We start from the raw sequence: 68,526 nt of genomic DNA on the forward strand, positions 1-68,526 counted from the left end.
ACCGGATCAGACGGTCGGACCGAAAAAACCAGGAAACAGTTAGGTAATCGGTTTCGGTTAATTCCCAAAACCAGATTTTTTTCATAAACCGTTGATTTTGGTCAGCAAACCGCTGACCTGAGCGATTAACCAGTCAAACCGTTTGAATGATTTTGATCGTTTTTTATTTTTTAAATTTTTGTTTATTTTTTTATCAGAATGAACCGACCATTTGATTCAAATGGTCAAACCATTTGACCCAGTAATCGGACCCTGACCAGTTCGATCTCCAAATTGGTTTTAAAAACCATGCACAAAAATGCTGGAACTGAACTTACTTGGTCTAGTTTTATTTGAAAAATATTAGCCCAAGTAAACTCATGTACCAAAAATAAAAAGAAAACGAATGGGATCTTGAAGAAAATGTCTATGTATCCTCTTACTTGAACAAGAAAGAGAGACAAAGAAACATTTGGGTCGGGACTTTTCTTAGACATGGTTCCCACTTCCACTAACATATTTTCTTTCTTTAAGAAATTATTCTAGAATGTTCTAATTATTTTGTCAAAACATCACAAATGACCAGTTATCAGCCATATTTTGGTATATTGGGTTCAGTAATTCGGTTCGAATTTGGGTTGGGTGGATGGACCCGGGTTATGATTCATGTTGCCGGTTTACCGACTCCAGCTTGGCACCCCTGGTATCTACCAGGACCATTCCTGGCCTTACTAGGAAAGGATTCTGGGTGACTCTGTAATTAGAACAACTTCTGGGGTTATATTGAGTGCAAGTGGGGAAGGCTTACATCACGAGTGGGACATAAAAGGCACATGCCATTTAATCTTCAACTTAACGCAACAAAGTGGACTCCGCATCGGGTCGCATTCCATCGGGTATCGAAGATTCCTGATGCCGTAACCTAATTTACTAAGCCGCCCTCGCCGATGTGATAGAATTACGTCGAAAACAAAGCAAAATTCGATTAATTTTTTCTTTTTTTAACAAGTCGGAATTTGGAGAATAAAGCGTGGAATATTCAACCAAGTCTGTCGCATTTGCAACGTCATCTTCCACGTGGCCAACAACAAATCGGTTACTTGAAAACTTCCTTTAAACCAGTCGTCGGTTTGGGTCAACCAAGGAATTTTCTTCTTTTTTTACCAAATTAATCAATTTGTCTAGCTAAAATAAATTAGCTTTTAGCCATCTGATCGATGGAATTTCTGTAGATTAATTAATTCTGAAATTCAAACTCCAACTATGAGAGACAAGTTTAGTGTAATTTCCAAGTAATGAGATACAGAGCAGACTTTTGTCCCGTTAAAAATTATTAAACCTAGAATATCTTTTCTTCCCACGTTTCATTTGACACGTGGCAACTATTCTAATAGGACGTGGATCTGAATAATATAACCGGAAGAGCTTTCTTTACTTCTTAGATGACTAGGAAAGAGGTTTCTTAGATGGTTCATGGAGACCCTACCCAATTAGCCACGTGGAAGGATGGCATCAGTAATTTTTCGCAATTAGATAGACATGAGTGGTTACACGTGGCAAATTATTTTTTATGGCTTAATAATAGTCAGGGCGTGTGATACGCAATCATTCGCCTCGCCACACCTTGAAGACACGTAACAGCAGCAGCTTCCAACGCATTCCTGCGTGTAAGAGTAAAATTGGAAAAATGAGACAAAAACGTGTTATAGGACTGGTGTAATATAAAAGTAAAACGAGGGGTAGTTTCGTAATGACGACATTATATATATAAAAGAAGCATCGATCTCCACCGATCATCTACTGATCTTCTGTTGTTTTTTTCTCTTCGAAGGACATCTTTCTCCATTTTCTCTCGGCCGCCATTAATGGATGCCGAAGAAGTGCTGAGCCTCTTCGATTCTTACTGGTTTGATCATCAAATATTGACCAAGAAACCGCCTTCGTCACCTCCTGTAATAGACCCAGTTCCTGAAATCCAGAAAGAAGCTCCAGAGCTGGAAATTTCTCACCCCCCGACGCTCCATGTTCGATATTCAAGCGACCAGCTGAGCTCCAAAGCAAGCTTCAAATCCGAGACTCTCTCTCCAAATTCGGTCCTTCCCACGCCGAAGCTGGAAACAATTCTCTCAGGCAAAGACGCCACAGAAGTTGCAGAAGAAATTACGAGGCACGAAGAGGCTGAGAAGCCCACAAAGAAGGCGACGGGTAGGAGAAGAAAAAGAGGCAGCAGCAAGAGCTTATCAGAGCTGGAATTTGAAGAGCTTAAAGGGTTCATGGATCTGGGTTTTATTTTCTCTGAAGCAGATAAAGATTCGAGCTTGGTCTCTATCATTCCTGGGTTGCAAAGGATGGGAAAGAAAGGTAGTGACGAAGAACAAACAATTGACGAATCTACAATCCCAAGACCTTACTTATCTGAAGCTTGGGCTGTTCTAGACCGAAGAAAGGAACGAAACCCATTAACTAATTGGAGAATTCCTTCTGCGCGTAACGAAATCGACATGAAAGATCATCTCAGGTTCTGGGCTCATACAGTTGCATCCACTGTTAGATGATGAAAAGATCTGGCTTAGAATCCTTCTCCCCGCCCCCTTTCTCCTAGTTTAATTCTTTCTTTGATTTTCGTGGGATAGCTTAATTTGCTTCTTCCTTTTCGTATATGGCTTCTGTAAATGTAAATAAAAAGAGAAATTTTATCAGGTTTTGATGATTTGATCTGGTCTAGATCTCGTTCTCCTCATCAAACATAAACAGTTACAAGCTGAACTGTCTCAGAAAATGTCAACTGTCAATGGGTTTTGTTGACTGCTAACCATTTCCCATTTCCGATTGGTCCCATTCTACGAGGCCAAGTAAAATGGCCAATGGAGATTTTAGGCAATATAGGGTGCTGCTTTTGGAAATTGGGTGAGTTTGATAACCGACACTTCGGCTGTGCTTCACAAAGCTTTTGGCTTTTATTGAGCCCTGTGGATTAATAAACTATTACTGTCAAAAGTAATTCTGACTCTGAGTAGCCAACTGGATACTAATTTTTCTCAGTTAAAAGAATCAAATCAAACAAATGAAAAGAAACAAAGATAAGAACTTTAAGACATGATTAAAGTAAAAGGACTTCTGTAAACAAAGTCATTTGATAAGAGCTCTCAAATGTCTCATCTGCTTGATACTGGGGATTGATATGGGGTGGGATCCACACGGGGTGGGTCTGGATGTGTAATCAAAGTTGAAAACAATGGAGCTTTATGGGGTTAATCAGGAACAGTTGATATGCTTAAATGATGATGCAGTTACACAGAATTATTACCTCCTATGAGATCTCCCTTTTTCACCCATAATTCATGGTAAAAAGTTCATCTGCAACTGCAAGTGATACTTGTAGCAGAACTCTTTTTTCTAATGAGAAGGTATTTGAAATCGTGGTTTAATTCTGTTCATTAATTGAGTCAAAGATTGCTGCAAAAACCACTTGTGAGTTTCTGAAACAATGGGAAACAAGTTTCTGAATTCTGAAGTAGGCTGTTTTTTTGTTCCATCTGCTTAATGGCCCTGGCATTTCGTACCCACCCATTTTCATGGTGCAAGCAAACATTTCAGGGGCATAAAAAATAGAAACAAAATGCAGTATTTCAGTCATCGACAAGGCAATTAAGTGGCAAACGTCATACCCAATTAAGGGTGTCATCTCAAAAGTTGACATCTCTGTGAATGATGAGCTCTTTCCAGGCCTGTCTAGCACAAATTTTCTACTTCTACTCACAGAAAAAGAAATCTAAAGCAATTAGAACCCAGAAGATGGTGTAACTTAATGCAGTTGACTGTTAAGAGGTTCCTCAATCCTCAATTATAATTGGAGCCTAATTGTCTCAACTGGGGTCACTTCACTTGGGAAAGTGGTCCAATCAAAGCATTTGAAAGCTGAAGCCAGTCATTTTTAATTGTTATATTATATATATTTGGGAGTTCAAATTCAAGGAGGGTGGCCCATTATAAAGTCTCACAGACAAGCTCCTCGTAAAAAGGCTTACAGTTGGAACCCATTCCACAGTCCTCTAACAAACACTGAAACATTGAACTGAAACCCAAATATAATTAAACTGACAACTCACACCAAGTTACCAACTTGACCAGTGGGACTAAGTACAGAATCCGAATACTGGTTGAGTGGTGGGCTAGCTGTTAATGAAGTTGAGCACTTTTCATCAAATTCCAAAAAAAAAAATTAAGTCCTCTAATTAAAAGCATTCTTTCAGCTCAGGGTATGCTTCTGCAATGCTGTTTATGAATCTGATTCCATCCCTTCAATTTTAGTTGTTTTGTTTCTTTTATTCAGTGTTAATTATCAGACTCGGATCAGTCAGACTATTCGAACCACAACAAACCACAGCCCAAATGGTTCATGAGATGCCTGATTTTATTTTTCATATCTTTTACATGCACGAATCTGACAGTCGGAACCAGACGATCAGACTTTTTGACTCGTGACCCAGTGGCCAAAAACGAGTCATTCTTTCCTAGTTGCAAATTGAAACAAGTGTGAGGGAGTACCTTACTGGCTACTGCCCTTACGAAATTACCACATCACCTACATCAATCTGAGCTGTTACCATCTACTACCTGCGTTAGTGCATTGATTCATACAGACTGATCCAGTCTGATCACCGATCACAAGACAATTGCAGAAGGAGAGAATGACTCGGAAAGCGAAAACCAGAAGGGAAAAAATGCCCTTCTTTGTCAGTGGTGCATGTGCATTCACTACCCAACATTGATAAGAGCGCCCCTCCTGAAAACCAAACGAGTTTCTTTCAAATCCCCATCCATGATTCATTCACAGAAGCTTTAAATGAGACAGTTGCATGTAAATTCATAACTTTGAATCAAAGATCTCAACTCTCAAACGGTCATAAAGCAAAGCAGCCCATGATACCTTTTCTCCAGGAGAGAAGCAAAAAAAATTGTAAAAGGCGAATGATTATTAATAAAAGCCACCGCATCTGTACCCAACTCAGAAAGAGCTAGGTTTTGCATTCCAACTCCAAGCTTGCAGCCGCTGTGCCATCAAGCTGCTTTTGCAGCAAAGCCAGCAACTTGGCAATGAGTCCCTCCCTTCTGGGGTCTCACTCCATGGGTCCATCTTTCTTCCGAAGTTGAGTGCAAATAACTCCTCCATGTTTCAGGTTTTAGCTGGATTAGTTAGTGAGTGACAACTGACAACTCTGCTATAACTAGTTGCTGGTTGAAACTTATATATTAATGGTTTTCTTTTCTGCTCATTCATTTGTCTTCCATGACAAGAAGATCGACTCCCCAAAACCAAATTTGTCTTTGTTACTGAATACTGCTCTTTTGCAGGGTTCCTTGAGAGAAGAAAAAAAAAATAGTTCTGTTACTAAATTAATTGCAATCAGCTCTCATGCCACCATCAATGGAAATTGACAACAAGTGTGGGTGGGCTTTCAGTGTCGATTGAGTTATTAGACCTACCAGAAAGATTGGCATTACTTAGTCATGCTCGGCCAGTCCAGACTCAGAGAGTCCACCTTATGTAGGTTCCAGGAATTTGACGGTAGCCTAATGCCGTAAGAACCTGTTTGGACCTACCTGAACTTGCCTATAAAATATCAATATCTAAAAGAGAACAGAGGCATTGAAACTCTCTCTCTCTCTCGTGACCCTTCTTTCTTTAATCTTTTAATTCCCTTTCTAACAAGTCGAATCCTCCGTTCTTCTTCTTATGGATAAGTATGCCTTTGGATGAGCTCAGAAGAATCACTGTGGCTGAACAAATTCAGTCCAAATCCAATCACGAGTTGCAGGCATCCTTATCACACATCCAACTCACTACACTGAGAGTTACAAGTTACAACAATCAACGTACGATACATATTACCTTAGCTTCAGGTTTCACCAGAGGTCCCCTGTTTGATGTCTACTGATGACTGTATGGCCACATTGAAGCATCTGTTTGTATAGTTACCTACAACGAAAAAAAGTACACTTAAATAAAATCAAGGGCAAATTCTGGATTAGTACCCTGTAATTTGGGTTTAGTGCCACTTTTCTCTCCGGACTTTCAACGTGATAATTTAGTATCCAAACTTTTAAAACGTGCCAATTTAATAGTTACCGTTAAACAGTCATTAACCAGCAGTTAAGTGGCATTTGAAAAAACAAATACCTTTCGAGTGTCATCTAATTTTCTTTATGAACCATCCAAATGTTGACCGAAAAATGTATAGTCCCAAATCCTTGCCTCTTCTATTCAAAAAAGTTTGGGTCAATTTTCTTGAATAGAAGAGAAAAGGATTTGAGACTGTTCATTTTTTGTCAACGTTTGGATGGTTAATGAAAAAAATAGATGACACTCGAAGGGTATTTGTGTCTTTTCAAAAGCCACTTAACGATTGGTTAACAATAGGTACTGGATTAACACATTTTAAAAGTCCGGGCATTGAATTAGCGCATCTTAAATTCAAGGAACAAAGCGGCACTAGGCCCAAAGTACAGGGTACTAATCAGAATTTTCCCTAAAATCAAATGTGAATGTTAGAGTTAGAAGAGAGAGAGAGAGAGAGAGAGAGAGAGAGAGAGAGAGAGAAGACAGCCAAATGGTGGGTGTGACACCTTGTGTCAGTCGACACCCTAAAAGATATATTTATATTAAAATGTAAAAGGACAAATCTACCATTTATGTACAAGAGAAAGATAGTACAAAGAATAGATACACAACAAAGAAAAGTAAAAGTACAAAAATAACCCTATAGCTAGATTTCACAGTCTCTACACTCCCCCTCAAACCGATGCCTAGGAATAAGCATCAGTTTGTCCATGAGAAATGATGCCGAGCCCATGTCCATGCTTTAGTCAACAAGTCTACTAGTTGGATCCCAGAGGAGACATGAGGAAGAAATATGGCACCCTCAAGAAGGAGTTCGCAGATGAAGTGGCAATCAACTTCTATGTGTTTAGTGCGCTCATGGAAGACAGGGTTGGATGAAATTTTTATTGCATTGATATTGTCTTCATAGAGAGGGACAGACAATGATGGCTCATTTAGTATTTCAAATAGAAGAGCCCGAAGCCATATGATCTCACTACACATGAAAGACATAGCCCTGCATTCAACTTCAGTGGAAGATTTGGGCACAATAGCTTGTTTCTTGCACTTCCATGAGATAAAAGAGTTGCCTAAGAAAACACACCAACCAGTAGTGGACCGTCGAGTGTCAAGTCATCCAGCCCAATCAACATCCACATAGGCCATAAGACGAATAGGGGATGAGGAAGAGAAATTTATCCCATATGATAGTGTGCCTCGCACATATCTAATGATCTGATGAACTACATATAAATGTGGTTATCTTGGAGAAGACATGAACTGGCTTACTATCTGAACTGCATAAGATATGTCTAGCCAAGTCATGGTGAGATAGGTTAAACTACCCACTAGCTGACAATAAAAGTTGGGATCTTCAAAAGGAGAATCATCTTCTTTGCTGAGTTTCAGGTTCAATTCAGGGGAGTATCCACAATCTTAGAATCACTAAGATTTGGCAGTTTAACAAGAACAACCGCATACTTCTGTTGATTAACAAAGTAGCCATAAGAATTTCTGCTCACTTCAAGTCCCAAGACATATGTCAAAGGCCCCAAGTCCTTCATCTTGAAGGACTCACTGAGTAACTGTTGTAGCCTAAAATTCCTTCTGTGTCATCCCCTGTAATGAGTACATCATTAACATAAAGGAGTAATATCGTTACTCCTTGCTTCCTCCTTAAGATGAATAAGGAATAATCAGAAGGACTCTGGGTAAAGCCAACATCAGTGATGACGGATCTGAACTTCTCAAAGCCCTAGGAGTTTGCTTCAGGCCATAAAGAGACTTCTTCAAATGACAAACAAGCTGCGAGTCTGTACAGTATCTCGAAGGGGGCTTCATATAGACTGTCTCTTTCAACTCCCCATGAAGAAAAGCATTCTTGACATCCATCTGATGGATTGCCCACTGTTTGGCTGCAGATATAGCCATTAGGAGTCGTACAATGGTCATTTTAGCTACAGGAGCAAAGATCTCCTCAAAGTCTATCTCATATTCCTATTTGTAGACCTGTGCAACAAGTCTATCTTTATATCCGTCTATGCTTTCATCAGATTTCAGTTTCACAGAATAAACCCACTGACTTCCTATGAGAGATGTCTTAGGTGGAACTTGGATCAGGTCTCATGTGTCATTCTCAAGAAGGGCTCGAATCTCAAAATCCATAGCATCTTTCCAGTGTGGTTCTGCTACAGTCTGTTGGTAAGGTCTGTGAATGTATGTGGTAGATAAAACAGCAGAAAAGAAGCTATGGCTTGGTGAATAACCATAACGATTATGTGGACGAGAAAATCTAGTGAAATGACGTAAAGTGGGTTTAGGAGGAAGGTCAGGTACACTTACTGAGGTAGCTAGAGTGACCAGATCAGCAACTAGAGGTAAAGCAAATGGGGAATGGAGACTAAAGAAGGTTGTTGCTTCCTGAAAGTTGAACTTAATAGGAAGAACATTCATCCTTTCTAATGCCATTGGAAGACAAAAGGCAACTACACACACTTCCAGAAACCAAAAGAAGTTCGAACCAGAGAAGGAAGAGAAGAGTACCTTTCTGCTGATATCCAAAAAATGCAACTGCATAGTTCTACCGAACTGAAAAGTGGATCATAACCCCTCAAAGATGAAACCAATCCAAACCAAACCAAAGAGATTCAGTAGATCTGCTCTAGGCAACACTAGATCTAAAATTTCAGGCTGATCCGATGTCTCTATAGGGAGATTTGAGAAGAAAAGTGAATCCGATGGCGCAACAGTCTAGAAAACAGTTTTGTAGCCGATCCAGGAAGAGAATTAAAAAAGACACTCAAGAACTTCCAAATACTGCTAGGGAGTTCTTGAATCAGTAGTAGCCAAGATGTTATGCGAAGTTCAGGTTGTGACCTGCTCTGATACCATGTCAGAGTCAGTTCGAAAGTCAAGAGAGAGAGAGAGAGAGAAGACAGCCGAATGGTGGGTGTGACACCTTATGTCAGTCAACCCCCTAAAACATATATTTATATTACAAATGTAAAAGGAAAAATCTACCCTTAATGTACAGGAGAAAGATATTACAAAAAATAGATACACAACAAAGAAGAGTAAAAGTACAAAAATAGCCCTATAGCTAGATTTCACAGTCACTACAACGAAATCAAAGCCTTATCGAAAGGCCCTGTTCTTAACAAATTAACGAGGGTTCATCGCTTTACGCCAGAGTTTGGGTGCATAGAGGCTAAAATTAATGCATATAGATGGTCTCACAAACATAAATAAGTTCTTCAAAGAAGCCTTATTTGTACCATCTCCTTCATGCAAATCCTAAAGAAGCATGTAACCCAAAACTTGATGAGTCCTTCTGAATACTACTAATTAAATAGTGCCTAGTGCAACTCTTTGAATGATGAATAGCAGTGTCTTCAAAAGCAAACCGGACCAGAAAAATTGGAAACCACCTAACTGGTTCCGTTTTACTCCAAAACTGTTTTTTAGCCAAAAACCATTAGTTTGATTAGCGAACTCTGACCTAAGCAATTACAAATAAACCCAAAACTTAGGCTTTTATGCTTATTTCCCGATAACATGAATAAGTATTACTTATTTACTTATTAGTGTGATCTCGGACCAAAATAAGTACTTATTTAAATAAATATTTATTTTTAAACACTCCCAAACTTAACCTAAATCTCTTAATAGGCCTGCAACCACTCCCATTATGGGTGGAACTTGGGCACAATTCAAATTCAGCGAAACCCAAGTGAGTGCAAGTGAGATAAAATTTGTCAAGAGCACTGTCAATGTTTTGCTGTCCACATGCACTCAGACGGCATAGCCCTTTTGCTTTCATGCATAAGCTACTGGCCAAACAATAAAACAAAGGTGATGGTTAGTCATGGATTTGTCTCTACTCTCTTTTTGTGTTGTGCAGAGGCATCATTCTAGGACTGATGGAACCAGAAGAAAATAGAAAAGATCATACAAAAAAACATAATAGGATTTATGTGGTTAAACAATATAACTAAGTCAACATGCAGGAATCAACCCAAATATTAAAAGCACCAAAATGAAACTTTCTCCCCAAAACTATACTCTCTCCAAAGCAACACCTTCACAAATAAATTAATACTTTCCCAAAAAAGCCAAAACAAGACTCCCTGACTCAAAATGTGGCTTATGTACCAAAAAACCGGAACACAAAATGTACCGTTTAGAACTCAAACCCTTGAAAGTATCCGTGGCATTGCCCCTATTTAAGAAACTACCAAAACAATAAATCCACCATTATTTGTCTTGGAATAAAACTCTCTCTCTCTCTCTCGGGCAAAGGGCACGGAGACACATTAAGCATTAATATAGTGGGTGTTTGGCACCGATGTCGTTTTTTGAGAAAATGGCGTTACGTAACTTCTATCTCAGAGAAAACAGTGTTTTAAATAATACTCTCTTGTTTAGTACCGTTTTTTCAGAAAAATATTATTCCAAATCATGTCTTGGAAATCGGGAAAGTGTGGCCAAGAGAAATGCCAAATTCAAAGTTTTCTGAGAAAATGGCGCATTGCTGCCAACGGTGTAATGATTTGGCATCAATGTGGCATCATCATGGACGTTGGATATGAGATCGGATCTTCTGTTCACATAGGGCACCTCGCACTTACATCTTACCATGCATTGGAAACATCTCCTGAACTTATAAGTTACTAGCAAGGACCCGTGCAATGCACGGGAAATGAAAGATTTAATAATTTTATTTTTCATTCAATGTTGATTTATAAAAAATAATTATTGTTAATTGAATATAAACAAATATATTTTAATAAACTTAGTTTTATTAATAATTTGTATTCTTTTTATTATTTTTAAATGAAATTTTGATTAATTTTAAATAAATAAAAATAATTATAAAATCTAACATTTTTATTAATTCCACTAATAATTAACAATTATATAGGAATGGCAACGGGGTGGGTTCAGGGCAGGGCACCCCATCCCTTTCCTTTCCCCATAGTCAAGACACTCTACCCCATCCCGGCCCCGTCCCCAATGTCACGTGGGTTCAGGGCAAAGTAACCACTCCTCAATGTCGGGCGAATTCAGGGGCAAGGCAGCGCACTTCTCATCAAGGATGGAGAATCCTCGAATTTCCCTACCCCGTCCCCAGTATTGGGGGGGTTCATTTTCTAACATTATAATATTTTGTTCCCCCATTTTATTTGGTTACTGATGGAGGATGATTTGACCCGACCTTTGAAATGATGACATGTGGACTTGGCTCATCACGGGCAACAACTCAGCATCATAGCCTGATCATGGCTAAGTAATGAGCCCATAGAGCAACTCGTTATATCATAGTTCGTTGTAAGAGGAGCTCGCTACAACACAAGCTCCGGGTCCCCCCGAGCTACCCCGAAGGGGATACTCCAAGATTGCTTCAGCTCGCGAGCTAGGGAAACCAGCTCGCTCTAGCCCTTCAGCGAATAAGTCACCCCAGAGAACAACCTTAGTAAGGGTAACCCCGAAGTATTCCTAAGCTCGCTACTAAGTAGCTCGCGAATGAGCAACACGAACGTTTCTCAGGAAGCTTCTACCTGACAAACTGTACCGATCAAACCGCGCCACGTCTCTTGACTGACGGCGCAGTCCCTGTCCTTTCGACAGCTTGCACCCACGTTTCTCAGCAAGCGGAGGCATGCCTGCCCCTTTAAGACGTGTCACTCATCCAAGCAAGAGGTACGTTGCAATGATTACCTGCGCAGTCCTGGCAAGTAACGGCTGTGGTAGGGGCCCAGTGGCGGTTACGCCCGATTTGACAATAATTCCCCTATAAAAGCCCTTGAGGCAAGGAAGAAGGGGATTCCTCTCATACTTTTGAATACTTCCACACTCTCATATTCTCCACCTGAGTCTTTACTTGCTCGCGAGCTAATCTCTCGAGCACAATGATAAAGCGCGACCTACACTCTTAGCTTTCGCACTCTTCTTTCTCCTTCCCCAACATTCTGACTTAAGCTTCGGAGTATTCCCACCGGGTAAATCCCCGGGAATCCTTCTTTTTCATCTTCTCAGGTGCCGTCCGTTGTCAACAAGGAGCCGGTCAGCAACCAATTAGGAGTGCCCGGATCGTGCGCCGTCTGTGGGAAACACTTCTAAAAGCCTCCCTCCAAGTTTTACAGCACTTTTCTCCCAAAAACTTAGCATTCTTCATGGCTTCTTCCAGCAATGCCGGACGTGGCAACAACCAGAACGCTAGTGGGGAGCAGCCCCTGCTTCCCACTGTCTGCATTGGACAGTTTACCGTCCCCCTCACTGTGGACGGAGTCCCCAGTCTGAATGTGCCTCTTATAGTGGCACCCACCATTGCTCTGCTCCCTTCTACTATAGGAGTAACCTTTACTGAACCCTCGGTTGTGCCCCCAACGGCCAACCTGAACCAACTAGAGGACTTAGTGCAAAGCATGCGGGCCATGCAGGCTCAAATGTAACAGTTCCAATAGTTTCAACTCTACCAACAACAGGTGTGGCACCAAGTTTCCCAGTACCAGTACTAGCAACAGTTTCCCTCTCTGCCTCAGGCCCAGATGTCGGTTCCACCTCGGCACCCACCCGCGAAGCAGGACAAACCAACCCGCCAGAGTGAGCGGCCTCGTCGGGAAGAAGCCTCCCAGGTCCAAGATCCAGCCAAGAGCCGTGCCTCTTCCCATGGCAAGAAAGAGAGGCCGGCTGCCATATCGGCACCCACCTCGCAGCCTGTGGGCGGGTCAGGGGCCTCTCACCCAACAAAGCCCGTGTCACCACAACCTTCGTAGTTCGAGCTCCCGTTAGAAGACAACCCGTTCGAGGTCCTAGTAGCGGGCTATAGACAGGGCCCTTCGGTCCAGAGTCGTCACCAGCAGTCCGAGCCTATTGAGCTCGGCAACACCGAGGTATCGAGCACCAACGCTGAACCGGCAAAGCAGCAGCGAAGGCGCCGACGAGCTCGCCGAACTGCTTCCAGGGCTTCTCCCGAGCTCAAAGGAAAGGAGGAGGTGTGCTCGGCTGAAGTGAAAGCCACCCCCCTCCTCTCGGTTTCTTCCCCGTTATCTCTAGAACTCCTTGTTGTCCCCATGCCAAAGGATTTCAAGCACCCTCCTCTAGACAAGTATGATGGGTCTTTCGATCCAAATGACCATGTGGACACCTTCTAGTCCCAGATGCACCTGGCACGGGCTAGCGAGTCTTGCATGTGTGTGGCCTTTTCCACTACCTTCAAAGGAGTGGCCCACACCTGGTACTGGAACCTCGCACCAAGATCAATAAGAAGTTGGGCGCAGTTCGTGCAGGTCTTCACCTCCCACTTCGTCCCCAGCAAGAGATGCCTGCGAACTCAAGAAAGCTTCCTCGGCATAGTGCAAAAGGAAGGGGAGTCCATCTGGAGCTACATCAAGCGGTTCAATGACGCTTGCTTGCAAATACCCGACCTGGATCCCGCGGTACGCCTCACTGCAGCCAAGCGAGGTATCACCCATAAGAAGTTCAAGTGGCACGTAGTGGTAAACCAACCCAAAACCGTAACCGAGTTCCTTAAGCTCGCAGATAGGTTTATTGGGACTGAGGAGGAGATCAACCAGAAGGGCGAACAAGCCCCAGAAAAAAGAAAGAGGGAACCAGAACCTCCGTCCCAGGGAGACAGCAGGAAGAAGAAGGACATAGCTCGGGGGGCGAGGCCAATTCAACCCTCCCGAGCCCCAGCAGCAGACAAGGACTGCACGCCCCTCAATACAAAATGGACTGAGATCCTCATGGCGATCAAGGATGCCCCGTATGTGAAGTGGCCACCTCGGCTGAAGGCCGACCCTAGGACCCGGAACAAAAATTTGTATTGTAGTTTTCATAAAGATCACGGTCATAGTACCGAGAGTTGTAAAAACCTCCATGATGAGATAGAAGAGCTCATCCGTTGTAGATATTTACGAAATTTTGTACAAAATAATAATAGTAATAATAATAATAAAGCAGGTCGACAGGGGGAGCAAGGAAGAGACGCCCCCAAATCTAGGCGACAAGCGGAGCAACCGCAGAAGCAGCCCCCCGAAGAAAGACTAGTTCGGGGGATCATCCACGTCATAGTCGGAGGATCGATTGTGGTGGGTTGCACTTCAGCAGTAGCTCGCGCATCAGCTCGTGAATCCAGCAGGGAAGAGCAGAACCCTCCAAAATGGCCAAGGACAGAAGACCCCATCTTCTTCACAGAGGACGATGGGCACGGAGTCCACTACCCCAATGACGACCCCTCGTCATAAAGATTAGGGTCAACGACTTCGAAGTCAAGCGAGTCCTCGTTGATTCAGGCAGTTCGGCGGATATCCTCTTCAAAGCGGCCTTCAACAAAGTCCAGCTTCAAGAGAGCGACCTAAAGCCCACAAACACTCCTCTGGTCGGCTTCAGCGGAGAGGAAGTTCGGCCCCTAGGAAGAGTAACAGTACCTGTGGAAGTCGGCACCTGGCCTAGCATTGTAAGGCTCAACCATGACTTCTTGGTAGTCGCAACCCCCTCCCCATACAACACCATAGTAGGTCGGCCGATTACCCATGCCTTATGGGTTGTGGTGTCCACCTACTACTTGGCCATGAAATTCCCCACGGACTTCGGCATCGGGGTAGCACGGGGTGACCAGCTTGAGTCTCGCAAGTACTATGTTGCCGCCCTTAAGGGAAAAGGTAAGGTGGCCGACGGCCTCGAGCTGGAGCGACCTGCAGAGCAGTGCGAGGAACGAGCTGCGCCCACGGAGGAGACTATCTCCATTGCGATCTCGGCAGAGGACCCTACCCGAATGCTTCAGATCGGCGCTTCCATCAAGGAGCCCTTGCGGTCCGAACTGGTACGCTTTTTACTTAAGAATATAGATGTTTTTACTTGGTCCGCGGCAGAAATGCCCGGTATAGACCCCGACATTATAACTCATAATCTTAATATTGATCATGTAGTTAGGTCTGTTAAGCAAAAGAAACACAACCTAGCCCCAGAGCGGTGGAGGGCAGTCGACGAGGAGGTCAGGAAGCTCCTTGCAGCCGATTTTATCAGGGAAGTCCATTACACGAGCTGGGTGGCCAACCCCGTTCTGGTGAAAAAGGCTAACGATAAATGGTGCATGTGCGTCGACTACACCGACCTGAACCGAGCTTGCCCAAAGGACTGCTTCCCACTCCCTAGGATTGACCGCCTAGTGGACGCGACCTTGGGGCATGAGTTGCTGGGCTTTTTAGACGCCTACTCGGGCTACAATCAGATCAGGATGGACCCAGCAGACGAGGAGAAAACTACCTTCATAACCGAGCTCGGCCTGTACTGTTACAAGGTCATGCCCTTCGGGTTAAAAAATGTCGGGGCGACCTTCCAAAGACTTGTAAATAAACTGTTTGATCCATTAATTGGCCAAAAAGTGGAGTGTTATGTAGATGACATGGTCGTCAAAGCCCAACTTTTCTTGTGATTTAATACAAGACTTGAACTTAGTTTTTGAAATTCTGCATAAATTTAGTATGAAGTTGAACTCGAATAAGTGTGTCTTTGGAGTCGCTTCAGGTAAATTCTTTAGGGTATATTGTGAACTGGCGTGGCATCGAGGCCAACCCGGACAAGATAAAGGCCATCTTAGATATGAGACCACCTTGGAAAGTGAAGGAGGTTCAGAGGTTGAACGGCAGGATAGCCACTCTGAGCCGCTTCATGTCCAAATCGACAGACCGCTGCCTGCCTTTCTTTAAGGCAATGAAAAGCAAAGGGTTCGAATTGACCCAAGATTGTCAGCTCACGTTTGACGAGCTCAAAAGGTACCTCGCCAGTATTCCGGTTTTAACCCAACCCGAAGAGGGCGACGTTTTAGAGCTGTACCTCTCGGCCAACGACGAAGTGGTCAGCTCGGTACTAATAAAGGAAGTAGATCGGGTCCAATGGCCTATCTACTACATTAGTAAAGTGTTGCAGGGAGCAGAGACAAGATATCCAGAGATAGAAAAATTGGCCTACGCACTGGTTATCATGGCCCAAAAGCTCCGCCCGTACTTCCAATCCCATACTGTTGTCGTCCTCACCAACAAACTTCTGAGGCAAGTCTTACTCAAGCCCAAGGTCTCCGGTCGACTGACGAAGTGGTCCGTTGAGCTCAGCGAGTACGATCTCCAATATAAGCCGCGAACTGCGATCAAAGCCCAAGCCTTAGCAGATTTTGTTGCAGAATGCACTTTCGGCTCCGAAGTCCCCAGGCCTGTTGAGCACGAGGCCCCCAACTCGGGCAAGCCCGAAGCTCCCAGGCCGGTCGAGTATGAGCACCGTGAGGTTGCAGCCAGTATGGAATCTCTCCTAGTTAGGCCGAGCGCGAACTGGGATGAGGAGCCCTGGATCCTTCACGTAGATGGCTCCTCGAACCAGTAGGGCAACGGAGCCAGAATAGTCCTACATGGCCCAAGCGGCACAAAGTTGGAGTACGCACTACGCTTCGAGTTCGCGGCATCCAACAATGAAGCAGAGTACGAAGCATTGATAGTTGGGCTAGCTCTAGCCAAAGAAATGAAAGCCAAACACATTATCATCTACAATAACTATCAGCTCGTGGTCAATCAGGTCACAGGAGAATACGGCTCTTAAAGCGTTGATAGTTGGGCTAGCTCTAGCCAAAGAAATGAAAGCCAAACACATTATCATCTACAATAACTATCAGCTCGTGGTCAATCAGGTCACAGGAGAATACGAAGCTCTTAAACTGACCATGATTGCTTACTTAGCAAAAGTACAGGACGCCCTGCTCAACTTCCAGTCAAACTTCATCAAGCAAATCCCAAGGTCAGAGAACGTTGAGGCCGACACCCGGTCCCAGTTGGCCAGCACCAGTGATAACACCATGAGGACCGTGTACATAGAGGACCTGCCTCGGCCTAGCATTCTCGGGGCGGGGGGGCAGAGGAAGTTGCTCCCGTTGTTCAAGCAGAGCTGACCTGGATCGACCTGCTCCCGAGCTTCCTGCTACACGGGACCCTCCCTGTGGACCGCAATGCCACCAGAAGGATAGAGCGTTAGGCGACCAAATACGTCATAATAGACGAACGATTGTATCGAAGATCCTACACACTCCCCTACCTGCGCTGCCTGCGACCTTCCGAAGCCGAGCTTGTACTCCCCGACACTCATGAAGGCCTATGCGGCGGACACTTGGGGGGCAGGGACCTCGCCCAAAAAACACTACAACAAGGGTACTACTGGCCAACAATGAAAGCAGATGCCACCGAACTCGTCAGAAAATGCGACAAGTGCCAGAAGCACGCCAACATCCATCACCAGCCCACTGCAGACCTCAAATACCTCACCAGCCCGTGGCCTTTTGCACAGTGGGGTATCGACATACTTGGGTCGTTCCCACCAGCGACAGGCTAGAGGAAGTTCCTAGTGGTAGCAGTGGATTATTTCACCAAGTGGGTAGAAGCTGAACCTCTTGTAACAATTACAGCCCGAAACGTCCAGAACTTCTTTTGGAAGAACATAGTGTGTCGCTTTGGTTTACCTCGGGTGCTAATCTCTAACAACGACAAGCAGTTCAAGGACATAAAATTCCAAAACTGGTGCCAAGACATGGGGATACAACAGAACTTCACTTCGGTCGCACACCCTCAAGCGAACGGTCAAGCAGAGGTTACGAACAGAGCTATTCTTCGTGAACTGAAAGCGCGCCTAGATCGAGCTAAAGGACTATGGGCAGACGAGCTACCCAACGTTTTATGGGCCTATCAAACCACAAAGAAGATCGCCACAGGAGAAACTCCATTCAACCTCACCTATGGCACCAAAGCAGTCATCCCAGTTGAAATCGAGATTCCCTCGTTACGACTAGAAGCCAACGACGTTAAGGCAAATGAAGATGAGCTACGTACCAACCTCGACCTACTCGACGAAGTAAGGGACCTCGCATATATTAGGACTGCAACTTACCAACAAAGAGTAGCCCGATACTATAACGCCAGGGTCAAGAAGCGGAACCTCCGCGTTGGTGACCTGGTCCTTCGGAAAGTTATGGTACCTGAGCTCGGCGTTGGCAAGCTCAGACCGAATTGGGAAGAGCCTTACCAAGTGAAATGATTTCTCGAGGAAGGAACATACGAGTTCGATACCCTCGAAGGGAAACAAGTACCTCGGGCATGGAATATTGTCAACTTAAGGCGATATTAGCTATAACTAGTGAGTAGACCATGAGTCACTCCTAGAGCTTAAGGGCCAAAATGCCGAGCTTACACGACCTCGGCGCGATGAGACCCAATCACCTCTATGGCATGGGCGAACTACTGAGTAGACCATGAGTCACTCCCGGAGCCTAAGGCAAAAATGTCGAGCCAACACGACCTCGGCGCAACAAGACCCAACCGCCTCCACGGCATGGGCAAACTTCAAGGGCAGACTATGTCACCCCCTCAGCCTAAGGGCTAAAACACCAAGCTAACAAAGACCTTAGCATCAGGAAAGACTTAGCCGCTTCAGTAACGAAGGCAAAGTATGGAATATCAAAGGCGTAGTTAGCTCGGGTTTAAACCCCATGGAGCATGGCTCGTCTCGGCACATTGGCTAAACCAAAGTATAGGCAACAAACGTGTAGTTTGGGCATACATTGTGACCACTCTGTGGTATACTATAGAGATGCCTTAAGCATAATTTCCGAAAGGTCTTATTTTGGGCATATAGCCCTAACAACTCGAAGTGATGAGATCGCTTTATCAAAAATAAAAAGAGCACACCTTACTTGGAAGAAAAGGGAAATTTCATTATTGTCTCAATAAAAAAAAACAAACAAACAACAAAGTAGCAACCAAGCTAAAAAGCTCAAAAAAGTGATAGAAAATAAAAGGGCACAACCACCCAGCAAAAGATTCTTTCAAGACCGTGTATGGCGGTGTTTACCTGCCAACAAGAGATTGGAGTCAAAGGATAACAAAAAAGGAAGGAAAGATGAAGGAGAAGAGAAGGACCACTTACTACCATACAGTGAGAGGCGGCAAGATCCCCAGGCTCCATTGCCCCCGACTTAGAAACCTCTTCGTTGCAGATCGCTCTCCGGCTCCTCCGATGAGCCACAACGAAGTCATTTACGCCCTCCCAGTTCCCCACTGGGAGCCGCGGATAGGGAAACGACCGAGAAGGACCCGAGGGGACTACCCCTTGTTGCGGGAGCTCGCCCTCCTCGAGGCTAGCCCCGTTGGCACCTCCTTCGGATGGGGGTGGCGGAACTTCGGGCGACGGAGAGGTGAAGCCTGGCTAAGCAGACCCGAACTCGGTACCCCTAGAGGGGGGAGTCTGGTCAGGGCGCGACCTCTTCACTTTGCGCCTTTGGTTGCTTGAAAGAAGACGGCGCGAGTCAACACCAGACATGATGGCTGCCAAGAAGAAACCATAAGGTATTAGTTCGATAAGAACAAAGTATATGTATATACACAATATTGTGACAAGGTACTACGCGACCTAAAGAGGCAACCTACCTGGGCTCAGGCCGGCATGCATGAGCTTCTCCTCGGTCAAGTAGTCCAAACAGAGGATTCCTACTGATGCCCAGGACAACATCATTTTTGGAGTTTCAGAGTCCAGCTCGACCGCGGAGTCCTAGATGGTGCCCCTCCAAGAAGTAGGGAAGGGCCACCCCTCGGGGTTGCGGATCAAAAAATAATCCCGCTTCCAGGCGGGAATTTTATTCGGTAGCTCATATAAGAGCTTGTAGCCACGACGGGGGGAGAGGTAGTAAAGATGCCTCTCCGGTGGAGCCCCGGGGGTGGCATTCTTTATACAGAGAATAGCAGAAAAGATGTCAAGGTCCAAAGGAAGACAATATTCATAGCACAAGGATATAGTCCCAACCATGTTCCGAATGGTGTTGGGATGAAGCTGATAGTAACGTTAAAATGGTTTAGCACCTCCTCTATCAAGGGGTGTAGGGGGAGACGCAGGCCAGCCTCGAGCTGCTCTTGGTACATGACTATCTCGTTGGGGTCGTGCTCCCACGGGAAGTTGCCAGTGGGAAGGCAGTAGACAAGGTTCCTAGGGAGGTGAAAATAGCTTATTAGAGACCTAAGTCTCCCTGCTGTCATAGAGGAAGGGTCGAAAGTATCAGGTTCCCTTCCCCGAGAAGTGGAGGCTCCGTCACCGAAGGCTTGCCGATCCCCGGGACATGTTCCCAAGCTCCCCCCGAGCCCGAGGGAGCATCATCATCCTAGCAACCGCATGGGTGGTGAGTATGGTGTGGGTACCCAGACATGGTTGACAGTAATCGAGATTCACCGGAAAAGACGAGACAAAGTAAACTGAGGAACTCGAGTAGACTTGACAGATGTGCGACCTCAGAATCCGAGACAACAAGATGGCGTGAGGGGAAGTGAGACCCAGAGGGCCTTCCTATTTATAGTCTCTGCGCCTCCGAATCAACGGCCCGGATTAAGACAAATCTGACGGTTCGCAGGTGTGCTGACCGCACGCCTTCTGAAACCGAAAAGCGAATGTTTGCACGTCTCCCATGATTGAGGTAACGACGGTTGCACGACATCCAGAGTTAAGAGCCACCTCAGCATGTTTTAGGAATAAGAAAGGTCAGAAAATCTCCCGATTCCCGCGAGCGCATTTAATGTGAGCAGTCAATCAAGTTTGAATTTTGGTCAAATCAGTCCATCATACTTCACGAACTCCTTGCGCTAAGGCAACACTCTTAGCTCGAGGAGTGGGGGGCAATTGATGGAGGATGATTTGACCCGACCTTTGAAATGATGACACGTGGATTAGACTCAGCACGGGCAACAACTCAGCATCATAGCCTGATCATGGCTAAGTAACGAGCCCATAGAGCAGCTCGGTATATCATAGTTCGCTGTAAGAGGAGCTCGCTACAACACAAGCTTCGGGTCCCCCCGAGCTACCTCGAAGGGGATACTCCAAGATTGCTTCAGCTCGTGAGCTAGGGAAACCAGCTCGCTCCAGCCCTTAAGTGAATAAGTCACCCCAGAGAATAGCCTTAGTAAGGGTAACCCCGAAGTATTCGTAAGCTCGCTACGAAGTAGCTCGCGAATGAGCAGCACGAACGTTTCTCAAGAAGCTTCTACCTGACAAACCATGACGATCAAACTGCGCCACGTCTCTTGACTGACGGCGCAGTCCCTGTCCTTTCGACAGTCTACATCCACGTCTCTCAGCAGGCGGAGGCGTGCCTGCCCCTTTAAGACGTGTCACTCATCCGAGCAAGAGGTACGTTGCAACGATCACCTGCGTAGTCCTAGCAGGTAATGGCTGCGGCAGGGGCCCAGTGGCGGTTACGCCCGATTTGACAATAACTCCCCTATAAAAGCCCTTGAGGCAAGGGAGAAGGGGATTCCTCTCAGACTTTTGAATACTTCCGCACTCTCATATTCTCAACTTGAGTCTTTACTTGCTCGCGAGCTAATCTCTCGAGCACAGTGATAAAGCGCGACCTACACTCTTAGCTTTCGCACTCTTCTTTCTCCTTCCCCAACGTTCTGACTTAAGCTTCGGAGTATTCCCACCGGGTAAATCCCCAGGAATCCTTCTTTTCCATCTTCTCAGGTGCCGTCCGTTGTCAACAAGGAGCCAGTCAGCAGCCAGCTAGGAGTGCCCGGATCGTGCCGCATCAGTTACTAATTATAATAATAACAATAACTAAAATTTTATACTTTTTGGTAATTGTTAAATATAATTCTCAATTTTATAAAATTAGTTAAAGAGTTTTCAATTTCTATAAAATGTTGTTAATGAGTTAATTAATAACAATATTTATTAATTTTTGATAATTTACTAACCATACTAATAAGAATATTTAATTTTTAACCATATTTATTAACTTTTGGTAATAACACTATTTAATACTCATTGAATATGGGTGGGATTAAATATTAATATGAATATTTTAAATGAGGGAGAATGGATATAGATTGGGGGGATGCATTTTAGAAATTGATTAGGGCAAGAGTGGGGCAACATGATACTTTCCTATTGGTTTAAATGAGATACCTTAGGAGAGAGATTATAGGAATATTTTTAGATAGTTGGGTGACATGACTTAACGGGAGTGGAAAGGGGAGAGGAGAGAAAGTCAAAGAGAATGCAGGGTGGGGATAATGGAGCAAGGAGAGGCATGGTGACGGGAACCCATATTTTGTTAAGCGAAAATTAAACAATAGACCCAAATTGATACAACCCGAGTTGGTGGGTTTTCACCAGTGGCCAATTGGTTTTGAGTGACAATCTACAGACTTGATCAGATTGATTTGGTTGGCGAAATAGCTTGCAACTGAACTGAATCTATCATTGAACACTCCTAATTTCAACTAAATTTATAGTCTAATCTCTAATAAATAACAATAGTTTAATCTCCAATAGTTATTGAAATTTATAGAAAATGCACACAATCATTGAAAATAAGTTTATAATGAAAATATAATAGATATATAATAAAGATACAATAATTACAAAAATATAATAAATAATGAAAATATACTAAATTAGTCAATAAATAGTGAAATCTTAAATAATATTTTAATCTTTAATAAGTATTAATTTATAAATTATAAAAAATATATAATTACTAAAAATAAATTTATAACAAAAATACAATAAAAACGATAAATTAAATTTTAAAAGTTAAATAATAGTTGTTTAATCTCCAGTAATTATTGATATATTTCTATTAAATAACAAAAATAAAAATAAATTTATAAAAAATACAATAAATATGATAAATTAAATTTCAAAAGTTAAATCATAGTTGCTTAATATCCAATAATTATTGATATATTTCTATTAAATAAGTAAAATAAAAATACATTTGTAAATAATTATTGAAAGCATATTTATTAAAAAATAGTAAATAATTACTGAAAATAAAATAAATATTAAATATAGTATATATAAATATATAATGAATATACACTTTTATTGTAAAAACATTACTAATAAATATAGTTTTTTTGATAGTTATTTTCTATAATTATTAATTGATATAAGTGAAATTAGTTATTTACATTATTATTTAGTTATTGAAATAATATTGTTATTTAAATTCTTAAAAAATTAATTATTTATTTATTGAATTTAATAATCCATAAATTTATAATTGTACTATTATTACATAATTCGTTATTAATTTTGTATAATATTAAATTATTATTAATAAGAATATTATGAATTCTATTATAATTATTTGTCTACTTTTAAGATTTTTTTAAATTTATTACATAATTTTGTTATTTTAACTATTTAAAATTTTGTCCTGTTAAATATTTTGTTATTGAAATACTTTAATAATATGTAAAATGTTTTAAATTTTTTATTATTTGAATTTTATTTATTTTAATGTTATTACATAATATTAAATATTTTGTTATATTATTTAGCCTTTTTAATGTTTTTATTTAAGATTTTTAGTTATTGAAATATTTAAATAATGTTTTATTTTCTAATGTTAATTTTTTTATTATTTGAATAACATTTAAATTGAATAATTCATAAAATTATAATTTGAAGCAAGGAGAGGGTTGCTGACATGGAAGGACCATATATAATATAGATCATTGTTGAAAATGTTGCTGCCAACACTGATACCAAACAAAAATAGTGTTGTTTTCTCATCAGAAAACGCTTATGCGGCAGCACCGGTTCCACATAAAAAATAAGCATCGTTTTTTAAGAAAATATTGCTTACAACTCCACATGCCCCACATCGTTTTTATGAGAAAACGATACAATGTTCCCAACACCGATGCCTAACACCTACATAGTGAAGGGAGTTATCAATTATAACACTTTTTCAGATTTCAATCATCATCATCATCATCATCATCATTTAAGCTTTATCCGGAATATGGAGCAGGGAACGGATTAGCTGAACTTGATAGTTGTGTTTCGGGCTGTGGGATCAATCGTAATGTCACACGCCAGATAGAAAGTGCATATGGCCCACAACTTATGACTGGCATGGGGCGTTATGACTGATCCTACAGCCTGAAACACAGCTATCAAGTTCAACTAACCCGTTCTATGTTCCACCATTTCATTTTGCTCAGTCCCATATCTATTTTTCAGTCCCTCATTTTATTTTTTATATCAAATCCAATGTAATGAAAATCATGAACCATAAGATTTGCAACAATTATAATTGAATCCACTCCTAGGTTCTTTATAATTAGGTCATTTCTATTTCTATCCTTTTTATTTGTCCTATTCATGCATTTTAACATTTGCATTTCTATCAAATTTATTTTATTTTTAATATTTCTTGATTATTCAACACTCTACCCCATATACAATGTTACCATCCTTATATTATATAAAATTTTTTATTTAGCTCAAGTATCATTCTCTTATCAATAAGATTTAGAGCTATCAATGGGTCGTGTCTGATATGGAATAGGGTGTGCCAATCCCATTCTAATTATTAATCAGTTCTATAAGATAGACCTAGAACCAAACCAATTATTAGTTGTGGTAATCAAGAACCTAATTATACTTGACATATATAATTAGTTATAACTATAACAACTTAAAAGTTCATTTTTTTTATATAATATGACCTTAATAAAGATAACAATAAAATAGTAAACTATTTATATGTTGATAAAAAAAAGTGTTTTATTTATTTTACTTTTTTAATGATTAAATTCAATTTTTTATAAATGTCACTTAAATATTTAAAATAATTAAATATCAGTAAATATATAAAATTAGGCTATACTCATAATTAAATTAATCTATACTTAACTTTTTTAGTCATTAACTAAATTAATCTAAGCCCAAATTCTGGGTTTAAGACTTTGGATTAGGCTTGGATTAATCCTTATCCTGAGCCAACCGACCTAAGTTGCATGCATTGTAACATTCGTAATTGGACTAGATCAAAGTCACCAAACCAAGTGCACCATGCATGCATTATTTTTAGGTTTTTTTAACTACCTTTAGATAATATTGAAGCTAAAGGAACTATGAGGGATGGGCCACCCACATTGTGTAGCTTGATGAACCAAAAAATTAAAAATGTCGGGCTAAATTTTGATAATGTATTGGCAGTTTTTAAGATTTTTTGGCCTATCCCAACCCGCACCTTAAGTGTAATAATATGTGTATAGGCTTATAGGATTGCATGTGTTAATTATAAAACTATGATTTTTTTACAAATTAAAATTTTTATTTAATTATAGTCTAATATAAAAAAGTATATATATATATATATATATATATATATAATATTTCTATATCTATTAATATAAAATTTGTTATCTAAATATTATATAAAAATATTTACCATATATGCATATAACTTCCAAGTTGAGCTTATTAGGGTTATTTATCTTGGGTCCTATCCGCTAAAGCCATCATTGGACTCCAAAAGTTTGATACCTAATTAGATTTCGAATCTGATTATCCCTAATAATGTGTGGGCTTGGTGCATATCTCAGGTAGACCGAACTCAAAAGAAAATAATTACTTGAGCATGAAAATTTATAGATCTAATTGGGTTAGGTTAAGTTATAAACGATTTGTTACTTTTTATTATTAATTTCAATTATCCTACCAATACTATTTTTTATTAGTTACTAAATAAAACCTTGGGGTGAGCATTCAGTTTATTCAGTTAAAAATCAAATTCAATAAACCAAAATTTTAAAAACTGAACTAAAAAATAGAAAATCAAATTTTTTTATTCGATTTTTGTTTATTTCGATTAAAACTGAATTTTAATAATATATACTCTATTATATATATTATAACATATAATATATATTATATATTATGAAATCAAATTTAATTCTATTATATTATATCTTACATATTATATATCATATATTACATATAATAATAAAAAGTTTGGTTAATTTGGTTAACTGAATTTCCAATTCTAATAACTAAAACCGAAAATTGATTTGACCAAAAAAAAAACAAACAAAAAAAAACATAAACCAAAATTCAGTTTTATCAAATGGTGCTCACCCCTAATAAAACCTATTAAAATTTAATTATCCTATAAATAATTTATACTTGGGCTTGGTGTAGATCTGAGCTAAACCTAACTTAGAAGAAAATATTTGCTTGAGCTAAGTTATAAATGATCGTCCCTAAGTAGGAGTCTTATGACATTATGCAAATGGTTTAATTTTTATTTTTCATAATCTTTTACTTTTTATATTTATTTTAATTATCCTATTAAATTATATTTTAGTTTTTATAATTTATGAACTACTAGTTAATTTTTATTAATTTCATAACTTTTAATAATTGCTAGATAAAAAACATGCTAACTTTTTATATTTTTATTAACTTTAGTAATTTTATTAATTATAGTTATTAGGATTCAAATTATATATAAATTGCATGTTATAGGTTTCTAGACAAACCAGGACCATTTTAATATTGCATTTATTAATAAATAAAATATTTAGGCAGATTTATTTATTTCATGTTTTCCCAATCTTTCTTTGAGCTTAACCTTAACCTTTACAAAAAGAAAAAATAAAAAAAGAAAATCCTTTTAAATTAATCAACTCTTTGTTGGAGGGTCTAACAAATCATTGCTACCAAGACAAAGATCTGAATTGCAATGGAATATATCTGGAATTGATTTCTTGGTTGGTTGATGTTGGTTTTGATTGTAAGTCTGCAGTTTTTTGTTTTTTTCTTACCTTAATGGTGTGAGGAGGGGTTGTTGATGGACTGATATCCAAAAATATCTATATCTATATATATAATAAAATTGGATGGTTAATACTATTAATTAATAAATAGTGATAATGGTGTAAGGAGGGGTTGCTTAATACTGTTAATTAATAAATACATAATTTTTAATAAATACAGTTAATACTATTAATTAATAAAAATAATGTTTATTATTAAAAATATTATAATTATTAATATTGTAAATTTTAAAATATAGTAATTATTATTATTCTCTCTCTCTAATAGTGTAAATCTTTATTAAGATAAGCAATGATTACATTTTTATATTTTTAAATAAAAGAAAATAGGGAAACACAAAAAAATGAGAAATTAGATAAATAGCTTCTCTCAAAAAAGTAATTTTGATGGTAATATTTTTTAACTTTTTGTAATTTATCATATTTATTAGAAATCATGTTAATTCATTTTTGGTAATTTCTTGGATAATTTTTGGTAATTATGGCAAAATTATAGGTACTTTATTTTTGGTTAATTTCTTGGCTAACTTCTCTTCATTAAATGTAATTTTTTTTTGCTATTTATATCTTAAATTTAATTACAGTTTAAAATTTAATTATATTACTTATAGTTTCAAATATAATTTAAATTATAAATTACATTAATAAACAATGTTAATTAATGAACAATTCCGTCTTCCTCAGATTCTATGGGTGATATGCTTTTCAATCTCTCATTTTGAAATCTAAAAAAAAAAATCACCCAAACTGCTTCTATAATTCTATTACAATCGTTTTCTACATCCACTTGGAACCTTGCTCTCATGCTAATTTGATGCACAATAATATCTAAAACATTATAAAATAATCAAAATGCATAAAAATATATGTGAATTTACAAATTTTTCATTTCTGATCAAGGGTGCAAAATGGTCAGAACTTTGAAAATCTAAAAACCTTGCTCAAGACCTCCAATCTCCTCATACGGATCAGATGAGTGATGACTGGCTCATCAAATTGTATATAGAAATCCGCTCCCTCCAGAGTTTACCAAAAGAAGATGCAGTAAGTAATCTGGGCACCCAAGCTAGAAGTTTTGGGCTAAAGATCAAACGCCACGCAGATTGAGTGGTTCAAATGATGAGTTTGATGGGCCACACACATTTACGGTGAGAGATCTACATTCTATGGAGTATGATAGACCTTCACATACGCACCAACCTATGTCTATGTGGACAAAATCCCTGTCACCACTCACCAGATGATTGTTAGTAGTAAATGATAGAGTCAAAAAGTGGAATATTCAAAATTTAAATGATTAAATCGAAACGCCCAAACCAAACCACTCATTCTTATCCAACGTTTTTTGACCGTTGGTTTAAAATTGAAATTCCCCTATTTTAACTGCTACCAACTACCATAGTACCCGTATCTCTCTTTCATGCTAAACCGGTCCTGCGGAGTGGACCATATTTATTAATCCGATACTGGCATCTCAGCCGTCCACATTGCCTCGGACCATGTTTGGAGGTCTAGATTCTCTGGGTCTTCCCAGAAATGGTAGTCCTCGGGATCACCCAAGAAGAAACCCGAGAAAATCTTTGCTGCAACACGTGTACACCAAATAGCGGGTCCCGAGTGGAGCGCAACTCTTCAGGCGAACTTTTCGCGTTTAATTTCTTGATAAAAAGCCCCGGCCCATTAAAATTAGCAAAAGCCTACTAATAGCGGCCCACCGTTTGCTGCGCCAATCTCCGGTTTTGCTCTCAAATGACTAAAACACCCCTCGGAAGTCGGAAAATAGCCCTAATTTAGCAGTGGCAGAAGGTTAGTTTCGCCAGTTAAGAGCCGCGCTGCCGCTGCTGCAGCCTGTAGAGCAATCATGACCTCTGAGCTTTTAGCTTTATTCTTTTTTTTTCTCAATTCCTCCTCCTCACATACAGACAAAATCGTAGCACCGCAGCTGCTCACGAAGCTGCTCCCACTCCCATTTCCCAAACGCCCAATGCTCATTCCTCTCCCTACTTACAAAGCTCTCTCCTTTTTTTGCTTCCTTTTGCTTTCATGGATGGTGAAAAGATCATAGAAACCTTAGACTCGCTCTGGTTCTTTTCCAATATCCTCTCATCATCACAACCATTGTCAACTTCCTGTACTGATGGGAAGCCTGCTCAATCTCAATCTCCTCTCAACGACTCTATCACTGCAGATGAACCCAAGCCCACAATTCCAGTCCTTCAGAAACAGCAGAATGAGTCTTCAGATTCTGAGATTCTGGGCGGAACAAGCTTAAAAGACAGTGACTCGGGTCTAAGAACTGACCTGCAGAACATGAAGCCAGCGGACATGGAAGCACTGAAAATTTTGGAGTCAATGGAGAAGGAACAAAATGGCAAGAGAGACAAGAAATGGAGCAAATGCCGTTCAAAGAGAGGAAATTCTCACAAGAAGAAGGAATTCAGTCAGAGTAAGGGGTCTGGTGATTTCGATTTTATTCTTAGAGAAGTTAGGCTGGATGGTGGATCAGTATTCGGCATTCCAGCGCTTCAGATGATGGAGAGAAAAGGGTTTCAGAGATTTGGAGACCTGCATCATTTGAATATGCCTCCACTCAGCGATGGAATGGCAATGAAGAAGCATCTCAAATCATGGGCTTATGCAGTTGCATGCACTGTCAGATAAACTAATAGAGACTTGCTCTAACTGATTTCTTTCTGATGTGGGTCTTGATAGCTTCGGGGTTCTGGTGGTTAACCTTTACCAATTTTAGGGTTTTTACTTTCCTTTTTTTCCTTTTTTTTTATGACAGAGTGTCGATGATGGACTTGATGTTTCTTCAAGGCAGAAGTAGTCTAACAAAAAGGTTTCTCATATTCTTGTTCTTTGGAGGTAAATGAGTATTCTTGTTTTGTTTATCTTTGTGATTTGCAATACCGTGAAGATATCTGAAGCTTCAAGTTAGATCCATATACTTACTTCTATACTGAAAGAGTTCAAGAGTAAAGCACTATTAAATTTCTTCTTTTTTCTCATTGTATTTGGCTTTATTAAGAAGGTTCCTAGTTACAAGAATAGACAGTATTTTACATGATTAGACGTGGATTTACATGAATTACCTGAGTAGATTAATTACAAAGGATTCTAGCGATAATTAGCTTTACAGAAATCAATTATGTGGGGACTCAGAAAAGTGTAAGTGTATACAATTAGCTTTTCATTCCTTGCTGTTGGAGATTGCCTCAGGAAGCTTGAAAGTGGGAGGCCTATCAGCACCCTTTCTTGAGTACTCCCTCCATCTTCGAGCAGCAGCAGCAGCTCTCTTTGCCCTCTCTTTCACTTCGTCTGCAAAAGAATTGTCATAAGCTTACTTTCCACTAAATGTTTGTATCTGTGCACGCCAGAGAGAGATAGAGAGAGAAAGAGAGTTGTTGAGGCTAGTTATAGAGACGTGGTGTCTCATTGGGCCAACAAAAAAGACAAGAACCAGTACATTGCTTGGTGATTGCAATCCATCAAAGGCATCGTTGGGTTTGAGCCAAAGGACAGTTTCAATAACAAAGACAAGAACCAGTACATTGCTTGGTGATTGCAATCCATCAAAGGCAATGCATCGTTGGGTTTGAGCCAAAGGACAGTTTTAATAACAAAGTGACAATCATTGCAAGAACAGGGGAAATTTGTATCACTAGGAGATGCTCTTCCACAAGTACCAGACAGTTATACATGTTATATGATATATGTAGAATGAATGCACTTCTTCTGAGAAGCAAAGAAGAGGCTAAAACATCAAAACACTTGATGACAAGCTTTTGGATATCATTGTAACAGTAGTTTGGTTTACCAATCAAAACAAATCAGTAATTTGGTTTTATGCAAAAAGGTAAAAATAGAAACCCTGATTTATGGAAACTCCAAAATAGTCTTTTTTGTGAGAGACTAGTTTATACTATGAGTGGTGACTCCAAAGGAGCTGCCAATTTGCAAAGAACCAACCATGGCCTATGAGAAACTATGTTGCAATAATCAACAATCCAATTGTTATACTATGTTCCACTTCTAAATAGAAACTATGTTCCAGTTCTAAATAGATTATGGTAACCATTGCAATCAAATGTCAAATTCAACCGGGATCATCTAGATGGGCTAGAAGAACAGCAAATGGCTTGCTTGATGTTTTGGGCTTCTTTGTCATTTTTCTATAACATAGTAGGGTTATTCTGCATGTTGTAACAGTGTAACTTCATTTATATGCTTTTAAATAAAATTTACAATTCCCAATCAAGAAAATGTCAAATTCAATCAATCAAGAAACCTATAAGTTTTCCAAGTTAAATCATGTCAAAATAGAACAAAGGATTAAATGCTCATAGATGAACCACTTAACAGGTGCCAAAAGTATGTTCCACATATGCAACTTGGCCCTGGTTAGCCTGAACCCAATGCAAAAAAGTCAGGTTGGGTTGGTCAAGTTGAAATTCAGGTTAAGGTTGGGGCTGAAAAAAATGAACCCACCTTTAACTTCAGGCTGGCTTAGGGTTGTATTGGGCAACCCAATCAACACGTCTCCATTTTTGTATATATGAATATTATATAAATGTTTATATGCATGTACTTATGCATGGAATTGGGGTTTGCACCACTTGTTTATTTTGCACTTTTTGCCCATAATACCTGTATTTTGGTAGTCTTTTGGCTTCCCCCAAAGGTCATTCCAGTATGATCTAGGTTTGTCAGAATCCTTTTGCTTCATCATTCTCAATTTAGCTCTTTCCTGCATTCATTGTTGGAAGACATACATGAAAGAAAATGTCATTGGAAAGAGAAGGAACCAAAAAAAAGGCAAATGTGGATGAAATGTATATATCTTAGGTAGTCATCTATATTATGTGAATATGGGAGAAGGTTTTCTAGTTGGATCACTTAGTGAGCTTCCCTAAACAACTAAGGAATCTTACATGTGAGGAACTAGTTTTGACATCAAAAAGCAATCTTCAGTTCTCTCCCCACCCTCTGTTTATGGAAAATTTCAGCACAAAACACTTCTCTATGTGTGCAAAATACACTTTTGCAGCTAAGTTCTATATTCTAAAATTAAAACTTTGAATAGCTAGTGTTAAATCATGAAAATCACCAAAGTAAGGTAGAGGGACATATAGGTGATATTGAAGTGAATGCAAATTGATCAGGTGGTGAATCCAGCAGATCACCAGCAGATCCCCTATTTGATTGAAGGTTTGGATCCACCACAAGACCCTGCATGTTGCAAATTAGGTGGATTCATTTAGAGAAGATCCCTACTTGACCCAAGTAGATGAATGATCCGGACAATCCTAATTTATGATAAATGAAAGCCCCTTCCCTAAACCATCTAGGTCAAATGCAAGTTAGCAAAACCTTATCCCAAGTATATGGAGTCCACTACATGGAATCCTATTTTGCCATTGCCCTGGTCATTAATGCTGGAGTATCCTCTCTAGAAATTTTATTGCATTTACTTTAAACATAAATTACAAATTGAATATAATGTTGATACACTAACATTAGCTAGAGGCAAGATGTAAGTGAAAACCAACATGACTTCTTACCAATACTTTTGATTGTCGCTTTTCCCATCGAGTGCTCGCCTGCCATAAAAGTAATATATTAGAAATGCCATATGCCTCGTCTTTTGGTGGACAATATGTATCTATGTGTCTGTGTAGATATTTGCAATCTACTGAGGTAGTTTTTCTTTTTGAGTATTACATGGTACACATTACAGGGGGGTTAAAGGGTGGGGACAGAGAAAGGTGCACGTGAGGTTCACTAATGTTACCACGGAGAGCCTGCAGTTACGTGGGTTTGATCCCGCCTCCATATTCAGAGAGATGCCAACTGACCATCTAAGGTATTGGGTCATCGGCATCTATCAAGGTAATTTGAAGAACCAATTCTTCAAGGTCTAGCCATTCAGATTTATGTTCTAAGTTAATTCAACAAGTTGAATAGAAAAATCATTGCTTCAACCCATAGTTTTGCCATGCAGGATAAAGAGAAGTTCTAAAATTCAACCCATCTTGTCTAGAAGACCAAAAATGAAATGCTCAACAGGTTGACCTCCATTACAAGTCATTCAGCAATGTACAGATTAATCTTTTGAGTACAAATATAAGAATCAGGTTGTACTTTGATTTCATGACTGATGGGGAATGAAATTTTCATCTGACCTGGGGATGTGATATATGCCACCTGCATCTTTTTTTTTCTTTTCCTTCATTTTTTTTGGAACCCCAAAGTTTCTTCTAGGTTGAGGGGTGACCGACCACCTTCAAACTTTATTAGTATTTGAAAAGATAAACCTACAATTTTATATCAAGGATTTTGGAGGGGGACTTGGCCTTTACATTGTCAAGGCGATGCTTAGGCAGGCGCCTAAGCGACAAGGCACCCTTGGAGGCTCACCTCACCTAATCACCAAGCAGTTTAATACAGTGCCTTATAAAATACTTTTATATTCTTAATTTTTTGAGGTTATAATTATAAAATATTCATTATTAAACTAAAATATTCATTTTGTGTGTTTATATACTAATTTCTTTTTATTATTTTCTTATTTTTTAGGGTTTAATCAACAAAAACGTTGCTAAATGCTGTATTGAACCCTCAAAGACTTCAAAACTTGAACAATAAGGAAAAACTTAAAATGTTGTCTAATCAACACATTTTCTTCTTCCACCTTTTCTTTTCTTCTTTTCCTATAAACGTTGCTAAATGCTGTATTCAACATGAAGTTTATACTTTTATTATGAAAATTATGGGTAATTATTAAAGAAACATGGTTATAGAACTGGAACTACCCTAGGATATATGTTTTTTACTTGAAAAAAAAAATCCATTGCCTAGGTGAATAGGCGACAAGGTGCCCCCCTGTTGCCTAGCCTCACCTTGGCACCTTGAAAACTATGCCTAAATGCACTACCAGCAGCCTTACAGTGACTTTTTCTTCCCTCTCAAACTTGCTTTGACCAAAGTGGAAACAACTGTCGCCTAGTTTCCAAAATATTTGAGTCAAAAATATGATAGGGGAGATGAAAATTTCATCCACTTGTCATTCAGAGTATCTTTCCAAACAGGTTTACTGTTAATGCTGATTGCCTTTCAAGAAACAAGTGAGCCATCACACTCTACCCTGAATAATAAACCATATATGTCAAAATACAAATATTTGATGATTTATTAATCCTCCTAGAGAGGATAAAAGAAAAGGGAAGAAACTATTTTTTTGTGGTTTTTAGAACTGACGTTAAGCCAACTTTCACAAACAAATCATGCAAGAACTCGAAGTACCAGTAAGGCATTGCCAAACCACAACGCAGTCAAATTGAAGTTTGTCGGTAGATAAAAGGAATATATAGTATTACCATTCTGAAAACGTCAACTGATGAAGCTCCCATTCCTGAAAGCATCAGTGCAACCTGTTCACATTCAACTGTTACTTTTCATGGTTATAAGCAATACAAGAACTGCTATTTTCATCTCAAGGGGGAAAGGTGGAATTCTGGAAGACTTGCAATTGCAACCTCTATTTTATTTCATGCTTATTAATTTAACTAATATCTGATCAACAAAATACCTATAGCTATCGGAAGGAAATCAAAATAAAGAAGAAAACATAGAATGCACAAATCTAATGTCATGAAATAGTAAAATATAGACAAAATTTCTGATTTAACTGGTTACCCTGATGGTCAAAACCTAAAAACATGTCAGTCAGTAATCTAGGAGATCCTTTGGAATAAAGACGAAAAGACAAGTAAAATAATTTTTATTTCTTCCTTTTTTCCTATTTTGGTAGGAAATAACACATTGAACAGTGAAAAAACAATTGTAAAAAAGTAGCTGCAAAATGATGAAGTGAAAATAAAAACGGTCAAGGATTCAAGAAGACCTGGAAACCAAAAACAGGTCTTGGAAAATGGCAGCCCCCCAGAATGGTCATACCTTTTCAAAAATTGTAGAATCAAGGTCAGGTGTTGATGGAGATAAGAGCAGGGACTCAACTATTATCTTATAGAGTTGTAAGGCAATTGGATGGCGAAAAAGAGGGTTGCAATTTGAGATTCTAGAGCTTGTTCTAAATTCCAGAAAGGTAGTCGTTTTCTAGTTAAAGGTCAAATGTTGATGATTGGATTAGAGCTATTGGAATGTGTATCCACATTTAAAGGATCAATAGTTCTGCTTGAGGCTTAAGGGTAGTGATGGCTTATTTAATGCCTATAGTTCAGGTCTATTCCAGGACAAGAGTGAGGATGGATCTGCTTGAGGTACTGAACTTGGTTTGTGTCGTCTATGTTCCAGTCTTATATATATATAGTTCTGATTAATTGGTGCGAGTTGTAAGAAAATAGTTTTAAAAGGGTATTTTGGTTATCCTATTCTTAGTACTTATTTCAGCATTCAATATTTGGAAATATAGTTAAATAGATTCCAGTAATAAAAAGGAACCAACAACAAGATGTAATCAAATAATAAGAAAGGGAGAGATTTTACCAAATCAAGTTGAAACCCTCTCTCAAAGCAGACATATTAGACAGTAGAAGGACCCACCAACCTTCACCAAGATGTTGAAACCACAACCAAAAGAAATGGTGAGAAACCTCTTATTGAAGATCTTCTTTAACCCTGGTCTTCTCTTCCAAGAAACTTTTTTCTTTACCCAAAGAGATTACCGTTCTCTTTCTAAGAGGTTGCCACCCAGTTTTTTTTCCATTCTTTTTTGTTTCAAAAAGAACAGATAAAATGAGGGTTGAAATGGCCATCCCATTCTTACATGTATGAGAGAGGCTTCTAGGACAAACCAAAGCATTTTATTGGTAAGTGGGTGATACTGCTACCAGAAAGAAACAAATAAGTTGGGAAATGGGCACACTTGTCAACATGCATGTACATTTTAGCCACTTAACAAGAATAAAGACAAATATCGCTCCCACCATGAGGAAGGACACTGAACAAACAAACATGTGCCATAAAAGAGAGTCCAACATCCTTCACTGTGTCTTTTAGTTTGTTACCTTGTTGAGCAGGTGGGATGCACATGCTTTTGGAGAAGAGCACAGAACTTATTGGTCATATCATATGGTAATGGCAAAGCCTACTACTACTACCACCATTTTAGCCTCTGTGGAAGCCTTTTTCATACATGTGTAGGGGAGAAGAGATTTTTTTGGATTCTCTTTGGTATACTCTTTAAGGAAAAAAATGCTAGACTAGCAAGTTTCTTGAAAATAAGAGGAGAGAAAAGCTTTCCTCTTGAAAACAGAGAATGGTAGAAGAAAATAATCCATCAAAATATTTTGTCAAGTTTTTTTCCTTCTACAGTTTAATATATTTCCATGTGTTGGAGATATATTTTCAAGAAAATATATCTACGTTTTTTAAGAGATTGTTCAGTCAGAATTTGGTCATATTTTCTACGTTTTATTTTCAAGAAAAAACTTCACTTGATGATTTATTTATCTTATGACAAAGAATTTAATGATTTAATCCCTTGATGTTGGTATCCTGCAGTAATGACTAGAGAAGATTGCAGTGTGTTATATCAAACTAGGTACATGATTTTTTCCAGACTATTCTCATTTCCTTCTTGTTGAATTGGTTTCCCATTGTCTTACTATTAACGATCCCCAGATACCTTATCAAAAAAAATCCTTAGATACCTTAATTATCAAAAAAAACAATCCACAGATACCTGTAAAAAGGTGTCATTTCATGTCAGATAATTCAATTATTAAGGTAAACTCTGTATCCAGCACCTTGTCCAGCCATGTCCTTGGCTCCTTGCAGTATAACATAGTTACTGTTAGTATTTTCTAGTGTTCACCTTGATTTTACTTTGGATTTTTTTTTTGTGGGGGGGGGGAGGAGGTGTTCCTACATTTAGCACCAATAAAATGATCTTGTGAATTCATAAAATGAGTAACTCAACACTTTATGTTACTTCTTCACTTGTACATGGTCATATGAGTATGTTGCCAATATTTGAAACTCAAAATACCTATTTTTACCAACTAATCCTTCAAAACAATTACGCATCTTCAATTAATTATTAGTACAAATCTAATCACGGACTTCAACCCCCAAGCATCTAGCAAAGTGAAAAAAGAAATACTGATTGAGCTTTAAAAAATAACTTTTGGTAATAGCTATTTGGGATAGGGGTCATTTCTTTGTATAATGGTAAGTTCTCAGGATGGAAAGCATGAAAACAAGGGTTCAAGTCTGAGAATGGCCATTTTGTGCAAAAAAAAAAGGAAAAAATAAAAAGAAAAGGCCAAATCTTAGGATTTATCCAGTCTGCCCCTCCCAAGAACCCAGATATTTGGGACAAACATTGGGCAATGACCTTTTTTAATAGCATGTTGGGATATGATAATGAATGCATATTATTTATCAAATGTAATCCCTCGTATATTGTAAATGAATGGTTATAAAACCCAATAACAGAAGCTTGTGAGAATGGTAAACAATTTAATGTGTTAAAGAAAGATTGGAAGAAAATTATTACCACAATAAGTAAAAAAGAAACCAATGATAACATTGCAAGAAATGGTAGTCCATCTTACATTTACTCTTTCTACCCTGCGCATTTCATCTTCAAGAAGAGATAGTTGTGCAGCAGAGGTCCAATGAATACAATCAACAGGGCTGAGAAAGCAGACAAAAAGGTTATACAATGAAGCACAGACTCTATGCTTCTCTGATACAGAAACTCCTGTACTAAGAACGTTGAAGGAAATTTTGGATAAAAAGCATTTCCAAAAGCATCATACTACTAATGAAGAATAAGGTTTCTAACAATGGCAAACACAAGATTACAGACAGATTTACAGAAAAGTAGAAGTACTTGAATGTTGATTTCATGTTAATACAAAATAGAGATTTGAGGTACAAATAGACTCCTGTCAAACAAAATTTTCCAAGTTTAAAAGTACTTAAGAAGCTCCAAGTTCTGATATCTTACTATTAAAATCACTCATTTAAAATCTGTAATACAATCATTTCTTTATGTTTTTGGGATACTTCCACTTATATTCTTCTCCATTTTCTCATATAAATATCAATTCTAGGTTAAAGAAATACCTAGAAATCAGCTTTTAACAATGGAAAGGCAGTAGCCAAAATTCAAGGAAATTTCTTATGTTACTTCTGTATCCAACATTAACCACCATAACAGAAGCATCTTAATCAATACATGGCAAAGTTAACAGTTGTTTTTTTTCCTTTTTTTGCTAGAGAATATTTTAGTTTTATATACAAAGGACAAATATGCAATATCAAAGGGGAAAAATTGATAACGACAGTACAAAACAGCTGACTGCATATGTTAGGTTAAGACTTTGTTGACTTCAGTTTTCTTTGACAAAAGTGATGCAGATGAATGCAAAACTCTTTATAAAAAGTCTATGACATGCCAAAAGAATTAGCTTAAGTACTTACCAACTATCAATGGCTTCTTGAACTAATTCTGGGTTTCCAGATTGGCTACAGACTCTAGCTCTACCAAAATCTTCCTCAATTTCAAATACATCTGGTGCTATATTGGCACAATTTTTACAGCCTGAGAAGATAACAAGGATCACATGATAACTACCTGTCAAACTTCAGGGCCTCTTATATGCCAAACGTTTTGTTCTTAGCAACATACATACATGTATGACTTATTATGTCTTCTGCTCAAGTTTTACCTCTCTATGACATATGAATATATGGCAATATAGAGGGAGAGACGACGGAGGGATTTTTTTTTGTATGGAGAGGCAAAAAAAAAACAGAAAAGTTTCTCTTGTTAAATGAAATGTTCCTCCACTAAGGAAATAAATAGCGAAGTCCACTCATACCTATGCAACAAAACTCATCAACAAATGCATGATCCTTTGGGTTTGAATCATCCATGAAAGGGTTAATTGCAGTCAATGCATACCCATGGATTTCATCATAAACCATGCGTTGAACAGGATCACTAAGTACCTGCACAGAAAATATCCTCATTAACCCTAAGCAAAGGTAAAGTTTAGACAGTTTGGGGCATCCTGGATTCACCGATTCGGTTTAGGAACCCACCGCATAAACCTCATTGATGAACATGCAGAAGTTTGTGGTCTCTGGATCATTGCCACTCAAGTCTGGATGGCAAGCTTTCATGCAATTATAGTAAGCCTTCTTAATCTGTGCCGGTTTTGCATCAGGCAGCTGGTAGCATGGACCAACAAGTGGTGAGGATCTCAAAACAAACAATACATTAAAAAAAAAGAAAAAAAAAATACATTGTTGAACAAGAATCAAAGAAGAAAAATCAAGGTAGAAAAATACAAAGTACATATATTTATTATTTGTCATGAAGAAATCACCTGCAAAAATTCATCAATCCAGATTATCAAAATGCTATATGGACCATAATACAAAAAGCATGTCAGTTAAATATGTTCATCCTTATTTTGGCCTCATTTGGATGGTCAAGGAGATGCAGGCCAGTATAGTATCAGAAATGTGATGGTGCATTTTTTTTTGCTTTCCAACCCAAGGATTTGACCCTAGGGGTGTCAATGGATCAGGTTTGTGTTGGAACCCATCCAAATCAAAATCAATTTGAAACGGGTTGGATGACCAATAAGACATGAACTGGACCAGTCCAGCCTTAATGCTCCAAAGTATTTATTGGATTGGATTGGACCTGGTCCATCTGTAATGGATTTGTATCAGACCGGGTTGGATTGAACCATTATTCGGTCCCTTGACAGACGATAAGAGTATGAGTGCCAATGAACCAGGTTTTGGTTGGACCCAATCTAAATTAAAACCAATTTGAACAGATTGGACAGTCCAGACATTGAATTGGATCAATCCAGAATGTTCCAAAGTATTTATCGGATTGCATTGGTCCTCATCCATCTGTAATGGACTCATATTGGACCAGGTCAGATTGGACCAATATCTGGTCAATTGACAGCCCTAGTTGACATATAATTTGCATATATCCATATAGAAAATACAGATTACACCTTCAGACTGGTTTTATTTAAAAAAAATATATGCCTATCTCAATTCTTCTTAAAGTTACAAGCAAGAAATTGAAGCCTATTAAAAGATATAGACCAAATACAGGTGTTAAATAAATATATGCCCAGCACCTTATGAGTAGAGATATACAGGCATGTAGAGCATTGGTGGAAACTAAAGAGAAACTGCTCCCTATACATTTAACAACAGATTAAAAAATTAAAACATATAAAAAATATATTCACTTTCTTTTGGAATGGTTCTGATCAAAACATTTACACTAGATGCACAGAGAAAGTTAAAGAAAAGATAATATACAATATGGAAATTAATCCAAAATTTGTGAATTCATCCCAAAGATGTATACTCGTTGCAGTTATACAGGGTTCAGTATGGAAGTGGCAACACCTTGTACATTCTTCCCCTTCAACCCGCAACTTTCCCAAGTTACCAGCATTTAGAAAAGGTGCTCCACTTCCATGACATCCATTCATCTCAAAATGTAGTAAAAGAGCTCAAGAAAGCCTCTAAGGACCACATCCAAAGCCTAACCACATCTGAAAGCTTTAGCAGAATTTCTATCAATCAACAATGATGAGGACATCATGAGATAGACCCATTGATTCCCAAGAAAGAGTCATTACCTTCTCCTTAGTAGAAAGAAGCATCTCCAATAGGACCACTATAAGGCCAAATTATATTTCATCCCCTGTCTGAAACAAATTCCCAACACGCAAGCATTATGTTGATTGTCCTTGCATATTGATTGATTATGTCCAACACACTCTGCTTATTACAAGAATATACTCTCCAGAATTGAATTCTCTGAGTAAGTTAATATGAAGGCAAAGGTAAAAACCCCAGGCAATTCCACTCTACATGGTAGATTATGTCTAGTAGAATAACCAAGAGACTAAAAAATTATAATATTGTAAGACTGTAGAAGCATTCTAGGTTCTACTGCTGCTCGATCAAATACTTACATGCTCAAAATAGTTACTGCAAGCATAAACTATAAAAATTCCAAACTTCCTATAACCAATCATCCTTGCCTATAAGAACCATATCAAAACAAATTTGGCGAATGCAATGAGTTGGGACTTAGACTAACTGCTACCCAAGGTCGATCTATCCTATCTACGTTAGAACGAATACAACACTAATGTGAATAGATTGATCATTGGTTTCTTATGATCAGACCGAGTAATTGCAACAAGACGATCAGGTCAACTATCCCCTCCACAAGAACCATATTGATCATCGATGTGCATGACAATTAATGACAAAATTTATAAGTCCAATAAACAAAATCTAGAAACTCTCTTATAAGACATTCAGGAAAAATTCAACTAACAACCATAAATAAATAAAATTAACAGAAGTAGAACAATTACCAGGCCTAAAACGGCGTAGTAATCATCGGCAACCTCCTCCTGCGACGTGAAGTCATTGTTGACTGTAGCCTTGATCTTATAGCATGGTCTCCGGCCAGCAACAGCCGTCGACGGGCTGCTCTTCTTCGCTAACGAGCGTCCTCTGTTTCCCGAATAAGAAAACTTTGATGGGTTCTGGAATTTGAGAGCATCTGTGCAGACGGAAGAGAGTAGTTGAGCCATCAATCCCAGAACCCAGGAGTGAAGAGTTGGTTGTGAAACAACCGGGAATGATTGTAGCGGGAGAAATGAAGCAGAAAATAAGAGATATTTTTTCAAATAAAAAACAATTAAAACTAAATTACGGAATATCATAAAATATTGAGGAGGAGAAATTTCGCCAGTTCGACGAGCAAAATTCTTTTCACTGCTGACATGGCACTCTTTGAACCATTTCTCTCCTTGATATCTGGATTAACCATTTGAATACACGTGCCACGAGTACTTAACACGTGTCGGTGCGTGCTATGTCTCTTCTCTCACGCGCCAACGTCTCTACAGAACCGGCCCGAACCGCCGGAGATATTATTTACTGAACTTGAATTCCATCATCCTCAATAGACTCCAGCTCTCGTAAGTCGTAGCGTGCAATGAATGGGACTCTAGTCTCTAGTTTCTTCTTCCGTGCACGTCATCGCCATCGATCAAATGGTCCCCCCATGGTTGTATTTGGTGGGGCCAGTAAGATACCATTGGACCGTTGATTACGTAGAAATGACAAACCAGTAGTAGAAAGTGATACAGTATAACTGCAGCAGGATAAAAGCAAGGGCAACCTTAAAAATTTGAGCCAAGACAACTGGTCATTCAGACGTCATAATGTACTTTTCATGGACTTATATCCGTTTGGCAGCCGTTGTATTGACTGGATTACATTACTTGTCCGTTTGTCATGCCATCCAAGAAACTTGGCCCATGGCCATGTCAGGAGTGCTTAAAAATAAGTGTTTATTTTAAATAAACGCTTATTTGGGTTTGCATCACAACATGGTATTTGGAAAATAAGTATAAAATAAGTGTTTATTTTAAAAATAGGGATTTATTTTTTAAGCCTAAGTTTTCACAGTTTTTTTTAAGTGTTTATTCAATTTTTTTTTCTTTTAAAATTATCCCTAGTTGAATTTTAAAATACCACTTATAAAATTATTTCTAATTGAATTTTATAAAAGTGCTTTTGTAAAAATACTTTTATAAAATTACTTCTATAAAAGTGTTTTTATTAAAGTGCTTTCATAAAAGTACTTTTGTAAAAGTGTTTTTCATGAAAATTATTTCAGGAAAGTTCTTTTATAAAAGTACTTTCATAAAAATGCTTTTGTATTATAAAAGTGCTTTCATAAAAGTGTTTTTATAAAAATACTTTCTTTCACAAAAGTACTTTTATAAAAGTGCTTTTGTAAAAGTATTTTCATAAAAGTGCTTTCGTAAAAGTACTTTTATAAAAGTGCTTTCGTAAAATTTGAAAGAAAATGAAGGACAAAATAGTCACAAAATGCTTATTTAAGTGCTTATTGGAGAAAAAGACTACCAAATAGGGGTGTCTATAGACTACAGTTCAGTTAACCGAACCATGGGCAATTTTTGCAAACCGACCCGATACCACAAGTTTTTCCATTTCTCCAAATCGAAACCGAACTGGTACCATCGATTAACCGGTCTATCGGATTTAGTTTTTGACCGGTTCGGTTCTTTGATTTTTTGGTTTTTCGATTTTTTATATTTATAATATATATTATATAAATATATGTATAATATTAAATAATAAATGATATATAATATATTATAAATACGACAAAAAATAAATAATATATAATATATTTATAAATAGATTATTATAAATATAATATATGCACATATTTATATATAATGAATAAATATATTTATATATATATAGAAAATATGTGACATATATTAAAATTATATAAAATATATAACCCGGTCGATTCGGTTAACCGTAGGTGTTTTTATAGGTTAATCGAAAACCGAACCGATCCTTCGGTTTTTAAAAAATACCAAACCAAAATCAAATTGATCGGTTCGATTAACCACATTTTTTGGCTCAGTTTTCTCGGTTTGATTTGGTTTTTCCATTTTTCATGGACACCCCTACTAGTACTGATGAAGGGTGATTTGGCACAACCTAGTAAGAAGGGGTCACGTGGACGCGATCTGCTCAAGGGGTGACAACTCAGCCAAAGGAACCCAACCCGCAACAACCGGAGCTCGGGTATTCAGTCACCTTGGCCCAAAAACCACCTCGGCGTAGAGACACCTTGATACCCAATCCAGTTTGGAGCTTAAGAGCCAAAACGCCACATAATCGACTCCAAAGGCCTCCCCAACGGACCCCAAATTTCTCAGGATCACGACGAGACTCATCCTAGCTCCGCTTGAACCAGAGGAAAACGATAAACCTTATCAACTAACACATTTCTCTCCTTCAAAAACGGAACAGATCTTATCTGCACAGCCCGGAGATCCCGAAGCTTTTTCGTAAGGTCCATGACTACTCCACTATATAAGGACATCAAACCCCAAGGCAAAGGTACACGTGATTATTTACTTACTACCACTCAAGCATTCAAGTATTCATCTCGCATCCACAGTATAGAACTGACTTAAGCATCGGAGCGACCTCACCGCGTTAGTCAGCCCGGGTTCTCTGATCTGTTATTTTGCAGCTTGGTCCAACTCGCCGTGCAACTGGAGTTCGGATCATCTTCCAACTAGGAGTATCTAGATTGCGCTCCATCAATGGGCGCCGTCTGTGGAAATCGATCGAAAGGTCATCCCAATTTTAGTTGTAGTTTTAGCTTTTGGTTTATCCCAATGAATTCTTCCAGCAACACCGGGCAAAGCATCGAGATGAACGTCACCGGGGGGTAAGATCAGCAATCAACCTTCCCCCAAGGTCCCATAGTATGCATCGATCAGTTTACTATTCCCCTTACAACTTCAGGGGTCCCGTCACTGTCCATACCGCAGGGCACTACGCAAGTGAGCGTCCCGCTTCCCTCAGTAGTCGTAACTTTCTCTGAGCCATCTGTGGTCCCTCCTGGAATCGGGCACTCCCAATAACATGACCGCGTTCAGTGCGTCTGGACAATACAGATCCAGATGCAACAGGTCCAACAGTTCCAACAGTATCAGCAGTACTACCTGTACCAGCAGTATCAGTAGCAATTTCCACCACTGCATCCGAACCAGCAGCCAATTCCACCCCGGCACCCAGGGTTGTGTCAGGGCCAGAACCCAAATTGGCCTAGAACTAGCCAGAACGTCAACCGATCCCCCCATCGGGGTGAGGGGGCCTCGCAGGTGCCGGTTCCTCCTAGGGGTCAGGTTTCGCCCCGTGGGAAGAGAGACGGTCAGCATACTCATCCAGTCTCGCAAGGAAATTTTAGAAACAGGCCCAGGGATAGTCAGCTCAACAGGGCTAATCTGGCGCGACACTCCCAGCAAGAAAATAAAGGCTCGCGAGGAGATAACAACCAGCCCGGAGTTCGAGGGGCGAACTTGAGGTAGGACCCCTCGGTCCATCGTGATGGCCGGTGCGAACTCCACAACCAGGATCCACCTTGCGACAATGTTCGTAGTGATGCCGAGATACCAGATCAGACCGAAATCAACAGCACCAACGCCGAGCCAATGAAGAAGCAACAACGGTGATGCTGCAAGACACGCCGCTCCTCGGTTAGAAACAGTTCGCCAGCAAAGCCAAGCTAGCAAGCAAAGCAAGCTAAAGAAAAGGAAGAAGTGAGCTCGGTGGCAACAAAGACTGCGCCTCCCTTGCTTTGTCAGTCATCTCCTCTGTCTCCCGAGCTCCTAGCAACTCCGATGCCGAAAGACTTCAAGATACCCCCGTTAGATAAGTATGACGGGTCGTTTGACCCCAATGATCATGTGGATTCTTTCCAGTCTCAGATGCACCTAGCCGGGGCTGACGAATCCTGCATGTGTGTGGCATTCTCCACTACGTTCAGGAGGGTAGTCCGAACCTGGTATCTGAACCTTGTGCCGGGATCCATCAAAATCTGGTCCCAATTTTCCGACCTGTTTACTATGCATTTCATTGCCAGCAAGAAATGCCCGAGGTCGCAAGAAAGCCTTTTGAACGTGCTCCAAAGTGAAGGAGAATTAATCAGAAGCTACATAAAGCGCTTCAACGATACTTTCCTGTAGATACCGGACGTCGATCCAACAGTGCAACTCACTGCGGAAAAGAAAGGAATCACCCATAAAGAGTTCAAGTGGCAGGTAATAGCTAACAAACCAAAAGATCTCATCGAGTTCCTTAAGTTGGCATATCAGTTCATCGGTACCGAGGAGGAGATCAACCAAAAGATTGACAATCCACCGCCGGAAAAGAGGAAGAGAGAGAATGAAGGGACGAGCAATGGTGGGCAGAAAAGAAATAAGAGCAAGTCCCTGAATAGGGGAAGAAGCAAGTCAAGAAGTCGGTCCCCTTCGTGCGGGCACAAGCCAAGTCGGCATTCCAGGACCTTGCCCGTGGAGAGAACAAACTATACGCCTTTGAATGATAAGCGAAGAGAGATCTTAATGGCTATTAATGATTCCTCCTTCATCAAATGGCCTCACAGGTTAAGGGGAGACCCGGCAACAAGAAACCCGAATGTCTACTGTCATTTCCATCGAGATCATGGACACAGCATGGAGAATTGCAGGAATCTCCATGACGAGATCAAGGAACTTATCTGCCATGGGTACCTGAAGAATTACATATTGTGAGAAGAGAGGGGGCAAGCAAACCGACAGGCAGATCGACAGGGGGACCAAAGGAGGAATGACCCCGAGACCAGCAAGCAAAATGAGCAACCACCTTGACAGCTGCCAGAGGAAAGGCCACTCCGTGGGGTGATCAATATGATCACCGACGGATCCATCATTGCCGGATGTACATCAGCAGCTGGGAGGACCTTAGTCCGCGAATTGGAGAACGAAGGCGAAAATCCACCAAAGCAACCTCGGCTCGAGGAACTGAATTACTTCACAGAGGACAATGCGTGTGGGATCCAATACCCGCACGATGATGCTTTAGTAGTGAAGCTAAGGATAAACGACTTCGTGGTGAACTGCATCTTAATAAACTCAGGCATCTCAGCAGACATACTCTTCAAGGAGACCTTTGATAAATTACAGTTACAGCAGAGCGACCTGAAACCAGTAGATACACCTTTGATAGTGTTCAACAGCGAGGAGGTCAGACCTCTTGGTCGAATAGCAATACACGTGGAAGCCGGCACATGGCCAAACATTGTGCGACTTGAGCACACATTCTTGGTAGTCACGACTCCCTCCCCCTACAACGCGATAGTAGGTCGGTCTATCACGCACGTTTTACGTGCGATAGTGTCCACTTACTACTTAGCGATGAAATTCCCAACTGGCTACAGGGTGAGAGTCGTGTGAGATGACCAGCTCGAATCCCGCAAGTGCTACGTGCCTGCTTTAAAAGGAAAAGCAAAATTGGTAGAGGACATCGAACTCGAGCAACCGGCAGAGTATATCGACGAGCAAGCTGCCCCGAAAGAGGAAACGGTCCACATACCAGTCTCTGCCATCGAACCAGCCAAAACTCTTCAGATCGGTGCCTCGATCAACGAACCACTTCAAACCCAGCTAGTAAGTTTCTTACTTGAAAATTTAGATATTTTTGTTTGGTCTACGGTAGAGATGCCCGAGATTGATTAAAAAATTATAACTCACAAACTTAATACCGACCCTTTAGTCAAGCCAGCAAGACAAAAGAAATGCAACCTCGCCCCAGAACGTTGGAGGGTAGTCGATGAGGAGGTCGGGAAGCTCCTCGCGGCAGACTTCATCAGGGAAGTCCATTACCTGAGCTGGGTGGCCAACCCGGTTCTGGTGAAGAAGGCCAATGGCAAGTGGCGCATATGCGTCGACTACACCAACCTGAACAGAGCCTGCCTAAAAGACTGCTTTCCGCTACCCAAGATCAATCGCCTAGTGGACGTGACCTCAGGGCATGAGTTGCTGAGTTTTCTGGACGCCTATTCCTGTTACAACCAAATTAGGATGAATCCCGCTAACGAAGACAAGACCGCTTTCATAACTGAGCTCGGGTTATATTGTTACAAGGTCATGCCCTTTAGATTGAAAAATGATGGGGCAACATTCCAGCGCCTTGTAAACAAAGTTTTTGAGTCGTTGATCGGCAATAAAGTAGAATGTTATGTTGATGACATGGTCGTGAAGACCCAGTTTTCAAATTCTTTGTTGAATGATTTAAATGATGTTTTTCAATTTTTAAGAAGATATAACATGAAATTAAATCTGAATAAATGCGTCTTCGGAGTCACTTCGAGTAAATTCCTAGGCTATATAGTCAACCGACATGGCGTCGAGGCCAACCCAGAAAAAATAAAGGCAATCCTATATATGAGACCACCCCAGAAAATAAAAGAAGTTTAGAGGCTGACAGGCTGGATATCCGCCCTAAGCCGCTTCATGTCTAAATCGGTGGACCGGTGCCTACCCTTTTTTAAAGCTATAAAAAAGAGCAAGAACTTCGAATGGACTGAAGAGTGTCAGCTTGCTTTTGATGAGCAGAAAAGGTACTTAAGTACCGCTCCAGTTTTAACTCGGCCTGAAGAAGGGGACGTGTTAAAACTATACCTCTCTACGAGCGACGAAGTGGTTAGTTCGGTACTGATCAAAGAAGTAGATCGGATTCAATGACCCATCTACTATGTTAGTAAAGTTTTATAGGATGTAGAGACTAGGTATCCAGAGATCGAGAAACTAGCATATGCGCTGGTCATAGCAGCCCAGAAACTTCAACCATACTTCTAGGCCCACACTATCGTTGTTCTCACCAACAAACCCCTGAGGCAGATTCTGCTCAAGCCCGAGGTGTCTAGAAGATTAACAAAGTGGTCCATCGAGCTGAGCGAATATGATCCGGTATGAGTCACGACCAACAGTCAAAGCCTAGGTCTTGGCGGACTTCGTAGCAGAGTGTACGTTTAGCGTAAAGACCCTCGAGTTGACCGAGCTCACAACGGGAGCATCAACCAGTATGGCACTAGCCCCAGTTAGAGTGGTACCGACCTGGCACGAGGAGCCCTGGATCCTATACGTCGACGGCTCGTCCAACCAGCATGGAAGCGGTGCAGGACTGATATTGTATGGCCCAAGCGAGGTGAAGCTGGAGTATGCTCTCCAGTTCGGATTTAAGGCATCGAACAATGAGGTAAAATACGAAGCGTTGATTGCCGAGCTAACCTTAGCAAGGGAAATGAAAGCAAAGCACCTTATCGTATGTAGTGACTCACAACTAGTGGTCAACCAAGTCACTGGCGAGTACAAAGCCCGTGACTCAATTATGGCAGCTTACTTGACCAAAGTTAGAGAGATCCTGCATAGCTTCATCTCCTACTTTGTCAAGCGAATTCTGAGGTCCGAGAATGCTAAGGCCGATGCCTTGTCACGTCTAGCGAGCACGAGCAACAACACTATGCGAACTGTGTACATAGAGGACTTACCTTGGCCCAACATTCTCGGGGGGACAGAAGAGGTCGCTCCCTTGTCGCAAGCGGAATCGAGCTGGATTGACCCACTCGCTGGTTATCTGCTCCACGGGACCCTACCTGCAGAACGGAATGCGGCTCAAAGGGTAGAGCATCAGTCAGCCAAGTACGTCCTCATAGACAGACAAGTGTACAGAAGATCCTTCACACTCTCTTATCTACACTGCCTGCGATCCTCAGAAGCTGAGCATGTACTTCGCAACACCCATGAAGGCTTGTGCGGTGGACACTTGGGGGGTAGAGCCCTCGCACAGAAAGTGTTAAGGCAAGGCTATTATTGGCCCACAATGAAGGCAGATGCACTCGAGATCGTCAAAAAGTGTGACAAATGTCAGAGGCATGCCAACATCCACCATCAACCTATTGCTAATTTGAAATACCTCACCAGCCCGTGGCCCTTTGCGCAATGGGGAATCAACATCATTGGTCCTTTCCCGCTAGCAACAAGGCAGAGGAGGTTTTTGGTTGTACCAGTAGATTATTTTACGAAGTGGGGGGAAGCTGAACCCTTGGTAACAATCACAACCCGTAACATACAAAATTTCTTCTGGAAAAGCATAGTATACCTCTTCGGACTACCCCAGGTGCTGATATCAAACAATGGGAAGCAGTTTGAAGATGTTAAGTTTCAAAACTAGTGTGTCGAGATGAGGATTCAGCAAAACTTTACCTCGGTGGCACACCCCCAAGCAAACGGACAAGCATAAGTAACTAACAGGGCGATACTTCGCGGATTGAAAGCTCACTTAGCTCGAGCAAAGGGGTTGTGGGTGGACGAACTTCCCATTGTCCTTTGGGCCTACCGAACTACTATCAAGACCGCGACGGGTGAGACCCCCTTCAACCTCACGTATGGCACAGAGGCGGTGATCCTGGCAAAGATCGAGGTACCCACATTGCGGTTTGAGGCTTATGATGAAGAAACAAATGATGACCAGCTCCGTACCAACCTGGACTTGGTAAAGGAGGTGCGAGACCTGGCTTACATTCAGACCGCGGCCTACCAGCAGAGAGTAGGTTGGTACTATAATGCCCGGGTCAGAAAATGACAGTTCCATGTTGGCGACCTGATTCTCCGGAAAGTTATGGTACCTAAGCCCGGGGTAGGTAAACTCGAACCAAACTGGGAAGGTCCGTACCGTGTAAGGCGGGTGTTCGGGGAAGGCACATATGAGATCAAGACTTTGGAAGGGAAGCAGCTACCTTGAGCATGGAACATCAACAACCTAAGAAGGTACTACTTATGAGCCCATGACTCCAAGGCAAAACTTGTCTAAGTCTATGAGATCACCGAACTGGTAAAAAAAAGATGACCGACTAGAGAGAGGACTGTGAGTTACTCCCAAAAGCCTAAGGGCTACGGTGCCAAGCTAATAAAAAGACCTTGTCACTACAATAAGTCCTAGTTGCCTCTTCGGCATAGGCAAATAAGTCATAGTCACCACCTCGACATAGGCGTAACGATTCCCAATCGCCTCTTCGGCTTGGGCAAATAAGTAGCCCGTGCATAGACAGGTCAGGTATATACCCTACAATGTCTATCCACCTCCGCTTACAACAACACAAGGTTATTCCTACCTGGAGTCCAGCTCGCTAGCCTGGCACTTCGGGGTAACCGACACTTAGAAAAATATTTTACTTAGAAAGATTTTTGCACACATAAGACTTTTTGAATCATTATACTTCATTAACAAAAAAGTTTCGAGTACATGGCAACTATTACTATAACCGGGCTCGAAGGCCTAGGACATACACTATATGGGGGGTCCAAGAAAAGAGGCATGTTCAAACATCAGATTTTCCAAAATCTCCTCCAGTAGTTAGGTCGGTCTCCATGTGGTCCTCCTCCACGCCATCTTGACCTGCCTCCCCTGACAGTCTCGCCTTGAGAAGTTCATCATCACTTTCTCCCTCGGAGGAGTTAGGTACCTGGTCAGCCTTCTTTGCCATTTCTGGAGTAACGGTAGACATGGAGATGGATCCGAGATCGAGCTCGGGGAACTTCTGCCGCACCAACCACCTACAGAGCTTGAAGCCCAATCGGTACGAACCAGAACCATACTTGACTTGGAGGTCGTGAAACTCAGGGGACTCTTTGAACTCCTTGGTGGTACAATCTCTCTCCTGAATCCTCGCCTCCTGAATTACGGTGTGGAAGATTTCAGTGCGCTCCTTGATCATCGCCTCAAGATTTTCATTTTCCCGGAGGAGAGCTTTCTTCTCCCCCTTGAGCTTCTTCTTTTCCTCCATTAGCACTAGAATCAGCTACTCCCGGCTCCAAGCTCCCTTTTTTGATCTAAAACTTTCACCTCGAGCTAACTCCAGTCTGTGGTAAAGCTTTCGAGCGTTCTCTTCGGCCTCCTGAGCTCACTTCAAGCGGATCTTAGATTGATAAATTAGCGAGTGGATAGCAGAGTTCACCTAAAAAAAAGGAAAGCAAGCGTAAGTATCATTGACAAAAGGATAAGAAAGTATATGAAGGGGCAGGTTACTTACCACCATACAGTAGCTAGTTGCTCTCCCTCCGAGCTGACTTGTTGGCATGTCAGCCCACTCTGTGACCTCCATAGGAAATACCGCATCTTTGCTCTTACGAGGCCCGAGCTTCGGAGTCATTATGCTCTCCTTCGCTAAGGGGGGCTGAGGCTCAACCACTGAAGTACCTTCGGGCTCACGAGGTGGGGTCTCCTCATCCTGATCCTCTTCCAGGTCAACAACCGGGGGTTAGGGGCGAACCTCCTCCCCCAGGAGCTCGGCAGAGGATGGCTCTGGCGCTCCAACCTTGGGTTTGGCAGGAACCGAAGAGGTGGCCTCCTCTCGATGGGACCTTTTCGAGGTCTTTCTCTTCTTCCCCTTCTGAACACTCTTTAAGTGGTTAGCAGCGTCAACATTCATCATAGCTTATGTAAAAGAAAAGAAAAAGAGAATTTTTTAGTCAGCTGTAAACTGAAGTAAGTGCAAAAAGAAAAAAGGAGAAGTAATGTTTGTGTCGAGGTAGAGGCCTACCAGGAGGACTCAGCCCAGCTCGTACAAGCTTCTCCTCGGCCAGGAAATCTTCCATCTCAAGGCCGAGGTCCCTCCAAGAATGGATGACCACCCTGGTCTCTTCATCCAGCCTCACCCCGGGGTCCTTAATGGCCACTCACCAGTGAGTCGGGAATGGCCATCCTCCAGGGTTCTAAACAAAAAAGTACCTTCTCTTCCAGGCCGATACCTTGTTCGGGATACCGAACAGGACCTTGAACCTGGGGCGAGGTGAGATATAGTAGCTCTGTCGGGTGTCCCCGTGCAGGCAAGAAGAATTTTTCTTAATGGAACAAATTGAGCTAAAGATGTCTAGAGTGAGAGGTTGGTTATACTCATGGAAGAGCGAGATCGTACCAACAATAGTACGGATGGATTTCAGGTGTAGCAGATCGATAGTGATGTTAAAAAACTTAATAATTTCTACGATGAAGGGGTGGAACGTGAAGCGCAGCCCAACCACGAGCTGCTCCTCGAAAACCGTGAGTTCTTAATGGTTGTGGACCCAAGGGTAATGACCCAAAGGAATGTTGAAGACAAGAGTATCGGGGAGACGGTAACGAGCTATTAAGGACAACAACTTGTCTGAGGTCAACATGGAAGGGCCGAAGTTGTCCGGATCCTGACCTCGAGTAGAAGACGAGACCCCCTCTCCAGAGGTCGGCCTCTTTACCTGAGGTTCGGGTCCCTCAAGCCGAGATGGCCCGACGTCTAAAAGGTTCAAAGAGGAGCTCTCTAGCGAAAGGCTGCCCTCACTGGCGGAAGCTGAGGACCGTACCTCGGCACCCCCGGGCTCGCTAGAATCACTAAGTAACCTATCTATGCTAACACTAGACATATTGGACAGGAAAAGGAAAAGGGAACAACCAGTGAAAGAAGACGAACTCACCAAAAAAGGCGCTAACGACCTCAGACACAAGGGGAGAGAATGGCGAGCTGAAGCACTCTGACGCGATCTCAAGAAAGCTTAGTTACACGATTTATGGTGAGGATAATGGGCCCTATTTATAATCCACCCCATCCGGGAATCAATGGTTGAGATCTGTGCGATCCGATGGCTCCCATGAAAACTGGTTGCACGCTACTCGAGGATGAAATCAGTTGAGCGCGCCCTTTGGCGCCCATGGAATTTATAAATAGTGTGACGTTCACGCGTGACTGAGATGCGATCTGGGTCATTTCATGGTTGAGCCAGATGATTGAACAGGTCCGACCAACGGTCTGCCCTCCAAGTTGCCTAGACTTCGTGCCAAATCCACCTAGACTCGTCATGAACTCCCTGCACCGGGTCAAGACCCGTGGCACAAGGAGTGGGGGGCAATTGATGAAGGGTGATTTGGCACGACCTAGTAAGAAGGGGCCACATGGACGTGATCTGCTCGAGGGGTGACAACTCAATCAAAGGAACCCAGTCCTCAACAATCGGAGCTCGGGTATTCAGTCACCTTGTCCCAAAAACCACCTCGGCGTAGAGACACCTGAACACCCAATCCAGTTCGGGACTAAGGAACCGAAGTACCAGTTTGGAGCTAAAGAGCCGGAACGCCACATAATCGACTCCAAAGGCCTCCCCAACGGACCCTGAATTTCTTAGGATCACGACGAGACTCATCCTAGCTCCACCTAAATCGGAGGAAAACGATAAACCTTATTAACTGACACATTGCTCTCCTTCAAAAACGGAACAGATCTTATCCGCACAGTTCGGAGATCCCGGAGCTTTTTCATAAGGTCCGCGACTACTCCACTATATAAGGACATCAAACCCCAAGGCAAAGGTACGGGTGATTATTTACTTACTAGCACTCAATCTCAAGTATTCAGCTCGCATCCACAGTATAGAACTGACTTAAGCATCGGAGCGACCTCGCCGGGTTAGTCACCCCGAGTTCTCTCATCTATTATTTTGCAGCTTGGTCCAGCTTGCCATGCAACTGGAGTTTGGATCATCTTCCAACTAGGAGTATCTAGATCGCGCTCCATCAAGTACCAAATGCCCAATATGAAATAAGTGCTTATTTATTTTTTTTTAAATAAGCATTTAAAAAGGTTAGGTGTCAAATGAAAATAAGCACTTGTTTTTAAGCACTTATTTTTAACATAAGCACTTATTTTAATTACTCATTCATTAATCCTTATTTTTGGTATATGGAGTGCAAAACTACGGCTGGATAGGATGTAGCAAAATCTGAATCAAATCAAATTATTGAAATTTTGTGTCTGAATCCAATTTAAAATTTGATCGGATTTGAAGACTTGGAGTTGAATCTGAATTCTAATAGATTATCGGATTCATATTTAATTTGACTTCGCTTATTTTTAAAATACAAAAAATTAAAAGTTAATTACTTTTCAACTTTTATATATAGTAAATTAATGTAAATATAATATATTGAATTTATTATATATAGATTCATATATAATATAATATACAAAATTAACTTTTTTGGTTTTAAATATAATTATATAAAATTTATATATTGAAATCAATAAATATTATAATACATCGTATTCGGATTTTAATTGGATCGAATGGAGTCAAATCCAAATCCAATCCGATTACATAAGCACATCATCCGAATCTGAGATAATCAAATGGGATGTCAAATCAGGCCATAGATTTTTCGGTATCATTGACAAGCCTATGTAAAACCTTGATTTTTGTATTATTTCATATGTATTTACACTACATGTTTATATTTGTACTCTTTCCAAACTAAGCCTAAGAGGCAGATCATTAAGCAGTTCAGTTCAGCTAAGACAACCATTATCAAATGAACTTTTTGTTAAATTCATATCTCAAAATTTTTTACAGAATTCAATCTAGAAAAATTATTGTCACAAGCGGAAAGAACAACATTAAATAAATCAATGGCACAAGCAATTCCAGGTTATACACTTCTGCCGAAAATAAGAAAAAAAAAAGATTACTAATGGAGTAGTTACAAAGAAACTTTTGGTGGGGAGATGATGAGAATGCACTAAGAAGATTCACACAACAAATATCTATTGCAAAGTGAAGCAAATGGAGGACTTGAAATGAACAAGGCTTGTTTGGCAAGTAGATATGGAGATTATTAAAGGAACATGAGGCTTTTTCAGTTCAAGTAGTGAAATCTAGATATATGAGAAGGATATTTAAGTGTAAGAAAAAAAAATGATTCCCATTGGTGGAAACAAATGTTACAATTAAGGGTCTGTTCGTTTTTTGGTAAGTTATTTATTTGGGTAAATGCAATTACCTGGATAAGTTTTTTGTAGGAAACACTTATCCAGGTAAATGCAATTACCCATGTTCTTTTATTTCTTAGGTAAATAGGGTAATGACCATTTTAGCCATAAAAATTCATTATTAAAAGGGGCATTTTTGTCCCATTTAAGTGTTAGCAACTTTCCCCTTAACTGGAAAAATTATTTACCCACCTAGGAGATGAGCATCACTTACCCGGGTAAGTGATACCCATGAAAATAAACTTTCCCTGGTCCCCACATAAATCTAAAAATGAACATGGGATTCTTGGTCAATGGGAACCAAAATCCCATTGACCAACTTTCCCTCCCTCCCAAAATCCGAAAAAAGAACACCCCCTAAGTGTAGAACTAAAACAACATTTCTGTTAGTAAGTTGGAGATGGGAACCAAAATCCCATTGACCAACTTTCCCTCCCTCCCAAAATCCGAAAAAAGAACACCCCCTAAGTGTAGAACTAAAACAACATTTCTGTTAGTAAGTTGGAGATGGGGAGTCAATCCATTTGTGTTTGGGGATCCTTGGATGCATACTGCATGGTCTAGAACATTTGTTAGAGGGGGAAAGAGAAAGGAAAGGATTGTAGTAGCCATGGTTCAAAGTATCAATACAATACACCCCGTATTGGGTGTATCATATTGTATCATGGGGTTTTCGATACATCTATTTAAAGGTGTTTTCAAGAAACCATTTCTTTTATTTATTAAATAATACAAAAACATCTATAAAATTGAAATTTTGAAAAAAAAACTAAAAAAATAAAATGTACATTGTTTAAAGTATCAATACACCCTTGCGGGTATATCAACAGTTTAAACCATGGTAGTAGCATGAAAGTGAAGGATTTTTTTAAGAGGAAAATGGAGAGTGGGATGTACAAAGATTAAAAGAGGTCATAACAGATGAAGAATTTTTCCACATTTTACAAATTACACCATTGGGGAAGCATCATAGTGATCAAATATTATGGAAAAAGTCCAATTCAGGTGACCACATACTATATCAAATCTGCTTATCAAGTTTTATTACGAAGACATCTCTTTGCATCAATGAACAAGCTAGGATGGTGGAAAGTATGGAAATCAAAATTTCTATTCTGGGTGTCCAACTTTTCTTTCAGAATATATATTATAGAATGGGGTTTTAACTAAGGAAAAAGTAAAGTTTATGTCTCAAGAAAACAGGCAAGAAACTTTAACAGCAAATCATGTTTTATTTCTATATATGTTTGTTTGGAAGATGATTTGAACATAGGAATTAAACCCCAGTATGTAGAAAAGATGGAAATCTTTCAACTAATTGATAGGTGTTAAGACACGATATTTAGAGAGCACAGGCTCCACCAAACTAGTACATAACCTATCCAAAATAATGAAATTATTGAAAATACAACGCCAATAGAAGAAATCCCACTAAGAAGATTTAAAAGAATACAAAGGTCGGTAATATTGAATGATTATGATGTTTATTTAAATGACTGTGAATAGGAATTAAATTTTGAAAATGATCTTATATCATTTGTTGAAGTTATCAACTCTAAGAAATAAAATCATTGGCTAGAATCCATGAAGGATGAATTGTAATCCATGAATAAAAATGATGTTTAGGGTATTGTTTTTCTACTTGAAAGAGTTAAGTGAATGGGTTGGAAATAAATTTTTAAAACCAAAGTACAAGACTCTAAGGGGAACATTGAGAAATATAAATCCTGATTCATTGCAAAAGGATACACTTAAAAGAAAATAATAGACTATACAAAACCCTTCTCTCCAATCATGGCCATAGTTGATTATTTTAATATGAAATTACATCAAATGGATGTCAAGACAACCTTTCTAAATGGAGACCTACATGAGGAAGTGTACATGCAACAACCAAAAGGTTTTGAAGTAGATTGTAAGAAAAGTTTAGTTTGTAAATTGAAGAAATCTATTTACGGCCTGATGTAGGCATTTTGCCACTGGTACCTAAAATTCCATAATATTCTATGTAATTATGGATTTAAGGAAAATATTGTTGACCAGTATATATACCTGATGGCTTGTGGGAGCAGTTACATCATCTTGATCTTATATGTTAATGATATCTTATTTACTAGAAACAATCTTGCAATGTTACATGAGACTAAAATGTTCTTATCAAATAATTTTGATATGAAAGATTTTCGTAAAGCCTCTTATGTTTTAAGCATTCAGATTTACTAAGATTGGTCTCATGGTGTTATAGGTTTATTTCAAAAAGTATATGTAGAAAAGGTGCTAAAAAGGTTCAACACACAAAATTGTTCTAGCATTGTTGTCCTTGTGGTAAAAGGAGACAAATTCAATTTACTTCAATGCCCTAAGAACCAGTTAGAATAGGAATAATGCGCAACATCCCCTATGGCATCAGCAATGGGAAGTTTATGTATGTGCGAGTGTGGATATGCCCAAATATAATGTGCATTGTTGGTATGTGTGGAATATACCAAAAGAATCCTAGTATGGACAATTGGAAAGTAGCGAAGAAAGTCATGTGCTGTTTACAAGGGACTAAGGATTATATTCTCACTGTCCATAGGAGAATTAGAAGTAATAGGGTATACAGATTTTGACATTATTGGATGTCAAGCTACACATGCTTCTACTTCTGCTTATATCTTCATGTTGGTATGAGGTCCTACTTCGTGGAGAAGTACAAAGCAAACTGCAAGGACTGCTTCATCTACGATGAAGGCAGAAATCGGTCATACTGGTTTGGTTTCAAAAATAGACCCACACCCCTACTCAACGGTGGCATGAGATGAATCACTCAAGCCTAGTTGATGACTAGAACTTCAATTGGCATATTGGCTAGCAAAAGAGTTCTAGAAACCAACCTAAGACTCTCCTAAGAGAGGGAGTGCATTGAGGTAGTTAAAAGTCGTTTATAGTAAACTAGCTCTTAAAATTGGAAAACAAAGGTTGATGGAACCTTCAATTTCCAAATACTTAACTACGAAGGAAATACCCTCTTGAGCGGTAGCAAAACTCTATAAGTAGAGCCACACATACCCATTTCATCCATCAAGCAAAAAAGTAACCAACTCACAAGTGAAATTCCTTTGTTTTGCTTTTATACTTTAGCCAAGGGATAACCTCTTCATTTCAATTTTTGCTCTTTGACTCATCAGAGAAAATGGTGCTGTTAGCTTTTTAGGTGTGTCTTTTCGCACGAGCTGTCAGCTTTTTCAGAAGCCTAATAGCTCTCATTTTTGTCTTTTCCCATTTGGTTGGAAAAAAATTTAACCACCAAAAGCCATAACCCCAAAAATATCTAATTGCCAAATGGAGCCTCACTTTTTTTTTTAATTCATCTTCCCACGAAAAAATATACAAACAAATGCACCTTAACCGAACTATCTTTAAACTATTAAGATCTTAATACAAAAACTCACTATCATCTTTTAATGGTTAAATTCTGCCAAAAAGATCGAAAAATACTTGCCGGCCCCTAATCGCTTAAGGTCAATTTATTAATTTCAAATAACGATCCTTAAAATGCTGATAATGTATTTAGAATAGAAATCAACATTAAAGGCTAACGGCGATCATATTCATGGGCCGGACACCCAGGCCTTTCGGACCTACTCTTTTATGCATTCATGGATGGCGGGCTCACGTGACGTCTATGACTACGAATCTACGATCCGACAAGAAGATAGCCCTCTCACGTGATATGTGCCTAGACTGTAGTGTCCGGTAATCGAAGAAAGGAAAAAATCGAGTTTGCTCGATATCACCGAGTAGATTCTTCTCTAGAATCCAACTCGCAACTCCGAAGACTGCAGAGCTACTGATACGATGCCGACCGGAGGCCACGGCGACCCTCGTGGAAAGAAAAACAGCGACAAAGACAACACCGTCGCCAAGGCTGCTGGATTCGTGGTGTTCTCTGGTATCGCCATTAGTATTCTCAAAACCCTCAACCCTTTCAACAACAACAACATCAGCAGCAGCTGCATCAGTAGCAGTAGCAGTAGCAAATCGTGCGAGCCAACTCCGCCATTTCTAGAATCCAAGTGTCCCCCTCCTCCAGAACCCATCAAGGTTGGTAAATTTACAGAAAACAGGAGATATAGCTCTATTGCTGTTATTTTGCTCATCTCCTCATTATAAATGACCTTTATGTGTTTGTTTGTTTGTTTTTTCTTCATTTCTGTTTCCTGGAAGAAGCCGGTGAGATCCCAGGAGCAAGAGTTGCCATGGTCGTCGTGTCAAACCATAGAGATTGCGAGGGGAGATACTCTTTGGGGCCTCTCTCGGAAATATGGGGTACACCCTTTTGTCCAGTCCAGATTTCTTTTATGGCATTTCGTTTTTATTTCGGGATCTAAAACTGTAGTTTTTCTTTTGTTCTTCTGTTATTAGGTATCGATTGATGCGATCAAGGAAGCTAATGGGTTCACAAGGGACACTATTTATGCTGGGGAGAAGCTCGTTATTCCTGATCCTTGATGTTTTTTTTCTCTGCTTCTTGTTTGCGGTTGTTCTTCTCTGTGTTAGATTTCAAGTTTAGGGGTTTCTTTTGACTCTGGATTGGAGCGTAAGAACCGAGAGGATGAACAATGAATGTAACTAAGAGAGGAACATAGAAGAGTAAAGAGATTGTTTTTGGAACCCTAAATGGCTGCCAGGGGCTCTGCAATGTTTCTTTGCTCATTTGCTGTTTCACACCACTAATTGCCATGTTACTACTATCTTTCTAATTTTCTCTCGTCAATCTTATTATTCATTGACTGTATTTTACTGTAACGGTTCGGATTTCCGAGTTCGGGATCAAGATCAAGTGTGCGGTTTGAGCCCCATTTCCATGTGGACCTGGGCCAATTCTGGGTCATTTGAACAAAGAAAGCGCCAAAAGCCACTTGTCAGTTGTGGCCTTGAAGCATATGACAGGTGGCAAAATTTGTGGGGCCTAACGCACTTTACCTGTCATTCGTCTCCAGACCAGAAATTCGATTTCAGCATTAGCCTTTGGAGAAGTGGAGCAATTTGGTGGAGAAACGCTAGTAAACCACTGAGTGCGTCTGTTTGCATTGCTCTACAGACATGGTGGAACTGGAACCGGAACCCATGAAAAGACAAAGCAATTGGACCTGTAATTTCATGGTCCCATCTTGTCTTTTCCGTGGAGAGATTATTTTATAATTTTTAATTTTTTAAATAATTAATAATTATTTATATTTTATATATTATTTTTAATATTTTTTATAATATAAAAATAATTTATTTTAGTCAGGTTTTTTCATCAAACTGATAAAATTAATTAATTCGACTCGAATGGATTGGTTTTCTAATATTTTCAATTGGTTTTGGATTAGTTTTGCTTTGGCTATTTTTGTACACTAACCAAAATCAAATTATCCAATTATAAATAAATAAATATATATATTATTATATTATAAATATAATTTTTTAATATGAGAAAGTAAATTCCCATATTTCTTAGCATAAAATATTTTACAACATAAACTTAATTTTAAAATTTATTATTTAATAATGTCATTGTAATTTTTTTAATTTAAATTTGATTTTTTTAAGTTTAAATATTTTGAACCAACCAAACAAACCAAAAATTGATCCAAATTGATACAACCTTAGTTGGCCAATTTTCACTAATGGTTAGTCGGTTTCAAGTGACCAACTCCCAAATTTGACCAGGTCGATCTGGTTTGCCAAACAACCTACAACCAAACCGAACCAACATGTTAACACTTCTAATTTCAGCTAAATTAATAGTCTAATCTCTAATAAATAACAATAGTTTAATCTCCAATAATTATTGAAATTTTATAGCGAAAATACACAATTATTGGAAATATATTGATAATGAAAATACAATAAATAACTAACAAAAAACAACAATTACAAAATACAACTAATACTAAAAATATATTAAATTAGTCAATAAATAGTATAATCTCAAATAATAGTTTAAATGTCTAATAAATATTAATCAATAAATTATAACCTAAATACAATAAGCACAATAAATTAAATTTAAAAAGTTAAATAACAATAGTTTAATCTCCAATAATTGTTGAAAATTTATGTTAAATAACAAAACAAAAATAGATTTATGCATAATTATTGAAGATATATTTATCACAAAAAACTATAAATAATTACTAAGAATACAATAAATATTAATTTTAGTATATATAAATATATATAATAAATATAAATTAAGATTTTAAAATTATTCTTAGTAAATATTAATTTTTTGAAAGTTATTAATTGATATAAATGAAATTAGTTATTTACAATATTGTTTAGTTATTTAAATAATATAATTATTTAAATTTTAAAACATTAATTATTTATAGAAGTTAATAATCCATGAAACTATAATTTATGCTATTATTACATAATTTCATTATTACTTTTGTAAAATATTAAATTATTATTGATTTGAATATTATGCTGTAATTATTTTTCTACTTTTTAAGATTTTTTTTAATTTACTATACAATTTTGTTATTTTATCTATTTAATTAAAATCTAGTTATGTTAAATATTTTTTATTTTAAAATATTTAGTTAATATATAAAATAATTAAATTTTTATTTGAATTTTATTTATTTTAAAATTATTACATAATTATTTTGTTATATAATTATTTAGCTATTTTTAGTATTTTGTTATTGAAATATTTAAATTATACTTTATTTTTTAATGCTAAATTTTTTTTATTTGAACAATATTTAAAATGAATAATTGGGAAAATCATAATTTATATTTTAGTACATAATTTTGTAAAAATATAAAAATATTATTAATATGAATATTATTAAATCTATCATAATTATTTTTTGTTTTTAATAAATATTTTAAATTTATTATATAATTTATTTAGAATATTTAAATAATTCATAAACTTTGTGATTCAAAGTTTCTTTAGATAGATATAGATAAAAAGTCGAGGGAGAGGATAAATAGAAATTAGAGATAATTTAGGAGAATGGGGGGGGGGGGTAGTTTAAGAGAAATTTTAGGAGAGGAGATTATTTAGGTTATAGGGAACGTACGAGAGAGAGAGAGATTTTAGATAATTTTTTATGAGGAAGGAGAGCATCTCATTGGTTGTTTTAAAATGAAATAGAAAAAATAAATAAATAATTCAAAAGAATGGGAAAGTTATTAGACTTCCTTCTTTTAATATATATACTAACAGGGACCGTGCGATGCACGAGATTTGTAAAGCGAAAGCTAAATAATATAAACACATAAGTGTACACAATTGTTTTATATTTTTATTTTTAAATAATTAATAATTATTTATATTTTGAATTCGATAATGATATAGAAAAGATATGATATCTGAAAATTTTTCGACAAATCAACTGGTATCATAAACGTGGTAGCCAATAAGTGTTCATCATATCGATGAAACCAACCAATAGGGTTGTTCATAACAAGACTCAAATCGACTAAACCGACCAACCTGGTCCAATCCAACCTGAGTGGGCCGGTTTTTCTTTAGCACCAGTCGGTTTCGGGTTACAAAAAAAACATAAACCAATGGTTCATGAAAACCGAAACCAAACCGACCCGAACCGACTTAGATATATTATATATATAATATATTTCAGATATTATATATATATTTCAAATATATATTTGTGGAAATATATATATATATATCATCTTTATTTCAGAAATATACATATTATATATAAAATTTCAGCTTTAATCCATCAAATCATTTTTAATTTCTAGGCATCCAACATTCGCTTCTTAGACTTGAATCCTTTATCATTCACACTGAGAGAATCATTCACAAAACCGACCCAAACTGACTCAGACCGACCAGATCGGTTTTACTTAGTACAGGGTCGGCTTTGGTTTCATTTCTAGGTAAACCGACCAAGTCGGGTCAGTTGGAAAAACGCCAGTAAAGCGACCCAACCCGACTCGTGAACAACCCTACCAACCAACTCGACTCGAGTTGGTTGATTTTCTAGTATTTCTAGTTGGCTTTGGTTCAACAAATTCCCGACTTGACCAGGTTAGATAAGTTTTGCTTTGGCCATTTGTAAATTGACCAAAATTGAACGACCCGACCATATATATATATATAATATTTTTTTTAATACGAGAAAGTGGAAAAATTCTCATATTTTCAAGTCTAAGGTATTTTATATCATGGATTTAATTTTCACTTTTTTAAGTTTAAATCTTTTGAACTAACTAACCAAACTGAAAATCGACTCAAACGGATACAACCTGAGTTGGGCAGATTTCAGTAATGGTCAGTTGGTCATGGGTAGGGGTGCAAATGGGTCAGATCATGATCCGATCCAAAGTCTGATCTTATATTTTTGGATTCAGGTAGCCCCATTTTGAATCTTCATATTGGATCAGATAATAGGATCTAATCAGAAATTGAATCAAATTCATATCACTCGGCCCCTATCTGATTGGATAAGATTCGATCTGATATATATATATATATATATATATATATATATATATATATAATTTATTTTATAAATTTGTTATATTATTTTTTTTATAAAAACATGTATGTATATGATGAAAATAGTTGAAGAGATACATGTAGATTTTGTTTTTCTTTATTTAAATTGTTATATTTTATTTTCATTTTAATAATTTATTAATTTTTTTTGAAATGAAACTGGATTGAATTATATCCGAAAATCTAACTTTCTCATCAGATTCAAATTCAGATCCATGTGTTTCATATTCAAGATCTACAATTAACAGTATTGGATCGAATTTGGATATACCTTGTTTCGGGTATATCCAATATTTGGTTGGCCAACTCCCCAACCTAGTTTCGGGTGACCAACTCCCCAACCTAACAAAGTCGATTTGGTTGGCCAAACAACCTACAATCGAATCGAACCAACTTGTGAACACTCCTAATTTTAGCTAAATTCATAGTCTAATCTCTAATAAATAAAAATAGTTTAATCTCCAATAATTATTGAAAATTTATAGCGAAAATACACAGTTATTGAAAATATATAGGTAATAAAATACAATAATTACAAAAAAATACTAAAAATATATTAAATTAGTCAATAAATATTGTAATCTCAAATAACACTTTAATCTCTAATAAATATTAATCAATAAATTATAACAAAAATATAGTAAGTACAATAAATTAAACTTTAAAAGTTAAATAACAATAGTTTAATCTCTAATAATTATTGGAAATTTTCTATTAAATAACAAAACAAAAATAGATTTATACACAATTATTGAAAATATATTTATCACAAAATAAAAATAATTACTTGAAATACAACAAGTATTTATTTTAGTATATATAAATATATAATAAGTATAGATTAAGATTTTAAAATTATTAGTAATAAACTTAATTTTTTAAAAGTTATTTTCTATAATTACTAATTGATATAAGTGAAATTAGTTATTTGCAATATTATTTAGTTATTTAAATAATATCATTACTTAAATTTTAAAATATTAACTATTTATAATTATTTTTCTAATTTTAAGAAATTTTTTTATATTTATTACATAATTTCATTATTTAACTATTTAATATCTAGTTATGTTAAACATTTCGTTAGTTAAAATATCTACTTATTTAAATAATTAAGTAATATATAAAATATATAAAATTTTCATTATTTTAAGGTTATTACATAATATTAATATTTTGTTATATAATTATTTAGATATTTTTAATATTTTGTTATTTTAGATATTTAGTTATTGAAATATTTAAACAATACTTTATTTTCTTAATGTTAAATATTTATTTATTTGAATAACATTTAAATTGAATAATCTGGAAAACAATAATTTTGTAATTATATAATTTCGTGAGAAAGTGAGGGATAGTGGGGGAGGGAGTTTAGGAGAGGATATTATTTAGGTTATTGGGAACGTGTGGGAGAGAGAGAGAAAGAGTATAACTATTTTTTGTGTTTTCAATAAATATTTTAAAGTTATTATATAATTTCATGAGAATGTTAAATAATTTTTAATTTTTTTAATTCAAACTTTTTTTAGAGTTATTTTGAAGGCAAGAATCATATTTCATTCAAACTAAGAAACTTGTATGAAAGCTAATAACGACTCACACCAACAGAAGAAATAGTTGAGTGCATCTCCAACCATCAAAAGTAAGGGATAAGGACAGTAACAACTGCACCAAGAAACTGGAGCCACTCGGAACTGTAACCGCCGGTGAAATACACTATGGAAATAGCCACTGATGGTGAAAGCAAAGAAGCAATGAAGACCATCACCCAACACCAAATTCTTCATGGAAGAGCCAACCTCTTGTATCAAAATCCCTGCATAAAAGAACAAAAAGATAAAAACAAAAGATAAAGGAGAAGAATGGGTGAGAGGAAAGAACGAGAAGTGGAACAAGAAAATCAAGGAGGAGAGAGAGGAGTGAAGGAAAGGGAGAAGCGGAGAAGAACGGGGAGTCACCCCAAAAACGACTGAAGATAGAAGAAGGACAACGGAGGGTGGACAAAGAGAAGTAACCAAGGAAACCCTGAGATGAAGACTCTCTCAGATCCAAGAGAGAGGGAAACTCTAGAAACCCAGAGAGAAACTATCGGACTTCTGTTTGTGTGTAGGTGTGGGAGGTTGAAAGTATTGACATTGACTATCGACCTCCAAGGTTTGAGGATAGAATCATAGAAGTTTTAAATCTCTTTACCACTTGCTATTTCTCCTATTTGGTCGATGGGTGTAGGGGTGGTGATCTGATAAATCATAATAACCTAATGGGGATTGATCGACAAACGCTTTTTAGATAGATATAGATAAAAAGTGGGAGAGAGGATAAATAGGATTAGAGATAATTTAGGAGAAAGTGAGGGATAGTGGGGGAGGTAGTTTAGGAGAAATTTTAGGAGATGAAATTATTTAGGTTATTGGGAATGTGAGAGAGAGAGAGAGAGAGGGAGAGAGAGAGAGGGAGAGAGAGAGAGAGAGAATATAATTGATTGTTTAAAAAATGACATGGAATAAGAAAATAGAAAATTCAAAAAAGAATAAAATTTCTTCACTACTGTGTTTTATATATATATATATATATAAAGAAGTGTTTAAGGTGCATTTTACAAAAAAAAAAAAAAAAAAATTAAGGTGGTGTTTGGTTCATTGTTCCAAGGGTCCATTTGGTTTAATGTCAAGAAGTCAGAATTGGATTGGTTTATTCCCCCCACCCATCTAGTTCAGATGGGAATCAGTATCAGCTGGAGTGGGATTCTCATTCCTAGGGAGGGGGCTCAAATGAGAGAATGCCATTCCATCAGGAATGGGAATCAGATTTTGATTTTGTTCAACCAAACTGGTTGGATGCCAATTCCAATTTAGGACCCCTATTCTTGCAAACCAAAGAGACCCTAAAAATGGTGGTATGGTGCTATGGTTTTAGAATCATACTTTTTACTTTTTGAAATTAAATAACATTTTTTAAACCACACAATGCAAAAGAGGCTATTTTGTTCATGGCTCATTTTTGAACCATGGTACGTAAACATTGATTGTATGATCCATGTAGGTATGTGCTTTCATTATCTAGTTTTAGTTGTATTTTCGTCATTTACTTTTGTTCATGGCTAGTTTCACTAGTCATCTTCTTCTGCCTTTAGACTTTGGATGCAATCCAGTGGCAAATAGAGTAAGCTCACCTTGGTTTGTTCACTTAGGTATACTCTCACTTTCAAACACTTATTTTGCTTCTGCTAGTTTAGTTGAAAGGCAGAAGAAAGATGAATAGTGCCAAAAGAAAGTCAAAACATGGGCATTTTTTTGTAACGTTAGCTAATAGAGTTGGACTTTGAAAGTTCAAGCCCTAAGGTGAGAGCTAAGATCTATGCACAACAAAAACTATCCCAACATGCTACTAACATGATCTGTGTGTCTGCACATCTCACCATGAGATTGGGGCCCACCATGTCCGCACATCTCACCCCATGACTCTTTCATCCTCGATCTTCTTTTAAATTTTCATAAAGAACCAAAGAAAGACAAATAGAATGTTTCCTTCAAACAAAGAACTCACAAGTAGAGAATGCCAGTTCTGTTATGGTTTGGACAAAGTGTTTTCTTTGTTTTAAAGACAAAACAGCATGGCTGTGTTTTAGAATGGTGAGTTCTTTGTTCAATATACATTGAGGTTTTAAAATGAACACTGAGATCTTGCTCAAACAAAATGGAATATCCACCCATCCAAGGGCATTTTTTGTTCATAAATTTGGAAAAGACAAACTAACAGAATTTTATCGCTGAGGAAGTGCTTTATGCCAATATATCATTCTTTTTCCAATGCATTGGCATAAATACCTTTAAGGCTGCATTTGGTATCCCTTGTTTTAAGGATTTCTCTCATTTTTGCAGTTACAATGCCCCTATGAGCAATGAATTTTTAACAGCAAAAAGGAGATAAATCCTTAAAATAAGGAATACCAAATGTAGTCTAAATGGGACACAATGACCATTGATGGCTTGAGTTTTGCTTTTTTTGAAAAGAAATTCCACTTGGGTTTAAAACAAGGGTGAAATACAAAAGCCTCCCCTGAGTTTTCTGACAACCATAAAAACCTTACCTGTGTTTTCACTTTAACAAAAACCTCTCCTATACTTTTTTAGAAAACATGCAACTACCTCCCTTTCTTAGTTGAAAAGCCGATTTAATGTGCTTGTTTTTTTCTAAATGCCTATTTTGCCCTTATGCCTACATGTAGATTTATTAAAATATCCTTCAAAACACTATTTAATTTTTCTCGACAACTCAGGACCAGAGTTGCCAGTCTTCTCTCATGTAAAAGACAAAAATGTCCTTACTTGTTGATTAAATTTTCAAAACATGCCCCTCCTCATCACCCATGATCTCCATCATACAATATGTATTCTTCTTCTTCGTCCTTTCATTTGCCCTCCATTAGAGATGCTTGCACCAAAAAGAATACGATTTTGTTCATTTTTAGTATTATTGGATGGATGGTTCAGGGATCTAAGTATAACGGATGCATTATAAATGAAAGGCGTGTGTGGTGGAATCACTCTGGGTTTATTTGATTTTGATATTTGTTTCTCTATCTGAACCAAATATGAACAGAACAGCTATCATCTCCGATTTCATTGATGTGAAGCATAGTCATAATTTGGCGTTGCAAGACCTCTAATCGGAATTTGACACCATCTCCAATGTCATGGGCTTTGACTTCAGCGACAAAGATGATTCTTCTTTTTCTTCTTCTTCTTCGACCCATCAACCGAGCAAAGGTGAGAATCATCTTCTAAACAGTTAGACTTTGGTTGGTTTTAAGAGTTTTTAACAGCAAAATGTATTTTTTCTTGGAATGTAGGAACTAGTGACAAGACTAAAAAAAGGATGACAGTTGGAGCAGATCAAAGAAAGGGTAAAAATAGCCAGAAAGAATATTTACAGGTTGGTCCAGAGCTGTAACAAATACTTATGCTAATGGACGTTGTAGTCGTTAGAA

The 68,526-nt window shown here is 38.6% G+C and overlaps 4 protein-coding genes across 7 annotated transcripts; 3 read left to right on the forward strand and 1 right to left on the reverse strand.

The window, feature by feature from the left end:
* The first annotated feature begins 1,766 nt into the window (after positions 1–1,766).
* On the forward strand, positions 1,767–2,703 carry LOC104589726 (uncharacterized). The gene has a single exon (XM_010248138.3). It carries the CDS (start codon positions 1,845–1,847, stop codon positions 2,532–2,534), a length of 690 nt encoding a protein of 229 aa, XP_010246440.1. The 5' UTR covers positions 1,767–1,844; the 3' UTR covers positions 2,535–2,703.
* Positions 2,704–27,834: 25,131 nt separating this feature from the next.
* Positions 27,835–33,901, forward strand: LOC148801743 (uncharacterized). Of its 3 annotated transcripts, none has more exons than XR_016084653.1 (3): positions 27,835–29,440; positions 29,531–29,610; positions 32,483–33,901. XR_016084653.1 is itself a non-coding variant. In XM_088902195.1 (2 exons), the coding sequence occupies exon 1, from the start codon at positions 28,786–28,788 to the stop codon at positions 29,401–29,403; it is 618 nt and encodes a 205-aa protein (XP_088758321.1). In that variant the 5' UTR covers positions 27,835–28,785; the 3' UTR covers positions 29,404–29,440; positions 29,531–29,636. The 3 variants fall into 3 exon arrangements, 1 of the variants encoding a protein (XP_088758321.1); XR_016084652.1 differs by having other exon boundaries at positions 27,851–29,610; positions 32,483–32,634; positions 32,747–33,901; XM_088902195.1 differs by lacking the exon at positions 32,483–33,901 and having other exon boundaries at positions 29,531–29,636.
* Positions 29,722–41,542, reverse strand: LOC104589728 (chaperone protein dnaJ C76, chloroplastic-like). Its single transcript, XM_010248139.3, has 9 exons — positions 41,151–41,542; positions 38,821–38,949; positions 38,598–38,727; positions 38,197–38,317; positions 37,323–37,404; positions 34,122–34,175; positions 32,307–32,345; positions 31,393–31,492; positions 29,722–30,063 (listed from the first exon to the last, which is right to left on the reverse strand). The coding sequence occupies exons 1-9, from the start codon at positions 41,502–41,504 to the stop codon at positions 29,936–29,938; spliced, it is 1,137 nt and encodes a 378-aa protein (XP_010246441.2). The 5' UTR covers positions 41,505–41,542; the 3' UTR covers positions 29,722–29,935.
* A 17,187-nt stretch (positions 41,543–58,729) lies between these two features.
* Positions 58,730–59,774, forward strand: LOC104589729 (uncharacterized). Of its 2 annotated transcripts, none has more exons than XM_010248140.3 (3): positions 58,730–59,101; positions 59,225–59,326; positions 59,423–59,774. In XM_010248140.3, exons 1-3 carry the CDS (start codon positions 58,856–58,858, stop codon positions 59,507–59,509), a joined length of 435 nt encoding a protein of 144 aa, XP_010246442.1. In that variant the 5' UTR covers positions 58,730–58,855; the 3' UTR covers positions 59,510–59,774. The 2 variants fall into 2 exon arrangements, with proteins under 2 accessions (XP_010246442.1, XP_010246443.1); XM_010248141.3 differs by having other exon boundaries at positions 58,735–59,101; positions 59,228–59,326.
* The last annotated feature ends 8,752 nt before the right edge of the window (positions 59,775–68,526 follow it).

Source organism: Nelumbo nucifera, chromosome 3 (assembly GCF_055504915.1).
Source record: "Nelumbo nucifera cultivar China Antique chromosome 3, China Antique-T2T, whole genome shotgun sequence".
NCBI classification, from domain to species: domain Eukaryota; kingdom Viridiplantae; phylum Streptophyta; class Magnoliopsida; order Proteales; family Nelumbonaceae; genus Nelumbo; species Nelumbo nucifera.

Coding starts and splice junctions, on each gene's coding strand:
- LOC104589726 (XM_010248138.3), top strand. CDS start 1,845: ATGGATGCCGAAGAAGTGCTGAGCCTCTTCGATTCTTACTGGTTTGAT.
- LOC148801743 (XM_088902195.1), top strand. CDS start 28,786: ATGGATGGTGAAAAGATCATAGAAACCTTAGACTCGCTCTGGTTCTTT.
- LOC104589728 (XM_010248139.3), bottom strand. CDS start 41,504: ATGATATTCCGTAATTTAGTTTTAATTGTTTTTTATTTGAAAAAATAT. Junction 38,728..38,820: donor TCATCAATGAGGTTTATGCG/GTGGGTTCCTAA, acceptor TTTTCTGTGCAG/GTACTTAGTGATCCTGTTCA. Junction 32,346..34,121: donor CAGTTGACGTTTTCAGAATG/GTAATACTATAT, acceptor CTTTTATGGCAG/GCGAGCACTCGATGGGAAAA.
- LOC104589729 (XM_010248140.3), top strand. CDS start 58,856: ATGCCGACCGGAGGCCACGGCGACCCTCGTGGAAAGAAAAACAGCGAC. Junction 59,102..59,224: donor CTCCTCCAGAACCCATCAAG/GTTGGTAAATTT, acceptor GTTTCCTGGAAG/AAGCCGGTGAGATCCCAGGA. Junction 59,327..59,422: donor GCCTCTCTCGGAAATATGGG/GTACACCCTTTT, acceptor TTCTGTTATTAG/GTATCGATTGATGCGATCAA.